The sequence below is a fragment of the Odocoileus virginianus genome, chromosome 6, assembly GCF_023699985.2.
Source record: "Odocoileus virginianus isolate 20LAN1187 ecotype Illinois chromosome 6, Ovbor_1.2, whole genome shotgun sequence".
Taxonomy (NCBI): Eukaryota; Metazoa; Chordata; class Mammalia; order Artiodactyla; family Cervidae; genus Odocoileus; species Odocoileus virginianus.
In genome coordinates, this window is record NC_069679.1 from 82,142,393 (window position 1) to 82,214,481 (window position 72,089).

Here is a 72,089-nt window from a genome sequence, read left to right on the forward strand (position 1 = left end):
TTTAAAATTAACTTTATTTTTTTTTTAATTATATAACAAATTGTCTCTCCTTGATATATAGTTCTATAAGTTTGAACACATATAGATCAATGTAACAGTATCATAATCAGGACACAGAATAGTTCCATCACCCTACAATGCTCTTGCCTACTTCTCATTTCCATCACATCTGCATCCCACCCCTAACTTTGGGCAAACATGGTTGTGCCCTCTACCACCAGAGCTTTGTGTTATAAGAACAGCATTCCAATGGAAACACACGGAATTTTGAGACTGACTTCTTTCACTCAGCATAAAGTCTTTGAGATTTAGCCAGAGTATTGTAGGCATCCATGGTTTGTTCATCTTTATTGCTGAATAATATTCCACTGGATGGACGTGGCATTGTTTCTTCACACACACGCATCTGTTGAAGGTCATATACACTGTTTTCACTTCTCGGTGATTATGGGTAGCGTTACCATAAACATTCAGGCATATATCTGTGGGTGACCAGAATTTTTCCTTTCCCTAAATTGAATATTCCCACAAATCATTGTCGGGTCATAAGGCAGAGGTATAAGAAACTGCTTTCCAGAATGGCTATAGCATTTTGTTTTCCCATCAACGTCTGAGAGTTCTAGCTACTCTCCATTCATTTCAGCACTTGATATTATCCCTTTATAAGAAAATTAGTTCTAAAAAAATTAGCTGCTATAAAACATTCATAGAGGTATTTATCTTGATTTTAATTTGCAATTTCCCTAGCAACTTCAGTTGTGCTTTTAATATGCTTATATACTACCTTTATACCCTCTTTGGTAGAGTCTGTTCAACGTGTTGTCTATTTTGAATTGGTTTGATTTTTTCCTGTTGAATTTTGAGAGTTCTTTATAAATTTAGAGTACACAATTTTCTTTCTTATAAGTAATTTGCAAATATTTCCTCTTAGTTGATGGCTTACCATTTCAGATCCTTTTTTTCCATAGACGAAAAAAAAAAAAGTTATTTTCTTATGTTTTCAGTTCAGTTCATTTCAGTCGCTCAGTCATGTCTGACTCTTTGCGACGTCATGGACCACAGTGCACCAGGCCTCCCTATCCATCACCAACTCCCGGAGCTTACCCAAACACATGTCTATTGAGTTGGTGATGCCATCCAACAATCTCATCCTCTGCCGCCCCTTCTCCTCCTGCCTTCAGTCTTTCCAAGCATCAGGGTCTTTTCAAATGATTCAGCTTGTCATATCAGGTGGCCAAAGTATTGGAGTTTCAGTTTCAACATCAGTCCTTCTAATGAACACCCAGGACTGATCTCCTTTAGGATGGACTGGTTGGATCTCCTTGCAGTTCAAGGGACTCTCAAGAATCTTCTCCAACACCACAGTTCAAAAGCATCAATTCTTCGGTGCTCAGCTTTCTTTATAGTCCAACTCTCACATCCATACATGGCTACTGGAAAAACCATAGCCTTGACTAGATGGACCTTTGTTGGCAAAGTAATGTCTCTACTTTTTAATATGCTGTCTAGGTTGGTCATAACTTTCCTTCCAAGGAGTAAGCATCTTTTGATTTCATGGCTGCAGTCACCATCTGCAGTGATTTTGGAGACCAAAAAAATAAAGTCTGTCACTATTTCCACTGTTTTCCCATCTTTTTGCCATGAAATGATGGGACAGGATACCATGATCTTAGTTTTCTGAATGTTGAGTTTTAAGCCAACTTTTTCACTCTCCTCTTTCATTTTCATCAAGAGGCTCTTTAGTTCTTCTTCACTTTCTGCCATAAGCGTGGTGTCATCTCCATATCTGATGTTATTGAAATTTCTCCCAGCAATCTTGATTCCAGCTTGTGCTTCATCCAGCCCAGCATTTCTCATGATGTACTCAGCATATAAGTTAAATAAGCAGGGTGACCATATATAGCCTTGATGTAGAAATTCGGAGTTGTGCAATGATCACCATAGTTCAGTTTTAGAACATTCTCATCATCCCCAAAAGACTCCTCATGGCACCAAATTTTCAGTTCAGTTCAGTCACTCAGTCATGTCCAACTCTGCTACCCCATGGACTGCAGCATGCCAGGCTTTCCTATCTAATTCCCAACTCCCAGAGCCCACTCAAACTCATGTCCATTGAGTCGGTGATGCCATCCAACCATCTCACCCTCTGTTGCCCCCTTCTCCTCCTGCCCTCAATCTTTCCCAGCATCAGGGTCTTTTCAAATAAGTCATCTCTTTGCATCAGGTGGCCCAAGTATTGGAGTTTCAGCTTCAATGTCGTGTTCAATTTATTAATTTTTTCTTTTATGAATTTGTTTTGATTTTGTGTCTATCTCTGTCTAGCCCAGGGCAAGAATCCTTGCTCCTGTGTTTTCTTTTAGAAGCTTTATAATTTTAACTTTTATATTTAGCCATATGATCCATTTTGATTTAATTTTTGTAAGGGAGTGAGATTTAGATCAAGGTTTCTTTTTGCATAGGCACATTTGAATTTTTATCAAAATTTGTTGAAATGATTATTCTTTCTCTATTGAATTGCTTTTGCAGTTGCCTATGTTTTTTTTGTGTTTACATATGGCCTCTTTTCTGTTCCATTCATTCATAGGACCATTCCTTCACAAATACCAGAGTATCTTGACTACAGGAGTTCAAACTAAGTCTTAAAATTAGCTTAATTCATGCGATTGTATTCTTCTTTTCAAAACTGTTTTAACTACTACAGTTTATTTGAAAGTCCAGATAGATATTGAACCAGCTTACTTTTATATAAGAAAAATTATATATATATTGTATATATATATAAGTGTATATTATATTTAATGTATGTATGTATCTAATGTAATAATGTATGTATCATCTTCTGGAATTTTGATTAAAAATCATGTTAGCTATTGATCAATATGGAGAACTGACATCTTTACTATGTCAAGTTTTCCAAACCATTAGCAGAGTAATTCTCTCCATGTATTTAGGTCATTTTCAGTCATTTGATACTCAATCTAGTGTTTGGGTGGTTATCTGGCTGCTTATTCAATCTTCTAAGTTTTGTGCTACTTAGAATGAGATTTACCTCTGCAGAGCTGTGGGTTATCTCAGGCGTTCAGAGATTACTTTACAGACATGCTTTCCAGAGCTCTTCCCCTTTGGGATCTTCTTGGTACTTATCAGTTCCCTGGGAATTCTCTTTTCAGTCCTCCAGTTTAAGACAGCTGGCCTTTAATTATATCACTTTGCTGCTCACTTTTGCAAAAGACTTCATAGCAAGAGGACAGAGAGAGGAATAAAGTAACAGGGATCCCCCTGACTCTTCAGAAATCAAAGCTCCTGGGATCAGGGAGGAAGGTTTTTCTCACTCAAGTCTGTCTTCCTCTGAGATCCAGATGGGCCTCTTTCAAACTTCCAGGGCATTGCTTGGGGTAAGATGTGAAAGAATGGAAAAAAGCAAAGCAAAATAAATAACAACAAAAACAAGGGACTTCTGTACTCTCTCATCACTGAAAGTTCCTTCTCTTGCTCCTAGAGCAAAAACCAGGAGATCTTCCCTGGAGCTCTGCCTGCATCTGAGTTTCTGGCTGTCAGTATTCAGACTAGAGAATAGGAGAGATGGGAACAGAAAGGTAAACCCCACTCCATTTTGGCAGTTCCTGAATTCTGGTCTTAGCCCGTTACTTTTTTTATTTTTTATTTTTTTGAGTTCTTAAATAATTCTTTCACATATTCTGTTCCAATTTTTATAAGTTATGTCAATGGGAGAGATGGGGTAGAGTATGCTGACTCCACATATTAGATACCTGAACTTCCCATTCTGTATTTTAAATTACTGAAGAATATTTTGCCATGTGAATTTACCACATTCATATAATCAGTCTCAAATCAATGGCAATTTACATTATCTCTAAAGTTTTACTATTTTTAAGCATTTCTATACAGGCTCGAAAACTACCTTTGTGCAATTAAGTGTTTATTGCACTCTTATAAGGATAAATCACTAGAAATAGACTTTCAGACCCTGAGTGTATGTCACTTTAATCGTAGGTATACACTGCCAAATTGTCAACCAGACAGGTTGAAAACCTTCATTCAGAGGGACCTTAGGTCTATCTGCTTCTTGCCTTTGCCAACAATGAGTACCATTCTTTACTTCAGCATTTGCTACTTTTATACGAGAAGTATATTAACATTTTAATTTTAATATTTTGGTCATTAATACCTGTTTTTTTCTGTTATATTTTCCTTTTCTAATGTGTTGTTTATGCTTTTGTCCCGTTGATCTTCCATACTAATATATATAATGAGTTGCTTGCAATTACTGAAGAATATTTAATTGTTGCTACATGTCTTATGTTTCTTCCTAAATTATATCTGTTTTAAAAATGATTTAAAATTTTGGGGTTGGGGAGAGAGATAAATTAGGAGTTTGGGATTAACATATACACACTACTATACATAAAATAGGTAAATAAAAAGGAGTTACTCTTTAGCACACAGAGCTATACTCAATATCACAACGACCTGTAATGGAAAAGAATCTGAAAAAGTGTATTTATGTGTGTATATATATATAACTGAATCACTTTGGTGTACACTTGAAACTAATGCAGCATTGTAAATTAACTATATTTCAGTTAAAAAAGAACAGGCAATCTGTGAAATATATGATAGATATATTACCTAAATAACTTTAATGAAAGAAATCTAAGATAAGCAGTTCAAGATTTCCAGCCCAGGTATCATTCTAGGAAAGGGTCTCTCTGTTTTTCCTCAGTCATGTTATACTCTTTATGACTCCATGACCTATAGCCTGCCAGGCTCTTCTGTTCATGAAATTCTCCAGGCAAGAATACTGGGGTGGATAATCATTCCCTTCTCCAGGAAACCTTCTTGACCCAGGGATCAAACCCAAGTCTCCTGCATTGCAGACAGATTCTTTGCCGTCTGAGACACCAGGGAAGCCCAGGAAAGGGTACCCCAACCCAATTATATGAAAATATTTCTAAATAGTTTATTTGGCTATAAGTATTGTTTTACTCTTAATGTGTAAATCTTTAATATAGCCAGAAAAATTATTACATATTATATATTGTAATCATCTGAGTTTAAAACAGGCTTAAAATACACATATATATCCACATCAATATCTGTGGTATTCTAAAAAAAGTTTAATTTCAAAAATTTTGACTGATAATTAATATGATAATTTAGCTTTTCTCCCTTCAATCTTATACAATTAGTAATTTGTACTAAGAGACTGTCAAATACAGAAATATCTTCTCCATCTTAGACTCCCTTTTGCCATAGTCTCAGTTCAGTTCAGTCGCTCAAGTCGTGTCCGACTCTTTGCGACCCCACAGACTGTAGCATTCCAGACCTCCCTGTCCATCACCAATCCCCAGAGTTTACTCAAACCCATAGTCTATTATTACTTATTAAATTCCTGATCTTCCAAAGTCTAGAGTTAATATTTAGTGTTTAATGCGTAGTGAACATGTTAGTTGCTCATTCATGTCTAAGTCTTTGTCTAAGTCCTGTGAGCTATAGTCCACCAGGTTCCTCTGCCCATGGAATTTTCCAGTCAAGAATACTTGAGTGAGTAGCCATTCCCTTCTCCAGGGGATCTTTCTCAATCAGGGATTGAACCTGGGTCTCCCACATTGCAGGCAGATTCTTCACCATCTGAGCCACCAGGTAGTCCTGGGATAAAGGCAAAGTTGGGGCTTTCATTTTGATGTCACACTCAGAAAAGCCTTCTCTTCATCAGCTCACTAGCCTGGTGTTCAGAAACTTCTGATGGGTGCTGCATTTCTGTGTGCCTCATGGCAAGACAGGTCCCTTGCATTTGGCTGTGGGGACATTGTTTGATTCCACTCCAGAGTGCTTGTATGGCAACATTAATTGCTTTCTTCCAGAAATGCTATAAAGTTTACAATGGCTCACCTAATTGCACAATTAGGCACATTGAAGTTGGCAGTTTATTTCTTGACATACACTTTCCCCAAACCACCACAGCAAACTGTAGAGGAAAATACCCATTTAGCTTTGGGTCTGGAAATTCAACTACAAATGCCAAGACATTCAGCCAATCCCAAGTTCACTTTGGCTTTGTATCCTGGTCTGGGGAGGGGGGCATGAAATGCACCAATGTATTTATAGGCTGGACTGATTTACTATTGAAAAATTTCCATAACGTGGTCTTTAAAGTGATATTTACAAAAATAAAAAGCAAAAGTGATTTTCCTTTTGGAATTCCCTAAGTCAAGGGAAATATTCCTATGGTAGAACTGACTATTCTGCCATGACAAAAATGAATGCATATCAAAGAGTAACAAATTAGCAAATACCACTAGGGAGGAACTTATCTGGAGCTTCTCATCACAGAGGTACTGTTCTTCTTGAGTCAAAGATGTCACCTTTACCCTTCAGTTATGCCATGACTGGTCACACAGCCTCCAGTTTCAACTAAAGCCAGGCTTTGACTAAAATAACAGTGATATTACCTGTAATACAGGAATTAAAAATGTTTATTCACTGAAAATATTCTGTACCAGGCCATTGCAATTATTGCTATGTTTATTTTACCCTTGAGAAAAATGTAACCAAATTAACCTAAATAATGTCTTGGAAATTACTCATATCTGAGTACTTCTTTGTTCCGGATATTCTTTGCAGCCTTCAATAACTTCTTCCATTCATAGTCGGGTTGAGACTGACTTAGAAGAAAAGTCAAATTTCAATCTTGCACACCGAATTCAAAACCATATTGAAAACAAATGTGACCATTTGCTAGAATAACAACTTGGTATTATTTTTTCCATATGCATTTTCCTCTCTAATTCCCCCCCAGTTCCTCTATCCCTAAAGCCTGAAGTTCGCCATGTTTGACTTTATTAAGCGTATAAAGAGGTTGCCTCAGCTTTGTGAAATGAAAATTTAGAACATTGCACAGGTGGCTGAGGAATTGCCAGAAACATAACAATACAGGGCTGGTCCAAGAATTGGGAGGATCAACTTCTGGGATGTGAAAACTTCTGTGAAATGCCATTATTTTTCTTTCAGAAAACATAGCGAAGCATATGTGAGATGTAAAAGTTATTTCTTTCCCTCTGATCATTTTGCGTATCCGCAGAGATGACATAAAATTATGGAGAGGACATTTTTGCCTTGATGCCAAATCTCCAGGATTGATCTTCCAACACCCATAATTGTTCTCAGAGCCCCCATTCTGCAAGCCACCTGACCCCAAGTTCCATAGAAATGTGCTTGTGCTCACATGGCATTAAATACCATGTGAGGTGTAAACTAGTCTTGCTAACATGTTTGCTGACCCCTAAGGAATATGTGTTTAATAATAAGCCACTTTTAAAGTCCACGAAAATCCTTCAAAAGCCAAGGGAGTAAACACTGAGTAATCCGCACAAAGCAAGCTTCACTAATCTGTGCTTACAAAATAATGTCACTTTTACTTTTTCTGAATGACCTGATTTTGGTCATTATGGCTCTGCTTTTTAAAAGACAAGCAATTAGGGTTTTCCAGAGTGTCTTGCAATTATTTTTAGGACGTTACACACTTACTCCCTGGGGCTTCCCTGGTGGCTTAAATGGTAAAGAATCTGCCTGCCAATGCAAGAGACAGGGGTTCAATGCCTGGGTTGGGAGGACCCCCTGGAGAAGGGAATGACTACCTGTTCCAGCATTACTGCCTGGAGAATCCCACGGGCAGAGGAGCCTGGCGGGCTACAGTCTATGGGGTCCCCAAAGGAATGGACACGACTGAGCAACTGAGCAGCACTTCCACTTCCACTTGCTCCCACAAATAAATCCATTAGGTGAAATCCACCCTGGCATCCAGTCTATTCTTCTTCATTTCCTGCCTGACTTGGTCCACTCACTGCACAAGAATGTCTAAGCTAAAAGTACCAATCCAGATGTTTCCATAAAGACTTGTCCTAAGCCTGGCAAAACATTTTTGATTCCATGCAAATGTTAACAAGCAAGGCCTTACTGCCTGACATACCTAGAAGCTAATACCATGGTGCTAGATTTAGGGAAAAGAAAGAGCCTTATTTTGAAGTCAGCTGGTAAGAAGACAGGAGGCAGGATTCAGTTCTATCTTCCCCATTCAGGACTTGGGGTGAAAGATAAAGGGTTAGAGGAGATTCACACTTGGAAGCTGATTAGTGCATATAAGCTACTCCTGGTTCTGGAAGGCAGATTTTTCCTGCTTGAAGAACTAACTGCTCATTTCATGAAGAGTTTCTGTGGTGATCTTTCTATTCTTTCAGTTCCCTAGAGGAAACGTCCTTAGTTCCTGGGTCATCCTGAAGACATGGATTTTCATCTAACATATGGGGTGTGGGGGGGGTGCCATCTCTGTAAAGTAGCTCAAGGTTTAATTAATCAGTCAATGAATTTAAGGAAGCAAAACTAGGTTAAGTTGGTCCATGTTGTACATGCTGTTTCACAAAGCTAACGACAAGAGCTTCCTCTTTAACTCTGTGGCTTGAAGCAGGTCACATCCTCCACAAAGTTTCTCAAAATCCCTCTTAAACAGTTGTAAAAAGGCAGCCTCTCAACTCCCAAGACTAGACAGCCAATGAAAAATATTTTATCATAAAAAATATTGAATGAAAATACACTATTTTATTGCATGAAAATGACTCAAATCAGAAATCCATATACATATGTTAATGCCTTTCTATTACTTAAATAAATAGTATGAGGTGGACCAGAAGTAATAATCAAACTCATTAGATTGGTGGGAAAGGAAGTGCATCTAAGGGTTACAAGCAAAGAGCTCAAGTACTTTAACAAAAGCAGTACCACTAGTGGCAACTTTTAAGTAATATGTCCAAATGCTAAGGGGAGTTCGTTTGAATTTTGTTTTCAAGGAAGCAGTATGACATAGTGAACTCTGAAGATAAACTGTCTGCAGGGTCAATGTCACCTTGACCCTTCAATAGCCATGTGACTTTAAATTAGGTAGTTAGCTTCCCTGAGCCTATGTGTAAAATGGAGAACGTGATTGTACTTACTTCATAGAAACCATGAATCCATCAACTATAAGTGTTAAAAAATATGGGTAAAGGACAAATCTTTTCTGTACTGAAATGCCTTTTAGATATTAGTAACATAGTTTGGTTGTGAAATTCACAAATCAGTAAAGTTCTCTCAAGAGAATGTAGTGAGTTTTAGCTACATGTTCTTCTGTGCTTTGAAAAGGAAATGAGTTAAAATTCAACTGTTCTTGCTGTCATAATCAGAGAGAAACTCTAAAGTATCATAGAGAAATATGTCTTGAGGTTTTCTGGTCTTCACAGAAATCGAGATGCTACAAATATAGTGAACATGTCATTCTTATGAATTTTTCTTTTTAATCATATTCATTCAAGAGCATGTTTTCATGCTTTTTATGTGTATGACCTGACTCTAAATGCTGAACTACTAGGTTTTACTTAATGTCATGAAGCTCACTCATCTGCTGTCTGAATTCTCCCTAAAGCAAAGATATATTCAGAACAGGATAGTATGATTGGGAGCACCATTTATGACCTTGTGCTACAGAAATTAGGTTGAGCAAAATTTTGTCAAAAACTATAGTCAGTAGATCACTGAAAGAGTAGAAACCTACTAATTTAAAAGCAACCCTGTTATTAGGATTACCTGGATAAACTTGGATGAATTGCATATATTTATATTTGGGATTGTGGAGGTTTCCAATGTATATATCATTTAAAGCTGTGTTATCAAGGATCCCACTTGTTAACTTTGGACACCTGATCAGTACTTTGCAAGTAACCTAAAACACTCGTGTTGTCATTTTCAGAAATTCATATTAACTGAAATTTTAAACATGGATTGATCTTGATGGGAGAAATCAGAAAGAAAGACTGAAAAAGAAAAAGAGAAAGAAAAGAATAAATGAAGGCAGGGAAAGAGAGAGGGAGAGAGAAAGAAAATAGCAAGAGAGAGGAAGAAAAATAGAGTAAAAGAAAATGGCCTTCAGGATGGATGTAGGAGATGTATAAGATAATAAGGGAAACTAATTTCAATCTGATAATGAATAGAAAATTGTTTTAGAAAAGAGGCTGTTTAAAGGAATAAAGATATTAAATTTTTTTTAGGAACTATATATGCAAGTCAGTATAAGAAATACGACAGTGGACAATGTGAAATGCTATAGACAATAAACCATAAACTTTCACTTCTGTGTCTGTGTGTATGCTCAGTTAGTCATGTCTGACTCTTTGCAACCGCATGGACTGTATCCCTCTCCAGGCTCCCCTGCTCATGGGATTCTCCAGGCAAGAATATTGGAATGGGTAGATACTCCCTTTCCCAAGGGATCTTCCCAGCACAGGGCTCGAACCCAGGCCTGCTACATTGCAGGCAGATTCTTTATCATCTGAGCCACCAGGGAAATCCTTTTCATTCTGTCATCCAGAAAAACAGCAGAATTCAAGCCTGCAGAATAGGGCTCCCAAATAGAAACAAGGTGACTTCCAAGATTTATACTGGTAAAATCAATGTGAATTCGAGTCTGCTAAGCATAGGCAGGGCTCCCCAGGTGGCACTAGTGTTAAAAAACCCTCCTGCCAATGTAGGAGACACAAGAGGGTTCTCTAAGCGGAGGGTTCCATCCCCTGGTTGGGAAGATCCCTTTGAGAAGGGCATGGCAATCCACTCAAATAATCTTGCCGGGGGCTTCCCTGGTGGCTCCTGGGGGTGGAGAATCCACCTGCAATGCGGGAGACCTGGGTTCTATCCTGGGTTGGGAAGGTCCACTGGAGAAGGGAATGGCTACCCACTCCAGCATTCTGGCCTGGAGAATTCCATAGACTGTACAGCCCATGGAGTCGCAAAGAGTCACACGACTGAGCGACTTTCACAACAAAAACAGTCTTGCCTGGTGAATCCCCTGGACAGTCGACCCTGGTAGGCTACAGTCCATGAGTTGCAAAGGGTCGGACACGGCTCAAGTGACTTAGAACGCATGCAAACATAGGCAGAAATCCTTCGGGGCTGGATATTTCCCAAGCCATAGCCATGAAATGAAAAGAAGAGTCAGCTCTGGAGGATTTAGTTGGCTGACATTTTGAAGAGAAAAATATATCAACAAAAGAAGATGACCTATGTGTAGTTTCGAAAATGCTGACCCTTGAAGAAGTACTTCACTGCTTTTGTCTTTTGCTCCCAAAGTGGGAGAACTCTAACCATGACAGACAGACACGTTTGGTAGGCTGGGAACTGTGTGAACAGTTTTTCAAGCCTCTCCAAAGGATTTTTTTTTTTTTAATTTTTTTCCTTTTTGATACAAACAGGACAAAGCTTAGGATAGCAGCCCAATGGAAAGACATAGTAAATAAACAGATCCATTTTAAGGTGAAAATAGTTTTATTTTCCACTTCTACAGTTAGTATTGGCAAAAAAAAAAGTTAGAAATTACTACAAAACATAATGGAATGAATGGTCCTTATGTATGAGATTATTCAGAGATAATTACTATGAACATTTACTTTATCTTTTTGGCTTTTTCTACTATGTATGTGTGCTTGCTGTCATATATTACATAAAGAAATAATGCTATATATATTATATGCCTTACCTTCAGATTTAGCTTTAAAAGATTTCTAAATTTTTAAATTATTTTCCTGAATTTATAAAAATATAGAAAGTATAGTGAGCTCCCAGGTATTGATACCAAGACTTAAGCAATTATCAACCTAATCATGTTTTATCCACATCCCATCTACTCATCACTATCCTGAAACATGAATCATTATAAAATTTCCCAGATATTATATCCATTTATTTGAAAGTATCTCTAAAGATATGGATTCCTTCTTCAAAATAGCAAAACTACTGTCTCATCTAAAAGGATAATTAAAATTCCTTAATATAATTAAATATTCAATGTTTCTATCTGTCCACGTTATCAATTTTTTTTGTTATTTATTTTCATCATGATCCAAATCAGTGCCACATTGGATAATGTATCTCTTAAATTCTTTTTAATTTATTGCTTTCTATTTTCTCATGCCTTTAATCTTTGCAATTCATTTTGCTGCTTATAACCCTGTGATATCATTCAATATGTTCTTCAGGCCTTGTATTTCCAGTAAATTAAAATCTAGAGAAGCAATCAGGTTTAGATTTAGCTGTATTATATTTCATTGTATACAAATTTTACCTACAACCATATTGATGACTATTTCAGTTACTTTATAGGTTTTTGCTTCTATAAACATCAACGTCATAAAATTTCTAATGCATATATCTTTGTACGCTTGTTCAATTAGTCTCTAAAGCAAATTCTCTGAAGTTTTATTGTAGAATAAAAAGGGCATACGTTTTTTAAACATTTGTTGGTGAGTGTTGTCACATCAGCATTCAGAAAAGTTATGAAACTTTGAATGAATCACACTTGATATATCTGAAGATCTATTTCCTCACATTATTTTTTAAAACATGGCTTTTAAAAGGTATTTTCAGGTAAGACAGTGCTTTTAATTTTTCATTTATTAACTTGAATTTTTGTCATTGGTAAGTTTGACCAACTTGCCATGACATGTAATGTCATGTTTAAAACTAACAAATTGATAATTTCATTCCCATATCATCCCCTTGTATGATGATAAGCCTGACAGCAAGATGAAATCTGAAATATTAAATTGAGGGAGGGGGTGGTTACTATGAACTTAAGACCTGACTCTGTCACACAGCAGCTTGATTAAATTACGGTTCTTATAGTTCTTGCATCCTTGATCTTTCCCTGCGTTAATATTAGCACCATGGGAATGACGTAGGAAAAGTAAATTTTGATTGTATGAAGATATGTCTTTATTTCTATAAACTTGAAGCCATGTATAGAAACCAAAGAGCTTAGCTTTTTTTTTTTCTCTCAGACCAATCTTTATAATTGTTTTTTCTTTCTTACTAAACCGAGACCACAGAAGAAGCGTTCTGATTTCTCATTATTCTTGAAAAATTCTTAAATGCTTCAATTGGAATATAATTTGCTTTTGCCAGCACCATACTTTGTGCCTGAGAGATAATGTCTTTCTTCATAAAATTTCCTTGCCTCTGGAGTGGTCTTGAGTAGAGCTTCAGAAGGTGATCATTTTCACTCTTACAGCAAAGTTTCCCAGCAGAGCATCTTCCCTTGTTGGATTTCATTTTCCTTGGCAGCCTACAGGGATGGTGTCAGGATAATATATTAGGCTATTTCATATTATCATCTTGGGAGTTTTGCTATTCTTTTGGTATTTTTCTGACAAATTAGCAGTTAATGTAAGACAGTGGCATGAACTATAGGGAATTTTTTTCTGTTTTCGTTTCAGTAATAAGTCTGAAACCAATGGAAAAATTATTTTAAAAAATAAAATCCTCTCTTTTTTTTAATTCACATGTTCCTTATTTAACAAGTAAGTTTCATGCTTGGGTAGAAAGCAATGTAAGTCTTTCCTGGTGGCACTGGGGTAAAGAATCTCCCTGCCAATACAGGAGATGCAGGTTTGATCCATGGATCAGAAAGATTCCCCAGAAGAAGGAAATGGCAACCTGCTCTAGGATTCTTGCGTGGGAAATCCCTTGGACAAAGGAGCCTGACGGGCTACAGTCCATGGGGGTCACAAAAGAGTTGGACATGATTTAGTGACTAAACAACAACAACAAAAAAACACAACATATATAAGAAAATTCACTGCAGGAAGACGGGTATATGCTGCCACCTCTACACAGTGAATCATAACATATTCTACATGGGTGAAAAGACCAGTGCAGTGTTAGTCTCTTGCTCTGAGGGCAAAGACATGTTATTATAGCAAATGTCATAGGGGAATCGTTTCCCCTCTCCCCCAAATAAAGATATTTATTTCAAAGTCCTAGTTTTCAGTACATGTGTTTGCAGGCTTGAAATAGGGTCTTAAAGATTAAAAAAAAAAAAAAAGAAATGTGATCATTAGGGTGGACTCTAGCCCAAAATAACTGTTAGTCTCATAAAATAGGGAAATTTGGACACAAACAAGGATGTTCAGGGAAAATACCACGTGAAGACACACAGAAAGAGAGAAAGCAGGCAAGCCCATGACGACGGAAGCAGAGATGCGATCACAATCCAAGGGAGGGCTGGGGCTACCAGAGGCTGGAAGAGGCAAGGAAATCACTGCCTCCAGAGGCGCAGAGGGACTAAGGCCCTGCCAGGAGCTTGGTTTTGGACTTCTAGCCTGCAGACCTGGCTGGAAGATGTCTAGTCTACATTTCTGTTGTTTCAAGCCATGGAGTTTGTGGTCCTTTGTTACGGCAGCCCCAGCAATTTAATTTAGTACCTGTAGTTGATATAGTTGGAATAGAAGTTGGAGACGAGGATTTGGGGATTGATCTTAACTATAAAAAGTTGGGTCAAGCATCACTTTCTTGAGAAAGGGCTCTTTCATGGCCCCTCAGATAGTTTAAGAGCACATCCTGTCTCTCTCCCTGGCATATTGTAAATTCCTTTTACAAATGTGGGAACACTTGTTTTGTAGCCATCTTTGTTTCCCTATGAATTCTGTAAGAACAAGGATCAATTTTGCTTACTCTCTCCTTGTTCTTTTCTGTTAAAGAGCAATGCCTGTCAGGATTGTGCAGTGCCTTCCAAATAAGATTAAATACACCTTCCAAATTCCCCATTAACACAAACACACACACCCCCACACACATAAACTTGTGTATATGAATGAATACATTCAGAATGCCATCAAATTAACCAAAGAACTTGCATCCCTATGAAATCTACTTTCAACATAAATACCAACTGGGTGTACCTTGTCTCCATAAACAGTCTTGCTCAAAAAACAATGTGGAAATTCTATACCAAGGGAATAATTATTATTTCACTGGCTAAACCACTATAAAGTAAAATGATGGCAGGAAGGGATAGATTTCCAATTAAATAAGCAAATAAAGGTATGATTATTCAGTTATATTGTTATCAGAAACTTGAAATCTACCTTTTATCTTGAATAAAAGAGTAAAAAAAAATTCATCACTTATGGAGCATGAATAGTCATTCTGTTATAAATCTATCTCATATTTGAAAAATTGGCTCATTATTTCCAAGAAATCAGTTCCTTCTATTCCTATGTTGGTGATGGACAGGGAGGCCTGGTGTGCTGTGGTTCATGGGGTCACAAAGAGTCGGACACGACTGAGCGACTGAACTGAACTGATTCCTATGTTAAAAATATAGATCTCTCCTATTCCTATGTTATAATATCATAGGACATAGTTCTTTTCACCTTTTTGATTTTGTAAGACTAGTAAGCGTTCCCTTAAGAGTGTCCTTGCTGAGCTCTCTGTCCTCCCTGTATTTTATGATCACTGCCATGCATGGATTCAATTAACAGTAGGTAATTTGTCCTTAAAATAGTATTAAGACCACTGTGTATTTCATCATTTTATTCCCCCAATAAAGCTATCACATTTGAACTTTGCTTTTCTTGTATTAACAAATAAATTTACAATAAAGAGAGAATTAGTTGGCTTTCCATGGCATTCTAATGAGATGAAAGATGATTTTAAAAATCAGTAAAAATCTTAAAAGCAAATATCTAACAACAATCATCGGTGCATTGTACTATTGAAGCAGAGCTTCTTGGAGCTGCCTGTTGCCGACCTCTTCTACCAGCGGTGGGCGGGATGGGAGGTACTTGGGTCTTTGTCCGTGAGCCCCAGAAAGTAGGTGTTTAATCCTGAGCTCTGCGCAGTGACCTCCAGGTAGTTACAGCGCAGTGTCTGGCTGCTAGTGATGATGAAAGAGTTGCCAGTAGGACTCCAGTCCTGCCAGCTCGGCAGTGATGATGACTGAGGTCAGTGAGAGGGGAGAGAGTCTGGACTCCCAGAAGCAGCTGTCATCAACCCAGAGAAGCCAAAAGCAATCTCTTCCAACCAAATCCCTTATCAGAAATTTCCTTCAAATCCAATGATATGTTCTATCTCACAATTTACAGTGACATGGCAGTTTTATACTGATAATGCGCCATTGCTTTTCTTAAAAACCAAAAGCTCTCTGCAGCTGCCAAGATGTCCTTAGAGAAAATCATAGCTTTTCAATGTCTTCCTACTGCCTTCCTAAACATTTACATCATAAGCATTCATGTTTAATAGTCATGAGTGGTGATAAATCATCATGAAATGACCCTGTCCCCGGTGTTTCTTTATGTGACTATCAACTTCCACTGATAAGAGTAAATCATTCATTTAATACCTCATCCCAGTCTTTTCTGCCAAGTTTATAATCCTGCCCTTTTTTTTTTAACTTTTCAGTTTTTATTCCAAACTTCACTGTTAGCGCTTACTTAAAAAAAAAAATTGTTGGAGTATAATTATTTTGCAATGCTGTGTTACTTTCTGCTGTACAATGAAGTGACCAACTGTGTGGATACATAAATCCCCTCCTTCTTGACTGTCTCTTCCACCCCCATCCCACCCCTCTAGGTCATCTCAGAGCACCAAGCTGAACTCCCCGGCTAGACAGTGGTTTCCCGATAACCGTATTTTACACGTGGTGAGCTTCCCTGCTGCTTTAGTCAGTAAAGAATCAACCTGCAATGAAGGATACCTGGGTTCAACCCCTGGGTCAGGAAGATCCCCTGGAGAAGGAAATGGCAACCCCCTCCAGCATTCTTGCCTGGGAAATCCCATGGACAGAGGGGTCTGGTGGGCTATGTCCATGGGCTTGCAAGAGTTGGACATGACCTAATGACTAAACTACCACCACAGTGTATATATAGCTCTTAGAGGAACAAATATAAGTGAAACAAAAGTTATTCTTTAAACATGATCCAGAATCTTATTGATTTATGTATATGCATATATACATATTGTTTTCAAGGTCTTTGCTCTCCACAGTAAAGTTTATTGTCACAGATAACTGAGAGTTGATTTTTTCATGGATTAGTGCTGGGCCGGGGCCCAGGAAGGATTAGTTCCACCAGATTAATGTGTTTTCTTTTTCCTTGTGAAGCCAGCCTGAACCATCACAGGGGAAGTCAGGGAGTTCTTAAAGCCCTTGGACGCATCCTTCCTGTGCAGAAAGGCCAGGATAGCTTCTAGAATAGGATATGCACGTTTTAAAGATTCTTGGAGGGAAAGGCAAGCACGCACTGAGAAACCCTGGGGAAACCTGAAATCACAAACAAATTGGGGGTTTTACTTTGAGTTCCTGCAAAGAGTTGAGCTATCTGCTTCATTAAGAAATATTTATATGGAGAAACAATCCAAGTGACCTCAATAGGGGATGCCACATGCATATGATGGAAAATAAACAAAATAATAAACAAAAAGGATTAAATGACCCCATGTAGCAATGTGAAGATTAAATGTAGTGTTAATTACACAGAGCAAAGCATGGAATATCTATAGTATAATATGTGTTTTGTTTAAACACACTTGAATAATAAAAGGTAGATACTTGAATATTTATGTGATGGTATATGAGTTTATTTATTAGTAAATTAGTTTTTCCTAGGGAGGAATGTGTCCAAAGAACCTGCTAAGAATGGTTAATTTGAATAAGAAGGAAAGAAATTTTTCCTTAAAGAATAGTTACTTGCTATATTGTTTGCATTTTACAAGTGTGCATGTGTATTATATTTACTTTTTTTTTAAAGCAATGTCATTAATAAACATTTAGATGACTATTTAGGGAACTGTTAGCATGTTTTTAGCCTTTTAACCTCATAGGCAAAATAGCAACATATAAATAACAACAAATCTTATGATGAAGTTATGTAGAAAGCAGTTGCCTAACCCTAGAAATAAGGATCAAAGTTCTCCAATATTATAATATTCTTTCATATATAAGCAATTTCAGTCATAATGAAGATTGAATAGAAGATTGAATTGAATGAATGAAGATGAATTCATGAAATTCATGAAATTCATGAATTCATGAAAATGAAGATTGAATTCAACTCTACTCTGGGAGTCAAATATTATTATTTCTATTTGAATTCTTAACTTGGATTTGCTTTTTTAGACTGTAAACGTGTAGCAGAGCATGATGATTAAAATAGAGAATAATAAAAAGTATAGGACTCTCGCAAAGAGCCGGACACGACTGAGCAACTGAACTGAACTGAATAGGACTTTAGAAAGGAATACTTTGTGAAAGACAGTTGGCATCTTTTTAATTTAGTCACTACTGTCTCCTCACTGCATAGAACACTGCCTGCCAATTGTTAGATTTTCACTGAAATAATTGTTGAATGAGTGAGTACATGGATAAGTGAACTATGTATGCATTTGGAAAACAGTTTAGGCTTTTCTTTGCCTTTACAATTTAAGATTGAAAACTTCATAATTGCATCACGTGTGAAATACTTTAAACTGAGGAAGTGTGACAATGAAAAAAATTCAGAATAATTAATTGTATGTTTGTATGAAATATACATTTGAAATTCAGTTTATTATTGTGATATTTTGCTAAGATTTAGGTATGTAAGCTATCATATGATTATTAACTACTTTGAGCTTAAAAACACTTCACTATAGATGCATGGACTATCATTTGTGTACATACATAGCTTCTGTTTTAGGTGCATTTGAAATATTAAAAAAAAAAAAACACCTTGGACTTAGATCTATTTTCATTCAGGAATTTAATGCAACATATTAAACAACTGTGTCACCCATGATTTTTGCAACCATTCTTTTCATCCAGCTATAGCATGTGGCCTAAGAAAGTAGCCCAATGGTAGCACAAAAAAAAGAAAGAAGCATAAACTTTATTTATAAATCTGAAGTAATATTTCAACATCAGATCACTAATCATGGCTTAAAAATTACAACTTTCCAAATGACAGATATGACAATGTCCATCACACTAGTAGAACATATATCAAATAACATTTGTATGAATATCAAGAATATGTAAGAGGGCATAAGATATACAAATGATTGTATACAGGTTGAATTACTGAAGCAGGTAAAATCATGTCACTAGTAGCTATTAGTTCTTTGAAGACACAAGGAAAATATTAAGCTAACACACTTGAAGTCTGATGTAAAAACAGGCAAATTTCAAACTGGTTAGGTGAATTTTGCAATTATGAATGCACTAAAAAATATTATCTAATATATTTCCACAGTTTAAGTACGTGTTACTTAATGTTTTAGCTAGACATCCAAGATTTACTAAAGGCTACATTCGTGTTTTTTTTTTTTTTTTTTTCCCAGCCGAGAAAAATATCAACCTCTACTATGCAGCAGTTTATCCTAATAGATTTGGCAAGAAAAATGAGGTGTGTTTCTTGGAGTAACAGCAGACCATGAGGCACAGCTGTTTTCTCTCTGCTGAGACAAATTACCCCTGTGTACTCATTCCCCAGAACCCCATAATGTGTAATCCCATCTACCTTGCTTAGTCCAAATCCAAGGAAGGACTTTCTACTAACCCTCTTAATTTCTAGGGAGAGTAACTGGTGTTGTGGAGCGTCGGATGTTTTCAGTTGTAATATTTTAGCTGTTAAGTATTTATGGAGCACCAAGAACAGCAAAAGTATAGTCCAAAATAGACGGCTACCTCATCAATGACTGTCTAGGGTCCAAAAGTACAAAACCCTGAGAGTACAGAATGCTTGCCCTTTCTAAGGATCAAAAAGAGTATTCCTGTTCCTTCAAATTGTAAATATACCCCAAAGTAAAGAAAACAGCTGAAGGATTTGTTGCTTTGTACTTGTACCAAAGTTCACTTTAAACAATGATGCTTACACAGTGTATAAAATTGCTCTGGAGATCTTCAAAGTGTGTACAGTAAGACTAAAAGAATAGATAAGTCGTGACAATTAGAAATATATGAAGCTACTAAAGTCACGCTTCTTCAAACAACTACTTAAAAACATTTCAACCTATCATGAGTATTTTTGTCAATACAATAAAATAAGTTGTTAGAAAAATTGTATGTAAAAAAAGACATACAAAATACAAGGCCACTGATCAGGCGCTTGAATATCCTGGCAATGTAAAATTGCTGTTAAGTTGTCTGAAACACTGCGCCTCCGTTTGTCTCATAGGAGACGCATAATAAACATTCCATAAATGCACAGTGATCTCCAAACCACGTTGTGAGTAGTTCTACTTTATGCTGAGGTATAAACTGATGGAGTCTTATGTAATAAAAACCACATCTTGAACATCTGTAAAATTATGGTTTCAACAGATGATCTTTTCTGCCTGTAAGATTCTGTGCCTACTACTGGTGTAACTGAAGTTAAAGGCCACAGCTAACAAAAAGAAGCTTCGTTATTAGATCCTAACACAACCAGTGCTCTCAGTAACTTACTACCTTAGCTCTTGAATTTAGAGATGGTCTAACTGAGCTCTTTATTCTAAAAGCTTCTTTGAAAAACAGAAGCTCCACAAATGTTCTCAGAATGTACAATCTCTAAAACTATCAAAATACATCCTTCTGCTGATGACTGCTAAATTGCTTCAGCCATGTCTGACTCTTTGCGACTCCATGGACTGTAGCACATCAGGTTCTTCTGTCCATGGATTTTCCAGGCAAGAAAGCTGGAGGGGGTTACCATGCCATCCCTTTAAAAACAAAGGGATCTTCCCCACCCAGGGATCGAACCCGTGTCTCTTTCTTATGTCTCCTTATTGGCAGGTGGGTTCTTTACCACTAGTGCCACCTAGGAAGTTCAAAAACACTATATACAAAATAGATAACCAGTAACCTACTGTACATCACAGAGAACTGTATTCAATACTCTATAATGGCCTATATGGAAAATGAATCTAAAAAAGAGTGTATATACGCATATACATTACTGATTCACTTTGTCATGCACCTAAAACTAACACAACATTGTAAATCAACTATATTTCAATATATATATATTTTTTAATCTTATGTTTAACATGTAACTGAAATTTGCACTAGCATTTTCTTCTGAGAGTTGCATTTAGTTGCAAACTGATCTGGTAACTACACAATTTTTGCCTAATAATCATCATATTTCCAGAAAGACATCATGTTATTTAATGTTCTGTTGCTATAACAGAATATTAAAGTTCTCAGGCCATAGAAACTAGATTTATGTTTAAACACATATCTTAAAGTAATTAAATTCCAAAGTTGAACAGTTAAAAAAAATGAGAAAACTCAGCTTTTTTTAAGGTTATAAGAGTTCAAGAGCAGAAATGATAAACCAATGAAAGCAGTATGCATTAGGAGGTAAACAGTTCGTTATCCATACTTTCAGATGTCAGATTTAAGTGGTAACCCCTGCTAGGTAGACACCAATTAATGGTTCTAGATATAAAGTAAAAATATCACATGTTATTATATGTAGCATCATTACTTATTGTTCAAAGTTCATCATAATCTGATTTAATGCAATAAAAAAACACATATCTATGGGTTTTTCTAAAAGTCCACTTTACATGAACAAAATTTCTCTTGTAGAAGCCCCAGATGTAATCAGAGTAAAATGTTTAATTTGTTTTGGGAGTTAAAAGATTGTGTTACAATTCTTGTAGCAACACAGAAGTCACAAGCCATAGACATAAATGCTACAAGCTGCCTTTTGAAAGGGAAGAAAACTTTTTTTTTCAATTATTATTTTAACTTGTGCTCATGGGATCTCATTGAAGAAAAACGTGAAATAAGTGATAATTGTTGTTCTTTGAGTAGTTCTAAAGTGAAGTTATTTATCCTGAAAGGTACCATGTGGATTATGTTCTATGGAGGGTCTGCCCTCACTAAAGCATACTGAGTATTTTAAGATTTCAGAGTCACTATCAGACACTGCTAAATGGAATACTGTTTGAAAAAGAGTGTTATAGTTGTAAGAATAGATAAAAGATGAGGATTATGATGATGATAGTGATATGTTCACATATAAATAGAAATAATAGTATCTTAAAAGATATGGAAGATAGCAATGGATATGAGTCAGATTTAAAACTTTGTTTTTAAAAACAAAGCTGTTATCCCTGATTAATTGTAGTATAATCATCAAAGCAAGGAAAAGGGGAAAGAGATTCTTTGACATGGCAATGTAAAAATTAGTCAGAAGATCTCCACTCCTTCTGGAAGCTGTGTGCTACATTTCTAGCCTGGAGAACTGTTAGCAGATCCCATTTACGTTCACAAAGCTTACCACACTCAAGAGGAAACTGAAAGGAAACAACCCGAAGAGAGTACAGACTGGGGAGGACTTGCAAAAGTGTCATCTGGATGTGATTCTTTTCTCATCATGTTTTCAGCTGCACTAATTTCAAACTTTGAGGATGTGGTTATGTCACTTATGATGAAACAGACCTGCCCATTCCCAGTACCATTCAATTACATGACCTGCAGGGCATGCTAAGCTAGATCACTACAGGCTGCCATGTAAAGATGAAAAAAAAAAACACATTAGATAAAAGGGAAAACACACATACCCTTTCCTTTAGGCAAGCCTCACCTTTCTATTTTTGAATGGTGAATTAGAAATGAAGACCATTATGGAAGTTTCCTGGGAATGTTAATTGGAGCAATTACCTACTGAGATGAACATATATGCAGATTGCTATCACTCATAAAGCAGGTGAGATTTACACTATTCAGGTCTTTCATTTTCCAACAAGTGGAACATTCATGATGAAAGGCCATGTTACTAACGATGGGCCTGTCTTGCTTCACCAATCTCAGTCATTCCAGTAATAAGTTCAATGCTGTTGTGTAAATTTAAACATTAATCATCCTCAGTATTTTGTGACGTTGGTGGGACAACTGTAGATGGGAATAAAATCATCTCTTAAAATTCCTATCAAGTGTGTAATTCTCCTAGATGAGGGCATTTTCCCTATGAGAAATTTAGAGGTACATATTCTGAGAGATATAACTAATATGAGTCTATCTGCCACTTACAGGGAGAAGGAAATGTCAACCCACTCCAGTATCCTTGCCTGGAGAATCCCATGGACAGAGGAGCCTGGTGGGCTGCTGTCCATAGGGGTCGCACAGAGTCGGACACAACTGAAGCGACTTAGCATGCCTGCATGCATTGGAGAAGGAAATGGCAACCCACTACAGTGTTCTTGCCTGGAGAATCCCAGGGATGGGGGAGCCTGGTGGGCTGCCGTCTACGGGGTCGTATAGACTCCGACACGACTGAGGCGATTTAGCAGCAGCAGCAGCTACTTACAGACATGAATAGGTGAGCAGGAGAAAGCTTCTGGAATTGTTACATTCCATGGCAACCTCAGAGAGCTGTTAAGAGTGTTCTGGGGACTCCCCTGGCAGTCAGGTAGTTACAACTTCACCTTTCAATGTAGAGGGTGCAGGTTCGATCCCCAGTGGGGTAGCTAAGGTCCTACACACCTTGAAGACAAAAGGCCAAAGCATAAAACAGGAGCAATATTGTAACAAATTCAATAAAGACTTTAAAAATCGTCTGCATAAAAAAGTCTCTTAAAAAATGAGTGTTCTGTAAAACAGTTCCAGGCCCTACATTGGAAATGTATGCCTACCCAAGAACCCAGGCATGGTCCTGCTGTACATTGCCTTTGGATCTGGGACTTGAATAGGGCAGAAGGTCCCACTAATAGAATTCTTGAGAAGGAGAAAGATCATCTCCAAGCATGCACAGTTTCCAAGGATGTTTGGATTGTATAAACTCTTTCTTCCTAGAAGTTGTTTCTAAAATATTGAGCAGGGCAAATCACTCTTTTTGAAACACACTTTCAACTTGGGCTAGAACCTGGAAGATCTTGGTTCTTTTGAAGATCTCTCTCTTACTGTACATGTCACTGTAGGTAAGTTTCTTAAACCTATTGAGTCAGAATAATTCAATTACGCACACCTATTATGCCTGTGCCATGCGTGGAGCATATAAGAATGATCTTTAAGAGACAGTGGCACTTTCAGAGTCATGGTCGTCATAGAAAGGGTTTGCTAGTTCACCAGAATGAACTGTCACCGCAAAAGGGGAGAAAAAAAATGGAGAGGCACAACATTTAGACAGCATGCTCAATAGCAAATAACTTGATTCTTCCTAACAGTACAGCACAGCCTCCTGACAACCGCTACTCCTGATATTAGCCTAGAGGCTCACCCAGGGGCATGGAGCACAAAGGTGTAACCCAGCCCATATCAAGGAGAGGAAATAGATGGAAAACACAGCACTGTGCCAGACTAGAGACATTAATCAGATGGTGATTCATCCTTCCAGCTCCCCCACCCAGCTTCCTCTTCTCTGCACAGGCCAGTGATATATTTAGAAGGTATTTTGCCTTGAAAATAGTGATTAACAGAGTGTTCCACCAAAGCAAAGCTTCTCAATCTTTGGTCTTCACTTCTCTATTTTCTCTTCTTTTGCTGTTCTCTGTTTCTTACTTGATCTATTTCTTAGTAATGTCTATTTCTCAGTCCCAGTCAGGATACATGATACCTAGCATTGCACTTCCTTGAGATGGCAAAGTAAGGAATCCTTGTCTTCTGCCCTCATGTAAAATCTGACAGGTTAACAGAAAGAAGGCAAGAGGAGAGAGGAGTTTTTAAGGTAGATAATTTATCAACCAAGGGACTATGGAGGAACTCCACACATCACATATACCCATATACACATATTTCCTAGAATGCATTCAACAGAATGTAAAATTAGGAGGTTGTTATTTTAATATCATCTATATAGGAAAATCTTCTGTTAGCTTACTTAAACAAATCATAATATTTTAAATGAATACAGCAGAGGGAAAAATAAAACAGACTTGAGAATATTGCTATATATAATTAAGACTATTTTAAGGCATCAGTTGTGATCCATTCTCTAAGTCCAACTAATGGTACAAAAGAAAGTCTCATGGCATCCAGTTGTTCATTTGCAATTTACATCAACACAGAGACATTAGCTCAAAACAGGGATCAGCTCCATAAGCTGCTGATCAAAAGAGGCCTAACGACTCAGCTCTGGAGGCTTGCGTTTGTGGTCTGCGACCCTCCTGGTGTACTGAAAAGAAAACGTCTGTGAGATGTACCAAACCAATGCCAACCAGCTGACAGCTTGATTGTGTTTGAAAGGAGAGTATTTGAGGCAGGAGAAACTCCCTGGTTCACAGCCAGTTGCTTTTATAAATACAGACACACACCAGGCACCAGACTCTAGTCTTGTGCACATAAGCACAAAGAGAGGCTGACTGCTGGGGGTGCACTCAGGGAGAACCAGCTTAGATGTCCTCCTCTGTTTAATCTGGGCTGACTTCCTGTATCAAGAAGGACAGAGTGCATTTGGCTCTCTGTACCTTTATCAGCGATTGTTCCCCTTGGGTGCTTTGATTGGGCATACATTCCCACTATCGGATGGTCCTGAACTTGAGGATGTAATCCAGATTCAGTACATCTTATACATTTTCTCTGGTCGAACTAAGAAGGCAGGATCACAGTTTGCTGTAATTAGCTACTAAAATACAATTTGCTCAAGTTGACTATTAAAAAATCTGTTGCTATTAAATGTCTAGGATTCAAGATTGCTTTATTCTGTTCACAGCCCTTCTTGTCTCCCTCCTCCCTTCCCCCAATTTTTCAGAAAGCAAATAGCCAGAAAATGTTTGCTACAAGCAGAGTCTAGGGTTAGTCCCCAGACTTCTATGATGCCACACATGGTTAGAGCACAGTTGCAGGGACCCTTACCTGGAAGGCTTTGTTCTATCACTAGGTGCTCAGCAAGGAGAGAGCAGGGGAAGAAAAGTACTATTACTCTTCTGTAACAAGCCTGCGACCTATTTTCCAGGGCACAATGTATGTGGGTGAGGTGGGATGAGTCTCCATAGTTGCTAGAATGGACTGACATGCATGGTGAGCCGTTAATCAGGGTTGAGATTGTAAGGGTGCCTGCTAAATCATTTCAGTGGTGTCCGACTCTGTGCAACCCCATGGACTACAGCCCAGGTTCCTCTGTCCCTCGGATTCTCCAGACGAGAATGCTTGAGTGAGTTGCCAAGCCTTCCTCCAGGAGATTTTCCTGACCCAGGGATTGAACCTGAATCTTTTATGTTTCCTGCATTGGCAAGAAGGTTCTTTACCCCTAGCGTCAACTCGCTAGCCCAGGGTTGAGGTTAGGGTTAGAACATGGCTCTGTTAAAGGACTTTACAGAGAATGATTAACCTGAATCGCCTTTTAGCATTTCGCCATCTCCTGCTCCTTGAGTTGCTGCCATTCCACTCTCACAGGTGATTCCATGGAGGCAAAAAAAAAAAAAAAAAAATGACAGCAGCACTTTCATTAAATGGAAATGCCTTGTGCTTATGCATGTTTCAACCCTCTCCTGTAAATGGGTATCAAGACAGAAGCACTGCAAAGCATTTGGGTCATGGGAAAACTGAAGGCTCATCTTAAGTGTCATGATTTTTCATTACTGCATGAAGAAGGCAGGATAATATTCCTCAACAGATACTTAAAATGAAAGGTTTCAAAACGGAAGAAGTGAAAACTTCTTCATTGTTTTTCTTCTGGACGAGCCCAGCATTTTCAACTGCAGCATCTGACAGCATCTTAAACTGAATTCAGTAAAATGCCTTCACCCAACACTCTGAGGGAGGAAGAGGGAGAAAGTACATGCATGTATGTGTGAGTATGTGTGTCTCTTAACCCAGACAAGTCATCCTGCTCTCCTTTTCTAACTGAAAGCATAAAATCACACACAAAATTCCTCTGAAGGCTCGCCCAGGCAGCCCTGTCCCACCCAGGCCATCAGGGTTGTCTCTGCCCGTTCAGCCTTGTGACAAGCCGCCTTTGTTTTTGAACAACATTCAGCAGGTCTACAGTTGGCCCTGCGGCCTTTCTCTCCTCTCCCTTTCTTCTTGACTGCTTCCAAAGAATGATTCTTCTATACAGTGCACCGCAGGGTCTAGGCAACACCTGTGTTTATTTAACAAGCTGATGGCTTGCAGTTTCCATTTGTTTCAACAGAAATGGATCTGAAAGGGGTTAATGGTGCCCAGTAGCACTATTATAATGAAGATACTACCAGTATTTTCATAACAAATGAGATTTTCAAAAACAATCTGGAAATCCTTTATAAACAATTTAGAATCTAAACTACAGATCACTTTTTAAGACACCAACACCAAAAAATCTACTTTTGTTCTAATAGGTGGTTATCAGGATAACTGATTATCATGCTTCTTACCTGCTTATTTAAAAAATAAAGACATTCATTTTCATGTCAGATAAGATATATTTCTTATTTCCCTGTGATTCACCAACAAGGGAAAGTATTTCTATCTCCATAACGCAATAGATTCTTAGGGCACATTGTCTTCAACTATTCCCCAAAGTGAGTGCTCCAGTCATAGGATGTAAAATGGAATTTTCTGTTTTCTTAGAATTTTGGCTAGTGCCCAAAGATGGAACCCATGGCTTTCAAGTATCACCACAGTTTTGGGGCCCATTTTTCAGTATGTGTTTTTTATTGGAGTTTAGTTGCTTTACAATTTTGTGTTATTTTCTGCTATACAGAAAAGTGAGCCTGCTATCCAGGTACATACATCCTCTTGTCACCACAGAGCGCTGAGTAGAACTCCTGGTTCTGTAACGTGGGTTCTCATTAATTACCTATTTTATACATTGCCATTTTTATATATGGGCTTCTCTGCTGGCTCAGCATTAAAGACCCAGCCTGCCAATGTAGGAGAGGCAGGTTCGATCCCTGGGTTGGGAAGATCCCCTGGAGAAGGAGATGGCTACCCGCTCCAGTACTCTTGCCTGAGAAATCCCAAGGACAGAGGAGCCTGGTGGTCTAAAAAGAGCCAGACACAACTTAGTGCCTGGACAGCAGCAGTGTTTGCACGTCAATCCCAATCTCCCAGCCCCCCTCACCCTCCTGCTCTCCTCTTGGTGTCCACACCTTTGTCCTCTGCCTCGGTGTCTCTAGTTCTGCTTTGCAAATCAGTTTAAGACAGAAGACAGACATATCTATGAGATCTATTAAGAAAGAACAAAGCCATCTCTGACACTTTTACCCAGAACAGATTCATCAGGGTAAATTTTGCTCCTTTTGAAGATGGTTGAGTGTTGGTCAGACAAAAGTGAAGTGGCTTTGCTTTCATTTTGAAAGTGAAATAAGGAGGGCTTCAGAGAGACCACTGTAAGGAAGTGGCATCACATGCCAGGACAACCAGAAATGCTCTTTAGCTGCAGGGTCGCCTGAGGTTGCCCTTCACTGTGGCTCCCTTTGTAAGTGCCCCTTGGAGTCTGAGAGAAAGGAAGTATCTTTGACTCTCATATGAAGATATTCATTATTTTTATGTTTGTCTTGAATTATTGCTATTGTTGTCTAGTCACTAAGTCATGGCCAACTCTTTTGCGACCCCATGGACTGTAGCCTGCTGGGGTCCTCTGTCCATGAGGTTTCCCAGGCAAAATTACTAGAGTGGGGTGGCCATTTCCTTCCCTAGGGGGTCTTCCTGACCCAGGGATCAAACTGTTTTGCGCGATGTCCGAATCCCTGACCGGGAAGAGAGAAGGCTTCCAAGACAATGCAACTCGCAAAAAAGGGAAGTTTATTACTGACTCGAGCCAGGGCTCCTGCCGCATCCAACGCAGTGGTGCGGGGTCAGAGAGCCCCGAGCCCCAGCTGTTACATAAATTTACAGGGTGAGCCTAAGCAGTTGGTAGCTGGCTTAAGCGCATTGGTTACATGTTTGCAAAGCAATTCTATTGGTACAAACTCTCGCGGGCTTTTGTTCAAACTTAGGCGTTTGCGGGCTTTTCCGCTTTCCCTCACGTTCCCTTTGTTCCCTTTTGGGCGCCTGTTGATCGGCTGGCTCCAGGCGGCCCGATGGGGGCGGGGAATCCCACCATTTCAGGGGAAACCGAAACCCAGGTCCGGGCCGCCTGCCAGCCCCAGCAGCCCCACACAAACCCGTGTCTCTTGCATTAAAGATGGATCCTTTACCGTCTGAGCCCCCGGGGAAACCCAATTTGAAGCACTGCATGTAATCAATACTTAGAGTACCAGGTTGAGGTACTTTCCATTTATTTTGCCTCAAAGCACGTGAACAGGTACAGAAGTTATGGGGATTTGTTGGCTGGAACAAGAAGAGGGAATGGACTGACCCTAAGACACATACCTTCATACCTGCCCGCTGTGAGCCTCTAGAATAAGTGAATCTTAAATAGGAGAAAGCAGGAGGTCCTTAATTGAATGTGATATGAGGGTATAAGTTAAATGAATATTTTAAGGTCATAAATTAATACAATTCTAATATCCAAAAGTGGCAAGAAAATGTTGGGATTGCCTTAAATGCTCTCAGATTCTGGGAAACAAACCCAACAAATTCCTTGAAAACAGATGCAAGGACAAGTTTCCATTCAATAAACCAGTTCCATTAACAAGTCATAGTGAAAAATTACCTATTTAACTTAAATACAAGTTTGAATATCTACATGTACATGTGCTCAGTCACTCAGTCGTGTCCAACTCTTTACAACCCCAGGAACTTTAGCCCACCAGGCTCCTCTGTCCCTGGGATTTCCAGGGACAGAACACGGGAGTGGGTTGTCATTTCCTTTTCCAGGGGAATCTTCCTGACTCAGGGATCAAACTCCCATCTCCTGTGTCTCCTGCAGTAGTCAGTGGATTCTTTACCACTGTGCCCCCTGGGAATCTCCTAGGAATATCTTCATCTTTACACATATATATACTTTATACATGTGTAAATATATGTATATGTATATACACATATATATACTTTATATATATATGTCTACTTTATACATATATATACATATATATATGCTTATTATTATTATTTTTTTATAAATCAGCCTTCTAAAATAACTTTACAAATAACTATCAGCTTTCTGGATCTTCAGCTTCAAATTCAAGCAGAACTTTTGACGCCAAACAGTCGTTTAGAGAAAGTTCCAGAAACAGATGCTATCAGGAGGGATCATCTTATAATTATATGCCTGGATTCATGAGAAAGATGGTAAGAGTGACAGTTAATCATGAAATGAGATAAATCTGAATTTGAGTTCTGCTCTTGCATTTACTGTATGTTTGTGGGCCAGTTAATTATCTGCATTTCTTATTGGTCATTCATAAAATGAAAAATAAAAAATATTGTTCCTTAAATCTGTTGAAATGCTAAAATGCAATAACTGATAAAAAGTGTCTCTTTGGTGATGGTTTGACATAACTTTTCAACCTTTCTTTCCCTTTGTGTTCCTTCCTTCTTTTTCTTCCTTCCTTTGTGATTTTCCCATTCATTGTTTTTTCCATTCATTTTTAGGAACCATTAATTCTTCTCTCTACCTTTCCTCTGGCTCTTCATCCTCTGCATTAACTATATTTGTGTCTTTTCAGCATATACCCGTCTACTAAATCCTTCCTGAGGCAAAGATGATCAGTTTGTCTCAGTCATAAGGGAGTGTCTATAGTTCAAATACCTAGGCCAAGCATTGTCACCTGCTTTCTTGAACCCACTGGACATCAAACCTGGTTGTAGTCCTTAGAACCTGATTCGTTCCAGTGATGAAACCCCTCCCTTAGATCCCATGTGTGAGAACAGTGAGGACCTTTTTACATGAAAAAGAAGCCTATCCTTGTTCAAAATATTCAGAATAACAATTTTCTCTAAGATCAGACCCTTCCTTGCTCTTGTCAGCCTATTCCTTGGGAACAAGAATACTGACATTAAACTTGTACCTCTCCTCGATGAAAAGTGCTGCGCTTGCCTGGATGTTGCTCATGGTATCAAATTTCGAGATAATGAGATAAGCCCAGGCCAGGTGTCTTTGTGGGCTCCAGTCTTTGTTGTGAATCCCAGCACATCCTCACGCACATCCAAGCTCTGCTCTTGACCGGCAACCTAACAGAGCAATAGAATATCAAGTCCAACCCCAAGCAGAGACGATTGCCTTGCATCGTAACTTCACCAGCTCACTTCATTGCAAAAACTCTTATCCTACAATAAATCCTGTTTCCACATCACTTATAATGACTCTGTTTCTTCATTAGAACTCTGACCAATACATATATTCAGTGGAACTTTATATACATCCATTTTTAAGCATTTTATCCTTCTCTTGCTGTGGTGAATGGGTTTTTACTTTTTTGGATAATCATGGTTTTAATTTTAATTTTAAAGCTTTGCCTTTGGATCTTTTTTCAATGAAGGAATCCTAACAGAGAAAGAAGGTAAAAAAAAATCAGCATTAAAGCATTTGTGGCATATCAACAAGATCATAAAGCCCCAGTGTGCCTGAAATCTTCCTCTGAGGTTTTAATTTATCTTTTCATTCTATTTTATAGCATACCATATATGTTTAAAATTTTAAATGCATTTTTCTCTCCAAGTCTTTAAATAAAATACAATTTCTGGGAACATATATGCCTACTCTGTGGTTTCTGGTACTCAGCGGCTGATGTGTTAAACACCAAATATGCTGTAGATAAGATTTGGAGAAACATTTCTTTAAAGCAGTTTTGTGATTTGTCTAAGGTTTTCCAAACTTTTATCATCACATTATCTCTAATGTATAACACATTCTTGTAGTCATAATTACTCAGAAAATTATCGGCATCTTCTCTTTATCATCATGTAGCAGCACACAGATACTGGATATTCAAATTGAGTTTCTTGAGTTGACTTTCACTAAAGAATTTTTTAGACCTAGCTTTAGACTTTAGTTTTTTAGTTTGCTGAAATCATTTCAGGTCATTTTTTTTTTTTTTTAATACAAGGCTACTGAGTCCTAAAGCAATTTTGCAATTATAGTACATTAATCATTTGAATAAATAATCTCATTTTCACAGGGAGACAGCACAAAAGCCAGAGTTATATTCTCCAGAACACCGGAAACTCGTAACTGGTAATGGATGGAAGTTCAAAGCAAAGCAAATAAAATCGTCAGCACTTGAGAACTTATTTTCTAACAAGGAAGAGTTCAGGGACTGATGAAGAGTCCACCTAATACGCATGCTCAGTCACTTCAGTTATGTCCGACTCTTTGCGACACTATTGTCTGTAGCCCGCCAGGCTAACAACTGTCCATTGGATTCTCCAGGCAAGAATACTGGAGTGGGTTGCCATTTCCAACTCCAGGTCCACATGTATAAGCCCACATATATAGTAACTGTCAATATTGCTGCAACCCTTAATCTCAAGAAAACAAGAATTTCTTCGCCTTTTTGAAAGTGGTTAGTATTGGACATCAGAAGAAGCCAGTCTGGAAATAATTTATGACAATGAAAAGGTTCAGACACAGGCTAGCTAAAACTTTTCCATTTTTGATGTTTAATACTTTGAATCTACTATTTTTTTTAAACAAACTAACTTATACAGCTTAGTAGCCAGATCAAATATTGAACTGTAGAATCAGTATGATCAGTATGTATGTCTCTAGAGTTCACTTTCATATCCAAATGTAAAGAGAATATACCCTTAAAATATCAATATTCTTTCAAAGAGAGAGTAATTAGGATTGTTAGAAGTGAGATAAAAAGAGAAAGAAACATAATAATCCATTTGAGTTAATAAAATAAAATGGCACTAAGGCAATGAGCTCAAAAGTTAGAACTTATGAAGGGAAGAAAAAAGATTAACCACATGCCTTTAACTTACATTACATATTTCAAAGCAAAGATTGTCCTTTGAGAAAATACTGCAGTTCCTTTGTTAGTTATGAGACTGAAATTGGGGAGAGGGGAAAAAAATAGAACTTAACCCCTGAAATCCTGAGGCTTGGTGGGGGAAAGAAAGGAGATGGAAAAAAAAATACACGGAGTTAAAAGATACAGACAGCCATAGCTACATCCCTAACTTGGAGGTTTAAATCATGGAGGAGGTTATTTGGTAATGAGGAAATCATGAGAATGGAGGGGTTCTTTTTCAAGTTTTAGTTACATCCCTGGGAGGAACGACACCAGGATTTCTCTGAGGTCATGTAAAAAGCAACAGAAAAGTTAACCAAACAAAGCAGCTCAGTCAGAGAGAGAGACATCTATTCTCCTCCCATGCTTCTGTCGGGCTGCCGGGTGGTGCAGAGATAAAGAATCCTTCTGCCAATGCAGGAGACACAAGAGCCGCAGACTTGATCCCTGCATCAGGAAGATCCTCTGGAGAAGGAAATGGCAATCTGCTCTAGTATTCTTGACTGGAAAATTCCAGAGGAGCCTGTTCCGAAACAGCATTTTCGAAAAGTAAAGAAATAGACTGGAGACTGGGCTCCAGTGTATGGGATTACAAAGTATGGGACAGAACTGAGCACACACACAGATACACAGACACACACATGTGCTTCAGCTGTTTTCTGTATGAAAGGACCCTGTGTTAAAAGCCAGGAGGTCAAACAAGGGGACGTCTGTCTCAGGAGTGTGGCGACCTTACAGCAAATACTGTAGGATGAGTGTCAGGAGCAAAGATGAGGAACAGGTGGAACCCTCAGAGGAGACGGTACCTCCAGGGAGGATGGGAAGAGGCCAGGCTAGCAGGAAGGGGACCCTGGATTCTGACAAAGTTAAGAAATAGTGTGAGTCAATTAAGCAGAAATGTCAACAACAGAAAACAAGAGGATGCTCAGAGGCGAGAAGTGACCATTATGTAACAGCAGACACCAACTGTATAGATTTAGCTTTTCAAGTTTTTGCCTTAATTCCACTGTCAGATGACAACAGAGTTGTGAGGAAGGCACTTTACTTAATCTCATGGTTTGATGGGAGAACATGGGACATCTGTGTTCATCCACAAGGTTTTATCCCTGAGTCAGGAAAATCCCCTGGGGAGGGCATGGCAAGCCACTCCAGGATTCTTGCCTGGAGAATCCCATGGACAGAGGCACCTAGCAGCTTATAGTCCACAGGACCACAGAGAGTCAGACACAACTGAAGCAACTTAGCATTACACACACAACCCAAAGCAAGAGAATCAAACCTTTGAGTTATAGATTGTATAAAATATTAGATATAAATAAGTTTTATCCATATTGAACTTTTATTAGCTATCAGTTTTGTAGCTTTTGTTCCATACTATTCAGCCTTTGGTCACCTAGGGACCATCAAAGCATTTTCAGAAAGGAAAGAAACAGCATAATCTATGTATAACTTCATAGACTGTGTTTTAAATTAAAGAAGAAATGTTTAAATAATAATAATAAGCACATTTAATATATTAAATATTTTAAGATATAATATTTAAATTATGTAAATAACATATATTTCTTCATCAGTTTCATATTTTTAAGTAGACCTTCTATTATTTCAGAAACAGGTTTAATTGCTGAAATCAAGGAGAAAATAGCAGTGGACTAATGCAGGCTGTTTCTCTTGTAATCTCTTTGAATCATCTGGACTTTAGTCATCCAGTGTAATGGGGTAGAATTGGTTATAGACTTCAGATTTTGGCTTATTGATTTGTGATCCTTAAAACCTGGCCTTCATCGATAGTATAAGTTCAGGTCCTTCCATCAGATTTATGTTCTATACAGTGGGAAAGAAACAGGAAATGGAAATCACATCTCTTCCCCTTAAGAACATAATGCAGCATCTGTACACGTTCTTCTTCCTGTGTTATTGGTCAGAAACTAGTCACATAGTTCATTAGCTAAGAGGGAAGCATAAAAATCTTTGCCTAGGCAAACGTGCTAAGGAAAACTTGGATATATTATTACTAATGGGGAAAAGGACAGGATGGATATTGGTGAATGAGTGGCAGTTTCTCCTGTGCCTGCTTATAAATACATATAGCTAATACATATTACATAATTAAATGTGTTTTACCATGTATCTGGATAAGTAATATCCACAGAATTTCATAGAATTGTTTAATGTTTGGTTTAATTTGTTAATTGATTGACCCTTTCCCCAGTGAAATTATTAGAGAAGACAACTCTGCCACCTCCTTATTTTCAGAAAGAGAAACAAATGTCAGATGAAAAACCATACACAGTTTAGATTATATAATCCTATCTGGTATAAGTAGGTACACATTATAATGTGTACTGAGGCAGGGCAGATTTCATTCATTTTTAGATGTTTGCAAAAATCTGTGTGGTGTATTGTTGCTAATAGTACAACTAAAGTCATGTTATTACTCTGGAGAATAAGTCTTAAGTCCACAAGTGAATCTTCTATTTTCCTAAATTCCAAAGATATGGTGGAAAGATTACATTAGGTGAAAAAAAGAGACATAGCAATTGTAATAGTCTTCATAAAATAAATTTAATAAATGAAAGTTTTAGTACTATGGCTCAAAACATGTCCCAGAGGAGTCAACATGAAAGATAAAGGTTTTTCTTATAGAAATATGGAAGAATCCTCGCAGTCAGAAACAAAACAAAACAAAACACAAGAGGGGCCTGGTGAAATTATTAGGGAAATTCTAATTTCAAGTAGCTGTTGATATGTGATCCCTTATGATTATACAGTGGAAATAACAAATATATTCAAGGTATTAGGTCTGAAAGACAGAGTGCCTGAACAACTATGGAAAGAGATTCACAACATTGTAGGTGATCAAAACCATCCCCAAGAAAAGGAAATTATAAAAAAGTCAAAATAGCTGTCTGAGGAGGCCTTACGAATAGCTAAGAAAAGAGGCAAAGGAGAAAAAGAATGATATACCCATCTGAATGCAGAGTTCCAAAGAATAGCAAGGAGAGAAAAGAAAGCCTTCTTAAGTGATCAATGCAAAGCAATAGAGGAAAACAATAGATGAGAAAGATTAGAGAGCTTTTCAAGAAGATTAGAGATACCAAGGGAATATGTCATGCAAAGATGGGCACAAGAAAGGATGGAAATAGTATGGACCTAAAAGGAGCAGAAGATATTAAGAATAGGTGGGAAGAATACACAGAAGAACTGTACAAAAAAGATCTTAATGACCCAGACAACCATGATGGTGTGATCACTCATCCAGAGTCAGCAATCCTGGAGTGTGAAGTCAAGTAGGCCTTAGGAAGCATCATTGCAAAACAAAGCTAGTGGAGGTGATGGAATTCCAGCTGAGCTATTTCAAATCCTAAAAGGCAATGCTGTTAAAGTGCTGCACTCAATATGCCAGCAAACCTGAAAAACTCAGTAGCAGCCACAGGACTGGAAAAGAGCAATTTTCATTCCAGTCTCAAAGAAGGGCAATGCCAAAGAATGTTCAAACTGCATTCAAACTACCACACAATTGCACTCATTTTACATGCTACCAAGGTCATGTTCAAAATCCTTCAAGCTAGGCTTCAACAGTACGTGAATTGAGAACTTACAGATGTACAAGCTGGAAGTTTGTACGTAGAAAAAGCAGAGGAACCAGAAATCGTATTGCTAACATCCGTTGGATCATAGAAAAAAAAAAAGAATTTCAAAAAAAAATCTACTTCTGCTTCTTTGACTACTCTAAATCCTTTGACAGTGTATATCGAAGAAACTGGAAAATTCTTAAAGAGATGGGAATACCAGACCACCTGACCTGTCTCCAGAGAAATCTGTATGCAAGTCAAGAAGCAACAGCTAGAACTGGACATGGAACAACAGACTTGCTCAAAATTGGGAACAAGTATGTCAAGGCTATATATTGTCACCCTGCTTATTTCACTTATATGCAGAGTACATCATGTGAAGTACTGGGCTGGATGAAGCACAGCTGGAATCAAGATTACCAGGAGAAATATCAAAAACCTCAGATATGCAGATGACACCACCCTTATAGCAGAAAATGTAGAGGAACTAAAGAGCCTCTTGATGAAGGTTAAAGAGGAGAGTGAGAAACCTGACCTAAAACTCAACATTCAAAAAATGAAAATCTAGGCATCTGGTCCTACCACTTCATGGCAAATAGATGGGGAAGCAATGGAAACAGTGACAGACTTTGCTTTCTTGGGCTCCAAAATCACTGCAGATGGTGACTGTAGCCATGAAACTAAAAGATGATTGATCCTCGGAAGAAAAACTAGGACAAACCCATACAGTATATTAAAAAGCAGAGATGTTCCATTGCTGACAAATGTCCATATAGGTCAAAGCTGTGGTTTTTCCAGTAGTCATGTATGAATGTGGAAGTTTGACCATAAAGAAGGCTGAGCACTGACAAATTAATCCTTTTGAACTGTGGTGTTGGAGAACACTCTTGAGTCCCTTGGACTGCAAGATCAAATCATTCAATCCTAAAGGAAATCAATCCTAAATATTCATTGGAAGGACTGATGCTGAAGCTCCAATACCTGATGGGATGAGCTGACTGATTGGGAAAGACTGTAATGCTGGGAAATATAAAAGGCAGGAGAAGGGGGTGATGGAGGGCAAGCTGGTTGGATAGCATCATCATTGGATGGACATGAGTTTGAGCAAGCTCCAGGACAAGGGAAGCCTGGCATTGTGCAGTTCATGGGCTACAAAGAGTCAGACATGAGTGAGTGACTGAACAACAACAACAAATGTGATAAAACTCTTAAGAAAAAATTCAAAACTTCATATGACTTCAATATATAATTATGAGGTGTGGAAGAATGCTACACCACTAAGGAATGAGTCAAATGCCAGAAACAAAACAAGTTATTTGAACAAGAATAATCTTATTTAAAATTATTATTATTTTTTTTATTTAAAATTATTAAGTAGAAAAAATTTAAACCCTTATTTGTCTGAAAAAATAAAAACATACAGAAATAACAGAGCAGGAACACAGCTATTTTCACAAAGGCTGAGGGAGAGTGTCCGTAATAGGGAAAATCTTTGAAGAAACATCCCACATGATTGAAAGTTCTATCATACTGGAGTAGGTATGGCTATCATTCAGTGATATCTGACATGTAGGGACTTGTGACAATGAGGCTCTTTGTTGAGGTGATGACAAAACTCACTAAGTAACTGACTTTTGGGATTCAAGCAAGTCTGGTTTAAGAGCTATCCACTTGGATGCCAATGATAATTGCAAGGAAGTTCCCTCCTGGGTGCGGGCAATAATCATTGAAGGGCATATGGCATTAAGTCTCATGCACACCACTGGCCAGTAATTGCCCTTTGGCCTCCACAGCATAGAAGTGAGAAGAAATGCCCAGACCGAAAAGAGAGCCTCCTTCCTCTTCTGATTTTCCTCTGTTGCTCTCTACTGCCAGCTAGCGTTTTGCCATCTGGCAAAGGAGAAACGTTTACAATGTTCTGTTCTGTGATCACAAAGTGGATCTAAGAAAGATGCATTTAAGCTAAGAAGTAATGGTTTTATAACCAGCACAGAAGTTAAAGTTCTTTTTGTTTTCGAGAAAAAGCTATACTTTCTGATTAACTACAGGAAGTGATGGAAAATATTCTAAAGTGTGTTAAAATTTTAAATATAAGGGTTCTGCTTTCAGCTCTGAATTTTAAAGAGCTTAGGAAATGTCAGTCCTGTTCTTAGAAGAAGAAAAATCTAGAGAAACTGAAAATTGTGACATTTCATTGACGGAAAGCTGAAGTCACAGGGCAAACTACCACCCTGAGTCTGGAAAGGCAAGCCTTTGCCAAATGACATGGTCAGGTTTTGTTTCCATAGAACAGGAGTCATTAGAAGTATAAACTAGCAGGAAATTTACATAACATGTTTGATGATTTTCTTGGGTCAGAGTGAGGACTCCTTTGAGAATGAGACATTTCTAGGGACTGAAATCTGCAATGGGAAGGGTGTAGGTTTTTACCTTAAGAAATCCTCCAGTTTCTCAAGGTGAAAACTGAAGAAAATTATCCCCAGGGCTTCAGCAAGGGGAAAGGAGACGTAGCTAAAGTAATTGTGAAATATATCTAGAACCTTCTCTATAACAAAGCCTTAGTATCCAGAGAAAAGATTGCCAGAGCTGGGGGAAGGATAATGTAAATGGAGATATGGGAATTCTAAAGTAGAATAAGAAATAAATTCTATGAATTAATAAACACTAAGAAAAATGAAGTCTCTAATTGGCTTGCCTTTAGAGTCAACACAGCTTCAATGAGTTTGAATAGAAACTCAATAGAAACTTTAGCTTTATAGCTCAATAGAAACTTCCAAAATATAAATGCAAAGAAAAAATAATATGAAAAATCAGATGGGAGCATTAAGAAGTTGTGGAAAAAGTTGAAAAATTGTAATATACACAACTGGAATACCACAAGGAGAAGAGAGAGAATAGATCTGAAAAAATTTTTTATATTAATGATGGCCAAAGCTCTCCCAGATGGATGACATGCATAAAACTACAGATCCAAGAAACTGAGAGCATACTACCAGGGTAAATATAAAATATAAACAAAGCTCAGTATGTGATAGTCAAACCACAGAATCAAAGATAGAGATATCCTGAAAAAAATAAGAGGAATAAAATAGTGTATTTGTAGAGAAACAAGGAAAATTGCAGCAGCCTTCTTGTTACAAACTACACAAGGAAGAAGATCATGGAATTAACTATAAAAAGCATTTCAAAAAAACTAGACTTATATACCTTGTCAATGTATTCCTCAAAAATAAAAGAGAATCTTTCTCAGACAAATAATACATGAAGAGATTCATCAACAACGGACCTGTCCTGCAAGAAAGGTTGACAGAAGTTCTGCCAGAAAAAAAAAAAAAAATGATGTAAATCAGAATCATAGATCTGCATAAAGAAAGGCAGAACAACAGAGAAGGGATTATTGAATATAAATTATAAAATATTATTTTCCTATTTTTAATTTATTTGAAACCTGATTTTTTAAAGCAATATTAACAATATATTGGGTAATAGTAACGTGGATATGTGGGACGAATGTCAGCAAATACACAGGGAGAAGTAAGGAATGGAGAATTTTCTAAGTACTTGCACTAAACATAAAACAATACAGAGTTATAATAGAGGAGATGCAGATCTGTTAAAATATACACTGTAAACTCTAGAGCAACAATTAAAACGACTAAAAATAGAATAGTTATAATTGATACACTAAGGGGGGAGATTAAATGAAATCATAAAATGCTCAATTAAAATTAAAATGGCAGAAGGCAGAAAAAGAAGTTAAAAAGTGAACAAAGAACAACTGTAATGAATAGAACAAAGTTATAAATATGTTAGATATCAATAATACTATTTCAGTAATCATTTTAAAAGTGGAATGTGTAATTACACAAACTAAAAGATAGAAATTGATGGTGCATTAAAAAACACTCCTATAGATGAAATAGACAGTGATAAGGATCTACTATGTAGCACAGGGAACTATATCCAATATCTTTTAATAGCCTATTACGGAAAATAAATAGCTGGATAGATAGATAATGTATAACTGAACCATTTTGCTCTACACCTAAAATTAGGGCATAATATTTTAAATCAACTATGGGCCTGCTAAGTCACTTCAGTCGTGTCTCTTTGTGACCCTATGGACCTTGCCAGACTCCTCTGTCCATGGTATTCGCCAGGCAAGAAAACTGGAGTGGGTTGTCATGCCCTCCTCCAGGAGATATTCTTGACCCAGAGATCCAACTCATATCTCTTACATCTCTTCAATTTCAGGCAGGTTCTTTACCACTGTGCCAAGAACAGTAATCCTAAGAACTATTAGGTTCATCTTATCACAATTCCAGGCAAGAATACTGGAGTGAGTAGCCATTCCCTTATCTAGGGGATGTTCCCAACCTGAAGGATCAAATCTGGGTCTCCTGCATTGAAATATCTAACCAGTAGTCCTCTAGAATATCAAGACCATCAAAAGCAAGGAAGTCTGAGAAATCACCACAATCATAAGACTCAGGAAATCTAATGATAAAAGTAATGGGGAATACTGAATGGCACTCAGGAGTGAAAAAAAATGTATAATGTAAGGACTTTCTTTAATAATAATGGTGTTTTTGTTAACACCATTTGTTAACAATGCTTCATTGTTAATTATGAACCAATATTAAAATTAAAATGTACCATGTAAACCCAAGCTGTTAACAATTGAAGAATCCCCTGTGCTACCTGCACAGTATTTCTGTAAATTTCAATCTTTTCTAACATAAAAAATTATTAAGCAGCTAAGAAACTCCTTATCAAGTCTTGACAAACAGTAATAAAATATGTAAGTTATACTATATGAAGAATTGGAATTGGGGAAATCCTGAACATAGAAAACTAAATGAGGTTAGAAAAATTCGTTTCAGATAAAAATGAAAACAAAATTTAAGTGCTATATATCAAAAACCTTTGGAGGATGACCAAGGTTATACTCAGAAGTAAGTTTATATTCTTCATGAAACAGTAGAACATCAAACTGCACAAAAATAAGTGATAGCAATCAATGCAGGTGAAATCTTGTGCAAATTTCCACTTTTAAATATATTGTTGAATATAATATAAATTGCTATGATATGGCAAACAATTCTAATAAAAATGTGTATTAAAATATGAACACCATTTGATCAAATAATTTTACTTTAAGAATATATCTCATAAGAATTTTATTAATGCATAATAATTTATGAACAGAAATATATAATTAAGAATATCAATAGTAAAAATATTGTAAACAGGCTAAACATTCTCTAATATTGAGCTTAGTCATGGTGCATTCAGCAACAGTCCTTTAAATGAATATTCAAGTGATAATATGAGGCAAGAATAAAATAAGTTAGAGAATACTTATTGATGTATAAAGTTTTTATAACATGTAGGTAAACAAAAGAAGAAAGTTACAGAGTATTTATTTTTAAATGATACCTTGTCTGGCTAAGAAAAAAAAAAGGAAAAGGGAAGAGATAAAGAAAGAGAGAGGAGGGAAAGAAAAACCTTTTTTAGATATGTATTTCATGAGTATATGAAAGATGACATGATATAAAACATAAAGATTGGAGAAGAGACTACTATCTGTCCATATAAATATTAGATTGATGAAAAAGTAATTGTGGCTTCAGATCATGAATTTTAAATCATTATAACAAGGCTCAAACACATCTTTATTAATCAAAATAGGAACCATTATAATCAAGACATGGCAACCCACTCCAGTATTCTTGTCTGGAGAATCCCATGAACAGAGGAGCCTGGTGGGCTATAGTCCAAGGGGGTCACAAAGAATCGGACAGGATTCAAGCAACTGAACACACACATGTATAATCAACATATTTTTGTCAATGAGAAAGAAGTTTGTTTATTCCTGTAGCATCAAAATCTGTGCTTCAAGATTTGAAGAACTCTTGGAAAGCTTTCTGCCTGCTGATGGCTGTGAAAGTGTTTTCTCTATAAAAAGTTGTCAAGATGCTTGGAAGGAGTGGTAGTTGGTTGGCGAGAGGTCAGACGAATACAGGGGATGAGGCAAAATTCGTTCCCCAATTTGTTCAACTTTTGAAGCTTTTGTTATGCTACATGTGGTCAGGCACTGTCATGAAGAATTGGGCCCTTTTCGTTGACCAACGCCAGCTGCAGGAAGTGCAGTTTTCAGTACATTTCATTAATTTGCTGAGCATACTTCTCAGAGGTAATGCTTTTGCCAGGATTCAGAAAGTCGTAGTGGATAAGACGGCAGTGCATCACCGAACAGTGACATGATGGGTTTTGATGAATGTTTGGCTCTGGAAGTGCTTTGCAGCTTCCTCTCGGTCCAACCGCCGAGCTGGCTGTTGCCAGTTGTCATCCAAAATCCACTTTCCGTCCCGTGTCATGATCTGATTGAGAAATGGTTCACTGCTGTGGCATAGGATAAGAGAAGACAACACTTCAAAATGACATTTCTTTTGGGGGAGTCAACTCATGAGGCACCCACTTATCAAGCTTTTTCACCTTTCCGATTTGCTTCAAATGCTGAACTACCATAGAAGGGCTGACGCTGAGTTCTTCAGCAGCTTCTGTAGTTGTTAGTGAATCAGCTTTGATGATGGCTCTCAGATGGTTCTCAACTGTTGACGGCTGACTACTATGCTCTTCAACTTCAAGGCTGTTGTCCTTTACAGAGCTTCTTGAACCATCAGCACATTGTATGCTTGTTAGCCTATCCTCGACCAAATACATTTTTGATGCTCTGAGTTGTCTCCACTGTTTTATGAGCCATTCTGAACTAAAATTAAAAAATAGCTCAAATGTGCTTTTTGTCTCACACCATTTCTATAGTCTAAAATAAATATATAATAAGCAGCAAGCAAAATTAAAATTAAATTTAAATATTAGCAAAAAAAAGAAAGAAATATGCATTAAAATGTTGCATAATATTACATAACCACATTTATTTAAGAATGTATTCCAATATCAAACGGCAAAGTTCAACAATGCAAAGCTGCAATTACTTTCACACTGTCTTAATATATAACTAAGACAAATATTACTGTCAATAAAATTTTTTTAATAATGTGAAAAAAGTTTTAAACAAACTAAAATTTCATCTCAAGAAGATAGAAAAAGAGAAAAGAAATTGAGTAGAAACAATGTGTGAATCATGGTAAAAGAAGAAATTAACTGAACAGGAGATCAGCTCTGCTCATTCTCAATTATATTAGAGAATTTAAATATGAAAACAATGTATATCTGTATATATAAGCTATATTCTGAAAAAAATAGAGAAATTTAAAACAAATGGGAAGATATTTTTTTCCATATAACTGCACTGATGGAAACATTGGTGTCTGTTTTCATTATCTTCTGTGTTTTCTTATATATTTAAGATGTTTCAAACTTAAAATGCTTTAAAGTTTAATAATTTTTGACAAACAGATTACAGCTATACATATTTTCTGTTTAAAGTTTTAAGTTACATAAGCAAGTTAAAAAAAAAAGGGATTTTAGGCTAATCAAGTTTCTGGAATAACTACCATGAACTCTCTAGGGACATATATTTAAAACAGTCATTCCGGAGGACAATTTGACAATATATAGCAAGTTGTGTACAAAAGTGTATATATTCAAACAAGTATGTCTTCTTCTAGAAATATATTTGTATGTGTGCTGTGTGCTTAGTCGATCAGTAGTGTCCAACTCTTTGTGACCCTTTGGACTATAGCTGACCAGGCTCCTCTGTCCTTAGGATTCTCCAGGCAAGAATCCTGGAGTGGGTTGCCATGCCCTCCTCCAGGGTATCTTCTCAACTCAAGGATCGAACCCAGGTCTCCCGCATTGCAGGCAGATTCTTTACCAGCTGAGCTACCAGGGAAGACCCTAGAAATATACACTAAATAAATAATCACCAATGATTAAAAATGTTAGCTATATTGTATTCAATGCAATTTTGAACGTAATACAAACTAAAATAAAATCTTCAAATAAACCTTATAAGATTAGATAAATGAATCATACTAGAATAATTTTAAAAGATAGCCATGAATAAATTCTAAATTATAGAGCAGTAATTTAAAATGCAGAAAAAGTTACAGTGTATAAATTTTTTAAATATCAATTATAATTGGAAATTAAATCTATTTATTTACTTAGAAATATATATCATCATATGATGTATGTTTAAAACTCTTTCTCTCTGTCTCTATCTCCATCTCTCTCTCCATTCATTTAATAGGCATGCCTATGAAAGACTCAAATAGCCAACTTATTTGGGTAAATTAAATTAAAGACCTTATTATTTTTTGTTTGCATCTATTTTTAATCACTTTTCAATAATTATATTTTTTGTGATAGGAAAACAGCTAAATATATAAAAGAAAAACTTCATTATCTTATGTGAAGCATGCAAAATATTGTATATACTAAAAACAAATAAACAGCCCAGTGTACAAGCCACGGAGTTAGTCTCCAAACAGTACAAATGAGACGAACTTTAGGTTCTCTCAAATCTCTACCTGCTAGCAATTCTTTCAATCAAAACTGTTCCATTCTTTATTTCTAACCAAGAGTTGCTGAGCTATGGGAGAAAGAATCCTGTAACTAGGCTAACTGAATCCACTGAAAATACCTTCTCTCTCCACTCAGCGCTTCTTGGTAACCCTTTTATTCACTCTTGGTTGAATCCCTATAAAATTCCCAAGAGGAGCTATTCCAAAACATACTCAATTTACTCAAGCCCCTGAAATCGCCCTTGCCTTCCTCATTCTCATCAAATGATGCTGTCATCTATTTCACCAGATTAAGCATGGCAGGTTTGAACTTCCTAACCCTCTGTAGCCAGCACTTGAGGGGAATAAAGAGAAACATAGGAGCAAAATTAAAGAAAAAAAAAAAAAGTAAGCTTAAACACAATGGGTAATGTATTAGACTAGTATCTACTGTATCCACTGCTCACCTCTATTTTCCAGCTGCTATTCCTTCATCTTTTCCTGCTTCTCTATCTTTTCACTTTATATTAAAAATCTCCCCTCAAACTTCAAAGATAAAGAAAATTGGTATAGCAAGTTATTTCTTTTAATTAGCATGAAGCCATATCAAAATAATCATAATAAAAAGTACAGAATTGACTTAAAAAATGCAGACATACATCAAAAAGACAACCATTTGTTCAAATATTGTTATCACTGATGATGATGATGGTAAGATTTACTAAAAGCCCTTTTAGTTTAATCCTCTCAACCTCACAAGAAAATGGTGTTATAGTCCTCTCTTGGTACAAAAGAAGCTGAGATTTTTTCTTTTTTTTTAATTTCCTTGCTCAAAGTAATGTTTGTTAAGTGATGGAGTGCAGAGTCAAACTTGGTTCATCTGACCGCAAAATTCCTAAGCTTATCACTAGTCTCCACTGACTCACTAATCACACATTCACACCTAAATTTGATTAGGACCTTACTTAAATATAATCAATTTGAGTAAGGAAACCTCACTTGTACTAGCTGATAAAGATGTTTATAATGTCTTACGTAAGAGTGGAAAAGATATTTAATGAAGGGATGGGTAGTGAGGAAAAATTCCCAGGATTACAGAAGGAATGTCTGCATGATCTAACACGTAAAGGGGGAAAAAAGGAAGAAGGAAGAAAGAAATAAATGGGTTTATAAATAATTTAGCAAATGCTTTGGAAATGAATTTTAGTCAGGGCATTTTCTATGCCCTTATTCCGTTCTTTCTGCCTTAATGGTTTTCCTCAAGCTTAGGATTACTCTTGTGCTTACAGATCTGGAATTTCTATTATCCATTATCCTAAGTTTTGGGTAATGTCATCCTTGTGTATGTTGTAAATCATGAATCTTAATATGTTATAAAGTATATTTGTCTATATGTTCCTAAGAAATCAAAGCCAGAAATGTGTGTCTAAGTGGGTTATGCATTTGTTATTAAGTACAGATTTAAAGCCTGTTAAATAATGTTTGACATACGTCATTTCTCTCACCGTTCAACATGCTGTCAATTAGCTTAAAAATCCCATGGAATCCCGCATATGGCTTCCTATTATGAGATGCTCATTTCATCCCCAAGCCGATTGCTCTCTTTAACCTGGACTTACTCCATTTTGATTTAAAAGTTTTTATATACATATCTCTAGTCATGTTTCCTGAATTAAAATGATAAATACCAGACCTTTTTACTTGCTCTCCTTGAAACCCCCTATAAATTCCGATTTATTCACTTTGATGTTTGGCAGATCTGCTGATTCCTTTCATCTGTTGTGTGAAATGATGAACAGAGCACTGGTGTAAGATTCTGAAGGCCTGGGTTCTAGTTACATTTTGCCACCAAGTAGCTGAACTTTCAATAATTACCTCACTTCTCTTGGACTCAATTTCCTTGTGTCTGAAGAGGTATTGTACTGAATGAGTTGTAACAATTTGATTCCCACATTCTTTTCTTAAAAGCCATATACTAGAATATAATTTCCATTTATATTTTTCAAGAAAAGAAAACTAGACTCAGAATCAAGACTCAGCTCAGGCCTTTTATTTTTTTTTTCTTCAAGAAAGCCCTGTTCCCGGCCTGTACTTCCAAATCTCCCTAGCCTTAAACCTGGTTTTCAAATTATTGATATTAATATATGTTGCTATCTCTGACACTAAAGTGGAAGTTCCTGAAAAACACAAGGCTATCTCACCCACCCTCTCCATATATCTGCAGCATGAAGCACAGTATCTGACTGCTCAGTTCAGTTCAGTCGCTCAGTCGTGTCCAACTCTTTGCGACCCCATGAACCGCAGCACACCAGGCCTCCCTGTCCAGCACCAACTCCCGGAGTCCATCCAAACCCATGTCCATTGAGTCGGTGATGCCATCCAGCCATCTCATCCTCTGTCATCCCCTTCTCCTTCTGCCTTCAATCTTTCCCAGCATCAGGGTCTTTTCCAATGAGTCAGTTGTTCGCATCAGGTGGCCAAAGGATTGGAGTTTCAGCTTCAGTATCTGACTCCAGTATCTGACTGTAGTCACCTCTCTTCTTTGTCTGCCATTCGTGTCTTCCTTATGAAATTGCTTGACCCTTCAAGCCATGCAGTTCTGATGGGCTGTCACTCAAGGGCCTCCACTGATCATGTATGATCGGACTCTTTCCTCATCATTTGAATTTCACATAAAGATGAAGTTATGAATGCCACAGGACCTACCACCTGATGGTGAAACACTAGACGTGATGAAACACTAGATGGTGAAACACTAGATGTAGAAACACTACAGAGTGTTTCTGAGATAATGTTCTTAGAATTCAGATTCTGTCTACAATCCTAGCATCTACCTCTTGAATGTTACTCACTTAGTTCTTCCATTGATTCTGTGAAGAATTCACTGTGCTTATAATAAACTTGTCTTTTTCTTCTTAGATTAAACACACACACCAGGTTTCTATTGCTTTTACTCAAAGAAATGTTGATTTCCTGGTAGAGACAGATCAGGTTTTTAGAAGCCTGAAGCTTATACAACTTTGCAGTCACATCTTAAGAAAAAGAAAACAAGTAATGAATACAAAATCAGAGAGAAGGCTGTATATACACATGAAAATTTTAAACTTACAAAATTTAAAGAGATGGCAACTACCACAAAAAATCAGAAAGCTGAATAACAATGCTTTTTCTTACTATTTTTTCCTAAAATACTTCTTTAATAATTCTTTTTATGTACACTTTTGGCTATATACCTATTTGACGACTTCTCATGATAATAAGTTTAGCACCTATCTAGAGTGAGAATAGAGGCATAATTCAGTTTTTCATATGCCATGGTTGATTGAATTTGTAAATTATTATATTTGATCATGTGAGCAAGTTTATTTCAGCTTCACGCTTGTTCGGTAACACACAAATTTTAGCACCATCAGTTTTGGGATTTAATTGATTTCAGAGCATTTAAGAGGAGCTATGAACATACGTATGTGTATGTTTACTTTGATTTTGTGGTAAATACTACCAGCTTTGTATCAAAGTTTGCATTTACTGGTATACTGAGAATTTTACCTTAGTTTTTGTTGATATTAGTATTTATTTGTAAAATCAGCAAAATAATTTGAGCTTTCATATAATAATTTCCTCTTTATTAAATAGATTATCAACACTCAAAAAACCTATTAATTACTTTTATTTGAAATTCATCTCTTGATTATAATAGATTACTACTTTTGGTAAACTATAAAATTATTGGTATGATTTCCCTCTCAACAGCCAAATAATGTCTATTGATTTCACTGCTGTTATTTATGACTTATGTTTCATTTTCTATTCACTGTATGTTCAACTTTTCCCAATCATTTAACATATTTACAGTGATAAAAGAAAATACACAGCATACATGCCCAAATAATCTATAATTTCTTTTCTCTTTTACTGAAATGTTCCAAAGCATCTTTTCACTTAAGATGGCATGACTTTTGCATATATGTCATTTGCATGGCATATAAAGAAAAAATAAAATCCATTGTACACTTATTTCATATGTTCCCCCAATTTTAATATGTTCTTGACAGAAGAGAATTTCATTTTGATTTGCTACCCTACTCTCCCCTAAAATTCTGCACATCATATCCTAAAAAAATTTTGCATGGACCTAATTCTAGTTTCATTTATTTCAAATATTTGTCTGTCTAATTAAGTAGGGCCTCTTCTAGGACTTGAAGGGGATCTTAGAAGTTAGAATCCTGAATCCTGAATTTCATGAACTTCAGAGGGAATCCTTGGTATAAAATCAATGCTAAGAAACATGATAAACATGATTCCTGCTTGTTATGAAAGGGCAGAAAGAGTACATTGTATGCTAAGCAGGTCTGAAAAAGAAATGGCAGCCAGAGAGAAACCTGTACATTGTGCTTTTCACTCATAAAGACTCCCTCTGGGGGTTTTGGTTGAATGGAGTCTTCATTTATTACGTTAGTCCCCACTGATGTCTACTATGCACCCAGGCAATTCTTTAATGTGGTGAATGGAATACAGCCCCCACTGCCAAATGGCCACTGAAAAGTGTGTGCTCAGTCATGTCCGACTCTTTACGACCCCTTAGATGTAGTCTTCCAGGCTCCTCTGTGCTTGGGATTTCTTAGGCAAGAATACAGGAGTAGGTTGCCACTTCCTCCTCCAGGAGATCTCTTCTCAAGGGGCATCAGAAGCCAACCTCATTATTAATGAGAAGTAGTAAAAAAAAAAAAAAAAACACAACACAATGCCCATTAAATGAGAGGTGCTCTTAAAAGACAAAGAGAAGTACATTAGCTCAATCCTCAAGCATCTTTTACTACTTAATCCATTTCTGTTTTCCTTGGCATTGACAAGTTGAAGGATTAAGTATGTAATTCCAATTATTCTATAAAGATTTGAAAAGACACCAGGCCACCAAAACTGAAAGTATTTTAAAAAAGAAAATCTCCTGATGTACATCTCATACACACACACACACACACACACACACACAAAGTCGCTCAGTCGTGTCTGACACTTTGGAGCCCCCTGGACTGTATATGGCCAGTCTCCTCGGTCCAAGGGGATGCTCCAGGCAAGAATAATAGAGTAGGTTGCTATGCCCTCCTCCAGGGGATCTTCCCAACCCAGGGATCAAACGCAGGTCTCCTGCTTTGCTGGCAGATTCTTTACTGTGTGAGCCAGCAGGAAAACCCAATGTAAATGACAACTGTATTAAAAAGCATGACAAACTCATCCTTCTCTTTTAGTCATAAATAAATCTGAACTTCAAATTCTGCTTTTTTATATCTTCACAGGATGTCCTACCTACCCCAACTCTCCAACAGTTTTTTCCACTTCATAAACGTAGCTAGTAAATGACATGAAATTAGATTGCCTGAATGATCGTGTTTGCTATGTGCTCAGTCGTGTCCGACTCTTTACAGCCCCATGGACCGTAGCTCGCTAGGCTCCTCTGCCCATGTAATTACCAGGCAAGAGTACTGGAGTGTGATGCCATTTCCTACCTCAGGGGATCTCCCTGACCCAGGGATTGAACTTGCGTCTTTTGCATTTCCTGTATTGGCAGGAAGATTCTTCACCATTAGCATAGCACTATCCCCTGGGAAGACCTCATACTTGCTATATTTGTAACACACACCTAGAAATGTTCAAATAACTGATTTTAAGAAATTAAAGCAATTCATTTAAGCCTTTTTTTTAAACAAATCACAATTCTCTTAGAATAAATTTGATTATAGATTTGTGTCTGTGTATGTGAGGTGTGTCTGATGCTTAAAAAAAAAAATAAATATTTAAAAAGCTACTTTAGCTAGTATACATCAATCTCAAAATTTTGTAATATCATGGTAAATGAATGGAGAAGTCTAGAAAACAATTCATAAATTTCTTCAGTAATCATCAGAGACAGATTTTCTGCTATTAAAAGCAATGCAATTTAAACTGGGTGGCCATAAAATACAGGACGTTTTTCCCATTGTAATACAGAGGAAATAAATGTATGTTACACTCCTTCTCCACCCAGAACATGGAAATAGAAATGGAAAAACAATTTAAACACTAAACTCTCAACAGTAAACCAAACATAATGCTGTCCCTTAATTTATCTGCAAACCTCCAAAACTCTGATCACAGCCAAATTCGATGGTGTGTTTAACTGCTGAAGCCTGTCAAGAGATACAAAACGAATTCCTGAAAGTATTCTTTCTATTCCCAGAGCATTTCCTCTGACACATGGGAGATTTTAGTTTTCAGTCTCTGTAGGCTGTCTTCCCTATCAGTACCAGCCTACACTTAATACACATGCACACGCAACTAAAAATAATGGTATTTATGGGAGCTAACTCACATCTTTAACTGAAATCTCTCTTCCCTTGCTATTAACCATAGCATGGCCACCCACAATGCTTGTGCAATTCCAGAAGTTTCCTACTCATTTATGCAAGATCCTGGAGGCAGAATTCATGGGGGATTAACACTCTAAAGCATCCTTTCACCATGAATCTCAAATCATTTTGCACATTTTAATTCATTCTTGGAAAGCCACAGAGAGGAAGTCAGCTGCCATGCCTGTTTCTCAGAAAAGTTCCCTCAAATAAGGAGAGATTCAGGCAGGCTAGTTCTGTTTAATTCAAGCATACCAAATGAAACTCTAGGCATTTAAAAAGATGAATTGTTTAAATTTTAGCTTAAAAAATGACTATTTAAAACAGGTATCATAAAAACCCCAAAGAGGGTTGTAAGCAGCTGTAGTACTCACTTTGACAAATAAACATTTTATTTAAATGATGGTTTATACAGGCAAAAAGAAGAAAGCCATAACAGAGATGAAATCTGTTTATGATTAAAATCTAAAACGCATATTTTTTCACATGATTTAGAACATAAGGGTCAACAAGTTCCCCTCATTATATGTATGAAAGTATATAACACACTGTAAATATAAATGAAATCTAGTATTTGCTTTATCCTTTCTCGCATTCTATATTACAAAAATAGATTTTCAAGTAAAAGAAAACAAATGTATACATATATATATATATAATATAAGGTATCTAATATATTGTGGAGTAAAATGATCTTTATACTTTTCTGCATGGCATTAGAAATTTTGTTTAATATATGAGGATGTAACCTTAGGAAAATTAGACTATGAATGTTAATATCATAAATAGAGAACCTGAAGGAAATTATAAATGAAATAATTATATTGGAATAGAATGCAATTGTAATTGGGGCTTCTCTGATAGCTCAGTAGGTAAAGAATCTGCCTGCAATGCATGAGATCCCAGTTCAACTCCTGGTTCAGGAAGATCGGCTGGAGAAGGGATAGGCTACCCACTCCAGCAGTCCTGGGTTCCTCTTGTGGCTCAGCTGGTAAAGAATCCACCCGCAATGCAAGAGACCTGGGTTTGAGCCCTGGGTTTGGAAGATCCCCTAGAAAATGAAGAGGCTACCCACTACAATATTCTGGCTTAGAGAATTGTAATTAAAGACTTTTTTTTTTTTTAAAGAGATATTTGAACTTTTTTCCTGAGTAACAACTAAAGAAAATTTTTAAATAAATAGGATACATCCGTGTGTGTGTGTGTGTGTGTGTGTGTGTGTGCTTCAGAATCAAGGCACAAACAAATTAAATTGTAGCATAGAAGAATAATTCAGTTCAGGTAATTATATGCCATGATTTTAGATTATCTTTAAATATGGTCATACAAGGTTATATGGCATCAGTTATCCTTTCCTGATCATGATCATGTAATCCTTCAATACAAATTTGATAGATTAATTAAAATAATCAAAGTATATAAAAATATAGCATGGTTCAAGTAAATAAGTGTGCATGTATATATTTTTTTCAATGGGTTTTAGAATATTTAGAATTGTGCAACCATTGCCACAATTTTCAAATATTTTCATCACCTCAGAAAGAAATCCTATACCCTTTTCAGCCGATAAATGTATTTAAGCTGGTTTATGTGTATTCCCATTTTTTAAACTCTTGATTTGGAGCATCCAAGTGTTCTAGTTGTGCATTCTTTGGAATTCCTTCTTTTATTTAGCAAGAGGGGTTTCCCTGGTGGCTCAGTGGTAAAGAACCTGCCTGTCAATGCAGGAGATGTGGATTCGATCCCTGGGTGGGAAAGATCCCTTGGAGAAGAAGATGGCAATCCACTCCATATTCCTGTTGGGAAATCCAATGGACAGAGGAGCCTGGTGTACTATGTCCATGAGGTTGCAAAGAGTTGGACACGACTCATCGACTAAACATAGACAATTGAGCAAGAGATGGGCGGATGTCTTAACACAGGGGTTTCTTCCTATTTTGGCATCCAGTCTTTGTTTAAATCTTGCTTCCATTCTGTACAAGATTGGCCTCCCTGGAAAATTACTAAATCTCTTTGCGCCCCAGCTTTCTCATTTGTAGAATGGGGATGAAGTAAGTAACAATAGCAACTTCATCACAGCATTATTGGGAGAATTAAATAAGAAATAAAAGCTATTTCAGCAGTTCCTAGTATATATGCTGCCATTTTCATCAATGAAAATAGTTTTAGGTTGTGATATATCAAGATAAAGTGGTTGTACTGTGAAGTTTCAGTAAAAACAGGTAGAACTGGAAAAGGGGAAAGTCACCTGTTTGAAATTTATGGATTTTTAAGTGTGAAAATAAAAGAAGAAATAATTTTCTCAGTAGGATATATGAAATAATTCAATGTTCTTTCTGACTTATGTAAATCATGCTGAAAGTGGGTAGTAATTGCAAAGAGCATTTTTATGCCCTTCCAATTAGTTTATTACTCAGAAGCACATGAATGATGACTTTGAAAGACAGAAGTATCTATTCAAGATGCAGATAAATGCTGGTGTGTGAATGTGTGAACCAACAGTGAGTGGCTAGTCAAAAAGCCAATTGCTAGACTTATCCTCAGGCGGATCTAATTAACTGCACCTGGGAGGATGTCAGACACGGCCCGAACGCCCGCGTTGGCGCGTCTTCTGCCGCCTTTGGAAGCCAGAAGAGTCTCAGCGAGCCCCGCCCACAGCAGACATGACAGTGTGCCCTGCCCCCTCCCCCTTCACACCAGCATCAACTCCCTAAACTTTGATTGAACTTTCCTGCTCAGGCAAGTACATTTTTAACACAATCTACTCTGTTTAAGCCTAATTTGCATTTCATTTTACAATCTTGCCATTTAACACAAGCCCTTCAAGATAGATTTTAGGGCAGCAGCTAATCAGAAACGTACATGACTCTCATTCTGCTGACCAATGATATGCCTTCTGTTTCTGAAACATCCTTAGGAGAAGCAAACAGCTGAGCACCTTTATTTGACTGTATGTTTTTTAATTGTCTTCTCTTACAGTAAAACAACAACAACAACAACAAACAAACAGCTACTAGTGTATTTCTTGAATATGTTTAAACATTTTAATTTTATAAAGAGAATTATTTATCCTTTCAACAACATATAACCGAGAGATAAGGCCAATATTGTCCATCTCCAAGAAACAGTGTTTTCACTGAAAGACTCACCAGTAGTGCATTTTTGCAGACTTGGCAATGACAGATTATATGTGAAGGCAACTTTCTTGTCAAGTAAGAGCATAACATGCCTAAGAGATTTACAAATTTTTATTTTTTAGAAAAGGATTCTTTGCATACCAAAATACAGGCTTCCATTTACCCAATTGTAGGGAAGATAAATCTTAGCAGGGCAATTATTTCTTGAAGTTCAGATGGTCACACGTAAATTCTTTCCTTGGATTCAGCACATTTTTTAGCTATCTGCTAGGAACATTAAGTCCTTCACTATAGACCAGCGTTTCGGGGAGGAAATGGGGGGGGGGGTATTTTTTTTTTTTTTCTCTTCAAATGTATTTCAAATTTATTGTGTTTGGACAGGCTTTTTGGAATAACTGCCACTTGTTTCCAAAGTGCTCCTGGAAACTGACTCCTAATTAAATATAAATTGTAAAGAATAGAAGTATTCTATGAAGGGTATAAAATTTTAGACTTGGGTTTAAGCAGTGCACTGTGAACAGAATTCTTAGGCTGAATCCATTTGCTGAATAAATATTGTATAAATATATTGAAGGCACTATTGAAGACATGTGGAAAAGACAGGACTGTTTTCTCTATAATTTATAGAACTTTAGGGCAGATAACAGCAATCATTATTATTTACTGAATATTTACTAAGCATCTGACATTGTGGGTTATAAAGGTAAGACATCCAGCTGAGTATACAACAGTATTAGTAAGGTAGACCTTAGTGTAAATCAAATAATTTTATTGTGCACCTACTACATAACAAACATCATGAACATTAGTGGCAGCGATTTACAAGATCTCTGCCTTAAGAGGCCATACACTAATTAAGTACTTTAAGAAAGAAGTAAACCAGCTCCCATGTTATAAATTTCACTGCAGGGCAAATCTATTTCATTCTGTGTGGATGAGGTAGCATTTGAAGGAAGATTTGGGTTTGAAAACACAGATATTAAAGGAGAAAATCAAGACCCTTAAGTTAGTTTCATCTGGAGGTCTAGAGAGAGTCTATTGTTAAGGAGAACTTGTAAGTATAAGGGACTTTTGTTAAAAGATTGGAGTTTGTATTTCTTATTTTTAAACTCTTTTTAACTATTAATTCCAACCGAGATTACATGTAGAAGTATTAAAATAATACAATGAAGAGATTTTTCACTACATTTATAGACTCATTGAAACAAAGAGAGAGGGGAAAATAAATTAAGTAAAACAAACCCAGAATATTTTGAGAGCTTGCCAACCTGCAATTACTGCTGCAGAGTTGTCCATATGCAATCCATATATATTCACAAGGTAGCCAAAATAAGTCTGAAAATATGGTGTGGTTTAGAAATTGCTCAAGCAAATGGGACTATGAGAGTATGATGGAGTTGTTTCCCTATTTTGTTCAGAATAATGCAGTTCTGATGCCTAGGGTATCACCCAAAAGATGATGGGGGAGTGTATATACCTGCAATCAAGGATGCAGTAGCTGATAGGCACTTGATGGCCCCCTCAATAGATATTCTTTAGTCATTGAGATTATTTGTTGCAAATAAAGGGAAGTATTTCATGTGGAATAAAGGCTAATCCTCTCTAGATTTTCTTGGGCATCATCTGTGTTTTTAACAACTATTTCTTGGGGTACCTGAGGCTTTTCAGCTTCCCCTCAATTTTCATGATTGTTCTTTAATTGACCTTCAATTAAATTCTTTCTTCTGAATAGCAACTGTTGGGAAGAACCATGAACAAGAGCTAAAGGAGACACCATCTTCTTTCTCCAGTGATATCTGCATTCCAGTGGAAAAATGATTCCCATCTGTGGGGTGTATTTCCTTTCTGAAGAGTTGGCGGAATCACCGGAATAGACATCCCTGTATAATTGCAAGTGTTAGTACTATGATAATTATTATAATTGCCATTATTAAAATGATGTGGGTCTCCTACAGCAAGGAATGAGTTTCTGAGTGATGGAAGTGATTTTATAATCCAAGGGGGCAAAAGCCACTTAGCTGTCTACCCTAAGTCTGTCATCACTAAAGAGGCAACATATAAAGAATCAGTCAAACCTCTCAACATAGAAAAGTTTTGCAAAAATGTATCATCATTGAATTGATATTTTCTTAATGTTATGTTTGATTGTCAGATCACAGTTTTCCTGTGTCATTTATTTTTATCAGCATTATTTTTGAATTATTGTGAAAGCAAGAACACACACACACACAAAAATGTGAAACACAGGTCCACAGAATGAGGTAGTGCGTGCTTGCAGAAACCTCTTGACTTATTAACAGCCAATAATCTTTAAGAGAATAAGATAAAAATCTAGGTTTCATCTGGCCACGTTAGAATTATCCCTGGGGCTCTAAGTCCTTGTGGTAGGATTTATGTTTCTTATATTTCAACTTAAGTAAACTTTCAAAGACCTTTTCAGTCACTTGTAAGTACTAATAGTCCCCATACTTATAATAGTAGATTAAGAGTCCCGTTGCTGTGCCCACGGGGTGATAAGGGTTTGTGGGCTTTTGTAGATTTGTGGTATAGAAAATGCAACTGCACAGTTCCCTCCTAGACACAGTTCCTTCAGTTGAGGTTAAGAGAAGCAGCAGCAAATACCTGAAGGTGGAACATGTAGATAAACAAAGAATAAACTAGAACAGGATCCATATTTGAAATCTGATATCAAATGGCCTCTCCAGGTTTGGTGTGGTATTCTTTGTAGCCTCGCTGAACAAATGTGACCAAATAAACTGAATATTTAGGAAAATGGGGGATTGACTGACAAGAGAATCACACCATCATATGAAAACACCTCTGTATATCTTACTTTAAAAAATCAGTTTTCAGGACTTCCTTGGCAGTCCAGTGGTTAAGACTCCATGTTTTCACTGCTAGGGGCACAGGTTCAAATACCTGGTTGGGGACCTAAGACCCCATAAGCTTTGTGCACTCCTTCTCCCCTCAAAAAGTCAGTTTTCACCATCCATTCATTAAAGCAGTGCCATGTTTGCCGCTAACATTTGCATGAAAAGTGACTAAAAGTAGTATTATTTTAAAACGAAAGAAGCTCCCTATGGAATAGTAAAATTCATAACTCTTTACTTAAAGGGAGCAATTTTGAACAGATACACATAATATTATGTTGACTTTCCAAGTCCATGTTTCTTTTCATTTATGAGAAGAAAAGAGTACTTTTCTAATACCATGACCAGCAATTAGATAATTTTTATTAGTTCATCAATAATGATAGGGGTAATCGAGTATCTCTTTGAGAAAATCTACAGTCCATCAAAGAATCACGAGAAAAGCTAGTAAATTGCAGACACTTATAGTCTTTTTTTTTTTTTGAGTAAGCCATTTAGTGAGAATGTGCATTAAACTCCAGTTCCCATCATTTGTAGAATCAACTGGCTTATCCATTAAAAAAAAAAAAAAAAATCTCAAAATGCTTTGGCATTTTCTGTTTCCATAAATATTTGCCAGTACATCAGAATGCATTCCCTCAAAATCTTTCTCCTCCTGTTTTTTTCTTTCTGCTTGAAAAGTTGACACAAAAGACCTTTCTGAGTACTTTTGTCCAAACTGCATGTATGACCATCACAGGGTGATACCATTTTCTTGAAGACATATTACCCTGGGCAAGTCAATTGAAATTTGGAAGGAAAAAAAAGAAAAGAAAAATCAACAAAAAGATTGGTTTGGAGATCCAATCTATCAAAAATATGACATTCTATCTTCCTTTTGTTCCTTGCTCTCATAAAATTAAGAGTTGCTAAATAAACTGCGAAAAGAAAAAATAAAAAAAAATAACATCATCGTTGTAGTCTTTAGTAGCCATTTCCAATTAATAAATTATCGTTTTCTTCTATGTGCAATTTTATTTGTAAGTAATCTTTGGTGCAGTATAGTTGCTTTAAAATGGTGGGTTAGTTTCTACTGTACACTGAAATGAATCAGCCACACACACACACATATCCCTTCCCTTCTGCATTGCCTTACCATTCAGGTCACCGCAGTGCATTAAGTAGAGTTCCCTGTGCTATACAGTATGCTCTTGTTAGTTATCTTTTTTATATGTGGTGTCAATAGTGTGTATATGTTGATCTAGAAAAATGGTGTAGATAATCTTATCTGAAAGCAGAAACAGAGCTACAGTCGTAGAGAACTAATGTATGCATACCAAAGGGAAAGGGGTGGTGGGCAAGGGAGAGGAATTGGGAAATGGGATTGTTCCATTAATAAATTCTTATAAACTCCAGAGAAAGTGAAAACCAAACTAAAGCCTGACTTGAAAGACAGTGTCAGCATCAGTTCAGTCATTCAGTTGTATCCGACTCTTTGCAACCCCATGAACCACAGCACGCCAGGCCTCCCTGTCCATCAGCAACTCCCGGAGTCCACCCAAACCCATGTCCATTGAGTCGGTGATGCCATCCAACCATCTCATCCTCTGTCATCCCCTTCTCCTCTTGCCCTCAATCTTTCCCAGCATCAGGGTCTTTTCAAATGAGTCAGCTCTTCGCATGAGGTGCCCAAAGTATTGGAGTTTCAGCTTCGACATCAGTCCTTCCAATGAACGCCCAGGACTGATCTCCTTTAGGATGGACTGGTTGGATCTCCTTGCAGTCCAAGGGACTCTTAAGAGTCTTCTCCAACACCACAGTTCAAAAGCATCAGTTCTTCTGTGCTCAGCTTTCCAACTCTCACATCCATATGGGACTACTGAAAAGACCTTAGCCTTGACTAGATGGACCTTTGTTGACAAAGTAGTATCTCTGCTTTTTAACAATTGAACCATTGATGTCTACGTCGTTTTTGACTTTTAGTCTTGGAAAGTGATTAAATCTATTTTTGTTTAGCACTTTGTGTATATCACAAATTGCAGTCTGTAAATATATTAACTGATGTATATCTTATGGACAACAGAGACACCTAAGTTTTTTCAATGATACTTAGCCTGTGTGTACTGCTCAGGTTAAAGAGGTGAAGTTGTGAAGCTCAGTAAGTAGAGTTCAAGGTCAGGCTCCAGTTTTCTCTGTTAGACCATTCAGATTCATTCTCCTGTGATTTTTTGCACCATTCTACCTTCATCCTTCTCAGAAACAAGCGCTAGCATCATTTGCTCTTCATCCTGCTAAGACACACAGAACTCATGTTTTATTTTAGTTACTCAGAGAAAGGCTTACTCAAAGAAAAGACTGTAAGTGTTTGCAATTTACTAGCAGCATAGTGATAATTGTATTTTTGGTCTGTCCACTTTTCCGATAAGCAACTCAAATTTCATGAAATCTTTTTTACTAGCAATTCCTTTGTTTAATATTATCTGTTTCTATCTTGCTTTCATCCTGACCCTGCCTAAAACTAAACTGCATATTTTTTGATCTTCCTTGATAGTGAATTAATTTGTCTTCACAGAATATATCAGACTGTTTCTGTCAGTTAAATGATTTCACCATAACCAGAACACCTCAGACTAAGGTTTCTAGCCTGTCACAATGCAGGCTAATTTTCAGTATAAATTTAGGTGAGACACTATATCTCTGAATTTCTGGGTTCTCATTTGCAAAATGATTTTTAAGATTTACCTTGTGTGTAAAAGAACATATATGATGCCCAATTGTTGTTCTTCTACTCACCCGTGCCTCCTTCTTCTGGACAAATAGGTATAATTCCTATGCATTTCACTGGAAGCCCTGGGGATAAGGTTGGAGAAAGGAATGGCATCCCACTCCAGTATTCTTGTCTGGGAAATCCCATGGACAGAGATGCCTGACAGGCAACAGTCCACGAGGTCACAAAGAGTCGGACCCAGCTGAGTGACTGAGCACACACATACATTAGGGATAAGGAAAACTCTGAGTGAAAGTTCTTGCAAAGGCACCATGATGTCCCACTCCTGGACACGGAATTCATAGAATATAATGAGACATTGTTTCTTTGTTTTCTGAATAATTTTTAAAATAGGTTATTAGGATGCTGGAGGAAACAAGGTTACATGAAAGAATCTGGTTCATCCCCTAGACTCTCTCCTTTTCTCTTACCCCAACCACGTGGGGCTTCCTTACTGCAAATAGAACCCATACCATATGGTATGGTGCCATGCACTGTTGCATTGAGGTGTTGCAAGAACTCTTCTTACTTCTTCTTGGCTATTCCCCAGAAACATCAAAGCTCACACTTTCTTTATTTTCTCATTATTTAAGCTCTTTATTTTACTATTATATACTATGATGTACTGTTTTATTATCATGTACTATATTATTATGCCTTTACTTTAAAATCACTACAGCATTCCCCTCTTTTATCACTGGTAGCATTTCTCCCTTTTATTCATGATGTCTATTGTACTGTTGATTTTGTGTATTACCTACCTGCCATGTTGGTGTATCAGCTCCAACCAGGGAGGGTTTTAAGTCTGTGTTGTGATTAGAAAAGGTTTGAACATGTTAGATGCTCAGTAACATGTGGACTAAACAAACAAATTAGATATATCTAACTAAATAATTTGACTTACTAAAGAAAGTCCTTCTGGGACTAGGAATTTTTACTGTAGGAATCTTTACTTTTAGATTCAACTAAACTCAATAGCTTGGAGAAGGAAATGGTAACCCACTCTAGTAGTCTTGCTTGGGAATTCCCATGGACAGAGAAGCCTGGCAGGCTACCTACAGTTCATGGGGTCGCAATGAGTTGGACATGTTAGTGACTAAAGAATAACACCATCACAAACTCAATGGATTGCTTCAAACATTTTAAATAAACAAAAATGAAGCATCAGAAACATATTGCCTGGTGAATATTTTTCTTCCAAAGAAAGATCAAAAATTTGAATTTAGTTTAATTTAAAAGCACTTAAGTAATATGAGCATAAAACTAAAAATAATTCTGATAGCTTATATATAGAGGGGATGTGCAAATAGACCACTTAAAAGTTAGTTGTGTACTCATTATAGATTTGCTGTCTACTTTTGATTCTATTCTATGGTTACATATCTATTTCTTCAGATATAAGATTTAAGGGAAACACCCACACCAAAAGCCCCATTGTGTTTCTCTAGATAATACTTATTTTTCATGATAAAAATGATTTTTTAAAATTTTTTATATTCATTTATGCCTGTGCATTTTGAAAATTGTTTGGTTTGATTTTTTTCTTAAAAAGAAATCACTCTGCCTATAATGGCACTGTTGCTAATGGGATCTTCACACTAATTCCATGCACAGAAGGAGAAGAATGAAATGGAAATAATGACTCATGATGGTAATTTGTAGCTCAATGTGAAATCTCTTGGCAGGATGTGTGTTCCTGTATCCCATAAACAGAGTTAAAAGCTGCATTGTACTCATATCCAGAGGGACCTAACTAATGTATTAGCAAATTACAATAAAAGGAAAAATGGAAAAAGAAGGCTAATATTAGGAGGGAAGAATCATAGAAATCAGAGGAGAAGTGTCCGTTATATGTTGGTTTCTAGACTAATGGGTGCTAGAGCTAGCTAACAATAGGCAAATTACTTGAATATAGTAATAACTGAATTTTGAAAGCAAATTAATCTAAATAACCCTTTTAAGCTTGAGTTACTTACCATTAAGTATAGTACATTGTAAGTTTTGATACCCTGTGGTTTCTTCAGTTACTAGAGACGTAAAGTGCTTAAAATCAGTAGGACGTATTGGTCTCATTGTGCTTCTAATCCATGACTAAAGCAGCTGATGGTATTAATACTAAAAATCAAAGTATATTTATTCATTCAGCATGGTGTTGTGTACAATTGTGAATAGAATGTGTCTGAAGTACATGAATAAAAAAGATGGAAATATAATGTTAAATATCATAATGGTATTTATTATTCTTCCCCAGTCTCATAACTCATGCTCTGTCACAAATAAGGATGCTCACTCATTCCTTGTTTGAGGAAACATTCTCAGACTGTATTAGCCACAACACTGGCTGGAGAACTGGGTTGATGGTAGATGCACACTTTTTTCCTATAAATCATGCACATTCCCACATATAGCTTCCTTTCACTATTTTTCATCCTTGCAGTTATTAAAGTGAAAGTGAAGTTGTTCAATTGTGTCCGACTCTTTGCAAACCCATGGACTGTAGCCTTCCAGGCTTCTCCGTCCATGTGATTTCCTAGGCAAGAATACTGGAGTGGGTTGTCATTTCCTTCTCCAGGACATCTTCCCAACCCAGGGATTGAACCAGGGTCTCCCGCATTGTATGCAGATGTTTTACCATCTGAGCCAGCAGGGAAGTATCTTGCAGTCATTAAAGCAGTCCTCACAATATTTGATTCTTGCTCTCCTTCTGGACTTTTTCCACCAGAGAAAATTTATTATTGACCACGTGTCTGAAATTGATCAGTTTAGTTCAGTTCAGCTCAGTCACTCGGTCCTGTCTGACTCTCTGTGATCCCATGGGCTGCAGCACGACAGGCCTCCCTGTCCATCACCTACTCCCAGAGCTTGCTCAAATTCATGTCCCTTGAATCAGTGATGCCATCCAACCGTCTCATCCTCTGCCATCCCCTTCTCCTTCTGCCCTCAATCTTTCCCAGCATCAGGGTCTTTTCAAATGAGTCAGTTCTTCGCATGAAGTGGCCAAAGTATTGGAGTTTCAGCTAGAGCCTCAGTCCTTCCAATGAATATTGAGGACTGATTGACTTTAAGATTGATTGGTTTGATCTCTTTGAAGTCCAAGGGACTCTCAAGAGTCTTCTCCAACACCACAGTTTAAAAGCATTGATTCTTTGTGCTCAGCTTTCTTTATAGTCCAACTCTTACATCCATACACAACTACTGGAAAAAACATAGCTTTGACTAGATGGACCTTTGTTGGCTTAGTAATGTCTCTGCTTTTTAATATGCTGTCTAGTTTGGTCGTAACGTTTCTTCCAAGGAGTGTCTTTAACTTCATGGCTGTAGTCACCATCTGCAGTGATTTTGGAGCCCCAGAAAATAAAGTCTCTCACTGTTTCTCCATCTATTTGCCATGAAGTGATGGGACTGGATGCCATGATCTTAGTTTTCTGAATGTTGAGTTTTAAGCCAACTTTTTCACTCTCCTCTTTCACTTTCATTAAGAGGCTCTTTAGTTTTTCTTCACTTTCTGTCATAAGTGTGGTGTCATCTGCATATCTAAGATTATTGATATTTCTCCCAGCAATCTTGATTCCAGTTTGTGCTTCACCCAGCCCAGAATTTCTCATGATGTACTCTGCATGTAAGTTCAATAACCAGGGTGACAATATACAGCCTTGTCATATTCTTTTCCCCATTTGAAACCAGTCTTTTGTTCCATGTCCAGTTCTAACTGTTTCTTCCTGACCTCCATACAGATTTCTCAAGAGGCAGGTCAGGCGGTCTGTGTAGCATATATATAGAAGAGATGGTTGTCAGGGTAAAGAGCTTTAGAGTTAGCACGGGGACTACTCTTGTGGTCCAGTGCTTAGCATTCCATTTGCAAGGCAGGGGATGCCTGCTTGATCCCTGGAAGGGCTTCACTGGTAACTCAACTGGTAAAGGATCCATTTGCAAGCAGTAGACTCCAGTTCTATCCCTGAGGTGAGAAGATTCTCTGGAGAAGGAATAGACTGACACCTCAGTATTCTTGCCTAGAGAATTCCACGAACAAAGGAGTCTGGCTACAATCGACGGGGTCACAAAGAGTTGGACAAAACTGAGTGACTGAACTGAACTGCACCATGCAAATGAGCTGTGCTAATAACACAGGAATTTTACTGTAGGGAATTTTACTTATTTATTCATTAATTAATTATTTTTATTTCTTAACATTTCTTCAGACTTATCAAAGTATAGTTAACATGTCATTAACTACACATAATTAAAGTGCACACAAAGTTTTAACATATATATGTGTAGATATGCACCTTTGAAGCATCACCACAATCAGTGTAATGAACATCATTGTTATCTCCCAGAGCTTCCTTTTGCTCTTCTTTAAAAATTTTTATCGAAATACAGTTGATTTATAATGTGGTGCTTGTTTCAAGTGTACAGCACAGTAATTCAGTTATCTTTTTAGATACCTTTCCATTATGGGCTATTACAAGATATTAAGGATAGTTCCCTGTGTCAGTAAATAGATTTATGAGTACCCATGAAAAAAATTGAGGTAGTTCAAAAAATTACATCAAAAATTTGAAGAAAGCTCTCCATGTTTATTTCTTCTCCTAATCAAAAACCTCTAAATCATCAACTTTTAATGTCTATAAGGCTATATTTTTTCCAGTTGAATATATTTCTCTGCTTTAACAGATGGTTAAGGGAGCACTCATAATGTATGCTCGTGTATTCTCAGTCACTTCAGATGTGTCCAACTCTTTGTGATCCTATGCACTGTAGTCTGCCAGGCTCCTCTGCTCATGGGATTCTCCAGGCAAGGATACTGGAGTGGGTTGCCATGCCCTCCTCCAAGGGATCTTCCTGACCCAGGGATCAAATCTGCGTCTCCAGTGTCTCCTGAATTGCAGGCAGATTCTTTACCACTGAGTCACAGGGGAAGCCACAGTGTATGTACAGAGTTTGAAAATATAGTATTCTTAATATAATATAATTTATTTATATCGATTAATTATTTCAATAATACTTGCTGTGTGCCTTCTGCATTCCAAATATTTATGTAGGTTTCTGGAAATAAGACAGCAACCAAACTAGATACAGCCTCTGCCTTCATGGTATAGGCATTACAGAACAAGTGAGACCTACGTCAAGTGATGCTAAACATTACAGCAGGTGAAGGGGAATAATGAGTGTCCATAGTAAAGCATGGTGGAAGGAGTAGAATAGATATTTTATAAAAATTTTTTCAGGTAAAACTTCTCTGAATAGGTGACATTTAAGCCAACTTTCACAGAAAAAATTTGGAAATTCTGAAATTTTGGAAAGGCCCAAATAAATATATAAAATGAAATAAATTCAGAAAAGTAAAAAAATTAAAATTAACCATTCTTCAATTACTTTTAAAACAGTTTTGGATTAACATCAAGGAGTTCAGGAAACATTTTGCAAATAATATTTGTAATTTTATAAATTTGTACTTTTATAAATAATATATCATCGACAGTTTCTTTTTCCATTCCTAGTAATAATTTTATTTTTAAAAAATCTGGAATGCATGCTAAACTATTAATACTGTATATTTCTTGAAGGCAGAATGATGAGAAACTGTTGCATTGTGCTTTTTACATTTTTATATTACTGAATATTTTAAATCAGAGAACTCATAAGGCTTGAAAATATTCTTCTGCAGGGTAATCACCAATGGCTCTACAGTATTCCATTATACAGCTAATTAGCTAAAACAAAATTTATTTTATTAAGCTACTGTTATTGGATATTTAATCTCTCCAGATTTTTGGTGAATAATTAGATTTTAATGATTTTCATGACAAATATATAATATACCAGCTACATTATAAGCCAATTAGACTTTCATGGACTAGCCTGGCAATATATAGTTCTGTATTCTATGGGAAAATTGTATTATGAATTCCAAACCATTTATATAAAGAGCAACATTGGAGCATAATCCATGTGCTAATTGTGTGCTTTCTCTACAGTTAAATAGTTTTGCAACTTGAGTCGCTCCTATGTGTTTCTAGACTGTATGGAAGCAATATTCGTTCACTCTTAAGTGGCCAGATGACTTGGGCATCATATAAACAACAAGTGCTATTTTTCCTTAGAACAATTTACAGCATTAATAAAAAATTTGGACACTCACACCACTTTCTAGGGGTGAGAGGGAGGGTTCAACTGAAAAAACATATCAAATAAGTCCATGATTGAGGAAACTATAAGATGTGTGAGTCTCGGGGTACCAGGCAACATTCTGTGATAACTTGCCCTTCGCCTAGGCTGATTTGATGGCTCATCTTTGTGTTCAGACACATCTGGAACTATTTTCATACTGTGTTTATCACACCGTACTGAGACTTCTCTGCTTCAGTGTCTCCCAATTATCTGCCAACTTCTTAAAATTGGCGACCACATATTTTTCTCTGTGAAAACACTGCATTTTAGCCCAGGGTCCAGCTCATACTGTCTCCTTAAGAGATGCTTATTGACCTGAAATAAGACTGCTTGAGGAATGTCATGGGAGAGAGTATGAATACTAATGTTAAAATAATGTAGATACTTACCCAAGCAAAAGCAAAATTTGGATAGAAAAAAAAAAAAAAAGAAAGAAAGAATGGAATCACCAGGTCTGGAGCAATGCATTGGAATTCCCTTCATTAGACAGGACCACAGATAGAAAGTGTTAGAATTATGCCCGCATCATTGAAAAAGAAATAAAGTGACCTTTTGTCTCTTCTAACAATAATATCATCCTTTTCTCCATGAAGAATAGTCCTATCTTATATATCAGTATATTAATGGGAATGGAGGTTGAGAGGGTCTCTTAATGTTAACTTTGCATTCCCAGCAGCTGTTCTGTGCCCACCATTCATGTGAACTGATTTTTCAGATTTCTTTACCACCTTTAGTTTGTCCAGATGTAAGTATTAAGAATGGTGAAAGGGGATGAAGGAGAAAATGGAAGGTTTGGGGCACTAACTGAGTGAAATCTCTTTTATATTTTACTACCTAAGGCTACCGGGCTTCCCTGGTGGCTCAGAGGTTAAAGCGTCTGCCTACAATGCAGGAGACCTGGGTTTGATCCCTGGGTTGGGAAGATCCCCTGGAGAAGGAAATGGCACCCCATTTCAGTATTCTTGCCTGGAGAATCCCACGGATGGAGGAGCCTGGTAGGCTACAGTTCACGGGGTCGCAAAGAGTTGGACACGACTGAGTGACTTAACTTTCAATTTCTTTAACTTTCAACTTTCACCTAAGGGAACTATAGAGCTTCCAGGTGGTTCAGTGGTAAAGAATGTGCCTGCCAATGCAGGAGATGCAGGAGACTTGCAAGAGACTGACCACTGGGTTGGGAAGATAGCCTGAAGTAGAAAATGGCAACCCAATCCAGCAGTCTTGCCTGGAAAATCCCATGGACAGAGGAGCCTAGCGGGCTATATAGTCTGTGTAGCCACAAAGAGTTGGATATGACTGAGCATCTTAGCAAGCAAGGGAACCATGAGAATAAAACTCTCAGATCTCGAGTTCAGTCAAGCAATTGCCGGTCCCCATGGCAGTGGTCTGAACTGTACCGCAGTGTACAGAGACCGTGTTTCTCAAGGACTTTTGTTGTTCAGTTGCTAAATCATGCCTGATTCTTTGTGACCCCATGGACTGTAGCATGCCAGGCTTCTCTGTCCTCCACTGTCTCCCAGAGTTTGCTCAGATCTGTGCCCACTGAGTCAGTGATGCTGTCTAACCATCTCATCCCCTGCTGTCCCTTTCTGCTTTTGCCTTCAATCTTTTCCAGCATCAGAATCTAGATGACCCCCAGTGAATGACTGAACGTGGTAGAGGCAAAAACATTTGTGGAAAATGGGAAATTCTTCCCGAAGACTTTGGCTTGATGACTCCCCAGTGAAATTGTTGTGCTTTCCTTAGACTGCACTGCTCAAGCACGTTTCAATCCATCTTCTTTCCTTCCCTCTTTCTCATTCAGGGTCAGACCTACACATGATCTGATGGTTCTTCCAGCCTGTCTGATTCTCTTGCCATTTCCTTTCACTGGCATTTCTCATAATAACATTCTTGTACACTTAACACTTTCTGGCAAAGACTCGAGTATCAAAATATAGCAGGGTGTTATAATCACTTATATTATGTTTTACATCTCAATCTATGTACCAATCATCCATCTATCCATCAATCTATCTAGCTGTTTAAATGTATCCATTGACTAGATTGTAAATTTCTTTACAATGGCTTGTTTATCATATGCAGCAATTATTCAAAGCTGTGCATTAGTTTTCTAGAGCTTCCTTAACAAAGTACTACAAACTGGGTGGCTTAAAACAACAGACATGTACTCTATAGTTTTGGAGGCTAGATATCTGAAATTCAGAAGTCAGCAGAGCCGCAACCTCTCTGAAAGTTCAGAGAATTCTTCTTTGCCTTTTCCCGGTTTTGTTGGTTTCCAGAAATTTTGGGTGTTCCTTGGCTTGAAGATGCCTCATTCTAATCTTTGCCTCTGAATTCACATGGCTTCTCTCTCATGTCTCCTATCCCTATTTCTAAATTCCCCCTTTTTCATAAGGTCAATGGTAATTGGATTAAGACCTACCCTAATCCACAGTAACCTCCTCTTAGCTTGATTGCACAAGTAAAGTTCTTGTTTCTAAATAAGGTCATATTCACAAATACCATCAATTAGGGCTTGAATGTATCTTTGAGGGACTCAACTGCATCCACCATGTTGTGTGGCTTAGTTTTATCACTGTTGCTGATGTCGCTCCAGCTGCTCCAGCTGGCCCAGATTCCTCAAGAAATCTCTGCTGCCCTGTAGCTAACAGCTCAGATGAGCCTGGTGACCCCAAGGTACCCTAAAATCAAGCCTAGTCACTTTTAGTTTAGACTAAACCAATTCTCTTCTATTCAAATGCAAAAGATATAGCAGTTGGGCACGTTAAACTTACAGTGAGATTAACATGCCCTTCCTGAACTCATCTGCTGTGAAATTCTTTCTCTAGTTTTGTGCATGGTCTCTGCAAACATGAGGCACACAACAAGATAGTTGGTCTGTTTTCATGACACTCTCCTTTCGTTGCTCCCATTTCTGAGTCTTATCAGAATGGTTTATTAAAAAGATATTCAAGCTTTAAGGTACACAGGGATTCATGAGACTGGGACAATAGATTTTTATGGCTCATGGACCACATATAATTTTATTCTAGGCATCAAGAATGATGCAATGAGAATCTCCTGCCTCTCCTTGCATTTTCAGGTGGACTCTACCATTGAGCCACCTGGGAAGCCAAAATAATCTTTCTTAATCCAACACACTGTGGTGCCTTTCCAAGGAATGGGGCAACACATACACATGAGGGTGATAAGCATTAAACTTACAAGGGGGAAACAAATAGTTAATTCAATCATATTGGACTTTATACTTTAATACATGTGTCAGTGTCTATATGTCTGTAATTATATCATGGAAAAGTGTCCTGTCACATGAAAGATATCATGCTAATTGTTAACATACAAAGAGGAGAAGATACATGTTAATTTTAATTCCCTGCTACATAACAGGCACTGATCTTGGTAGGTCTATCATGATTGCTTCTCTATTCCTGATATTTCAACTATGTCTGGCACATAGAAGCTGTCAAAAAAAAAAAAAAAATGCGTTGAATGACTGGCTGATGTAGTGCTGTAAAAAAACAGATGACAGCAACTGACTGCCTGGGGGCATCAGGAGAGATTGACTATTTGAACTTGACCATGAAGGGCTCATTTCTTCAACAAAGGAGTGTTAGAGGTCTGTGTGAGTGCCCCGTCATTAAGGTGTATCCCATTCTGTGACCCAATGGACTGTAGCCCAGCAAACTCCTCTATCCATGGGATTTAAAAGGAAAGAATATTGAAGTGGTTTGCCATTTCCAATTCCAGGATATTAGAAGTCTTCTATGCACTAAATCCTACATTACGAGGAAGCAGTTATTCAGCAGATTAAGGTGATTCATATATCAAACAACATGAGAAGACTCTCATAAGAGCTAGGAGGATGACTTGAAGAGTAAACACTATTGAAATTCAGAAAATGAAAGGATGACAGTAGGCTAGATTAATCAAGGAATGTTTACCTAGAACTGAGGGAGACCTCTCTCTCTCCCAGCACTGGAGGAAGAAGGAATTTAAGCAGTGTAAAGACTAGACACCAATACAGTCAGGGACACAGAGGTTGGAGTGCATAAATCTGAAGCGCCCCTGAAACCCGGTCTCTTCCATGTCCACAAGGAAGTCATTGTCCACCATCCCGTTTAAACCTTAGCTTATCCCAACTCTATTAAGGAAGATGAAAGATGGATTGACTTTACTCTTTACTCACCTGGACTAAAATTCTTGGAAAAAAAAAAAAAAGACAAGACTCAGGATAATTTTGTAAGACACTTTACTCTTTTACACAAAAATTCATATATATATAGAGAGAGATACGAAGATATATGAAGACAAAGCTAGAGACAGATCTCCCAAAGCACCATTTCCTAAACAACTCAGAGGATTCTATAGCTAGAAAAGAAGTGTTAAATTATGTAGTTATGGGGGCTCCCGTGGTGGCTAAGTGGTAAAGATTCCACCTGCCAGTGCAGGAGACGCGGGTTTGAGCCTTGATCTAGGAAGACCCCAGATGCTGCAGAGATACTGAGCCTGTGCTCTAGAGCCTGGGAGCCACAGGTACTGAGCGCTTGCGCTGTGACTGCTGGGGCCAAAGCACCCTGGAGCCTGCGTTCCCAAACGAGAGAAGCCACCACAACGAGAAGCCCCTCACCACAACAGGAAAGTGGCATCTTTTACTTGCCTCTGTTTCATGCATACTCACGTAAACATAGAATACATACTGCATATACAGCATATATTTTAAATATGTAATAGGTATATATACACACATGTGTATCTATCCTCTATGTATGTTTATATTAGTATAATATGTATATGAATGTGTATAAAATAGGAGAGAAAATGTGTACAAAAAAGCAAGGGTATTAGCAATTTATCAAAATGGATCACCTATGAAAATCTAAGCTGATCTGGATTTAAATTAATTTTTTTTCCTTTTCTTTCTTTTTTCCCTTCTTTCTCTCTTAAGGTCCAAATCCTCTGTTTAGTTATTTAAGAAAGAAAATGTTAAATTCCCATAAATCTAAATGTGAGGGGAAAGTTATCATAATACTTTATCTTCCAGGCCGAGAAATATGACTATGCTAGCAGTATTCTGTGGGCTTGGCTTGTTTGCAACAGCCAAACAAGTTCCACATGTCGTTATTGCTCCATGTTCTGTCAAATATTTCTGGACTTCCTTATAAGCTGCTGAACTGGCTCAGTTGCCTGGGTATTCAGAATGGTTTTTGATTTCTTCATTGAGACTCATGGATTTCAATACCCAGGACTGGCTTGAACATTGTGGATTTGTTATCTAGATCACTGAATAGCAGATTGAGAAGTGGTGAAATGGCATTGCCCTTTGGGAGAGTGTTAAGTGCCCATGTCTCCTTTGGGCAGCAAACCCCCAGAGTCAGTGAACATCTCAGTGGCATAGCAATTAAGTTCAGCGTGTTTTCTTAGGGAGAAGAAGAATTAGAGAAATACAAATAAAACCTTTGGTATTTCGCAGAGGAAACATTACAAACAAGTAAGTTGACAGTATCATAGTAGAAATCATATCTGCACAAAACTTCTACATTATTTTTTTCTTTGCAAAAATATCCATCAAAAAAAGAATAGGATTCAGACTCATACTTTATTAAAACAATGAGGCACCATCCGTTAGAGTTGATTAGCTCATGAGAAGAAATTTTACTTCAAACTGTGTTTTGCTGTTGATAATAAAAATGTCAACAATATTAAAATAGTAATCGTTAAACAAGGCTTTCAGTGACTGATTTCAAAAGGTCAAACAATGTTTCTTTCTCCTGTTAGATAACCTATGTACCCGGTTGTCTGTCAAATTCTAAAAAAGGTTGCTGGCAAATTACTGTAGTTCTCCATCTGCCAATCAAATAAAAGTAACTTTTCAGGGTGATACAGTTTCTGTGGCCACATGTTGTCATATCTGAGGGAATAACACCTCTATGGTGTTTTCCACAGAACATTAATGTGTTCCCTATTTGTGGAAGAAAGAAAATGAAGAACTATAAAGCAAGTGAGATGAGTCCTTGAGACATAAGAGTGAGTATTCCACTCTATTTGCTCAGGCAAGCCTCAGTTGTTTTTTTTTTCTTTTTTTTTAAGCCTCAGTTTTCTTAAGTGAAAGACAGAATCTGTACTAAGTAC